The 72,089-nt window shown below is 40.5% G+C and overlaps 2 protein-coding genes and 2 long non-coding RNA genes across 4 annotated transcripts; 3 read left to right on the top strand and 1 right to left on the bottom strand.

Moving 5' to 3' along the window:
• Positions 1–31,108: 31,108 nt before the first annotated feature.
• LOC131218074 (probable CCR4-associated factor 1 homolog 11) lies at positions 31,109–31,991 on the top strand. Its single transcript, XM_058212759.1, has one exon. The coding sequence runs from the start codon at positions 31,143–31,145 to the stop codon at positions 31,989–31,991; it is 849 nt and encodes a 282-aa protein (XP_058068742.1). The 5' UTR covers positions 31,109–31,142.
• Positions 31,992–39,529: 7,538 nt separating this feature from the next.
• Positions 39,530–40,643, bottom strand: LOC131218327 (uncharacterized). Its single transcript, XR_009157642.1, has 2 exons — positions 40,201–40,643; positions 39,530–40,131 (listed from the first exon to the last, which is right to left on the bottom strand). It is a non-coding gene; the product is annotated as an uncharacterized LOC131218327 (long non-coding RNA).
• A 7,139-nt stretch (positions 40,644–47,782) lies between these two features.
• LOC131218326 (uncharacterized) lies at positions 47,783–48,542 on the top strand. Its single transcript, XR_009157641.1, has 3 exons — positions 47,783–47,917; positions 48,001–48,177; positions 48,265–48,542. It is a non-coding gene; the product is annotated as an uncharacterized LOC131218326 (long non-coding RNA).
• A 1,517-nt stretch (positions 48,543–50,059) lies between these two features.
• LOC131218325 (3-hydroxyisobutyryl-CoA hydrolase-like protein 5) lies at positions 50,060–54,683 on the top strand. Its single transcript, XM_058212969.1, has 6 exons — positions 50,060–50,451; positions 51,277–51,360; positions 51,455–51,690; positions 51,870–51,943; positions 52,047–52,130; positions 54,054–54,683. Exons 3-6 carry the CDS (start codon positions 51,669–51,671, stop codon positions 54,102–54,104), a joined length of 231 nt encoding a protein of 76 aa, XP_058068952.1. The 5' UTR covers positions 50,060–50,451; positions 51,277–51,360; positions 51,455–51,668; the 3' UTR covers positions 54,105–54,683.
• The last annotated feature ends 17,406 nt before the right edge of the window (positions 54,684–72,089 follow it).

The following is a 72,089-nucleotide window of genomic DNA, read 5'->3' as shown; positions in this document are numbered from 1 at the left end:
AAAATCCGTATCGGGCCTAGACCACACGTCAAAAGTCTGATTACCGCAAAACTTACGCTTATGACCGCCTTACTGGGCTTGACAACCATCTCAGAAATCAAGTCCTAATAGTATCCAAAAACGCACAACTTGAGCCCGGAGCAAAGTGTGTGAGAAACGTGAATATCTTTAGGAAGTGAACTGAAACTTAAGTGAATTGATTCGTTCACTTGCAAGTCAAATCTAAGGATTCAGACCGTCAGATTCTGACCTAACTATACCCTCGGATCAGAAAAAAATTTCAACACATGTCAGTGTATTTGTGGTCCTGATCGAGCAACGGCGACCGTTGAACTGAAACTGATCCTCCGCAGTCGATCTGTAAATTTGATCGGACCGAAAACTTAACTTGACCTAGATCCAATGTTAGGAAACTTACTTCAGACCGTACGCAGAAAAGGGGCCTCCAGATGTGATCCATTGGACTGAAACAACTAACTTTTGGCTATAACGTAAGTATATCATGGCCATGGGGCCATTCTCATCAGTTCTGGGCCTATATAAGGGCCTTAAACCCTCTCTCTCTCATTTCATACGAATTTCTAAACCCTAGAAGAGAGAAGAGAGAAGAGAGAAGAAGAAAGTTAGGAGAAGAGAGAGAGTTAGGGTTTGTTCTTGGGATTCAATCCCACCACTCTACGTACTTAGCTACCGCTTCCATGTTGCTATATTGGCAATTCCGATACCATTTTTGGGTAAGAAATCCTAACCCTAATCTGTTTTATAGATTTAAATAGAGTAGATGGTGGAATAGCTAACCTATTTCATGCTATAGGTTGACATTGTGCCGTAGATAAAGACTTAGTGTTTAAGCTGAGTTCGTTACGAGTCTACCGACGAAAGGTACGGATTATAAACATTTAAGTTAAGGTTTTTAAGGCTTTCAATGTCAGCAATGATTTATATCTAACTTGATTGCTATCACATATTCTTAGTTACGATGTTTCCATGTATTACACATATATATGAACTATGTTGAAAATGATGCATTTCATGTGTTTGTTTAAACGTTTGAATGAATATGGAATTATGATTTATACTTGTTATGATGGATGTTTGGGAATATTTGATTGTTATACGTGTGGCAACTCCTTGGTGAAAGGATTTGCTATAAATTTGTGTTTTAACTAATTTATTACATGTATGTTATATGTGTAGTCTAAGTGTTTGATAAAAATGCCTAAATGAGAAAAATGCTACCTGAATGAGAAAAATGCTTGTTGAACTATATTTAATAATGGCGTTGAGATAGGATTATCTATAGTTACAATTTCCTTTACGTAACCTATCTTACTATTATGTGATTTGTGGATGAAATACTTATGTATGTTAACATGTATACTATGTGTTGGTAAAATGTTCAAATGAGATTTATATTTGGATTGGTTGTCACATATTGTCTTTGACTATCACATGTGAATGCTATTGTTTTGAAGTGAGGTTGGGGGTACGATGTAGTTCAGGCAATCGGCAATAGTTTACGATCAGAGGCTGAACTGTTCTAACCACGTTGGATACGTTCCGATGAATCCGAGTTGTACGGTGATTATCGACAGTAGTTAGACCATGCGGAGTGCTTACGCGCTTCATGTCGATTAACTCAACGTATACTCATACTAGTCGAGCTTGTCAAGTAACCCGATTGGCCCAATGTATATTCACCATGTATGGAGCTACCACTTGAACCTAAGGTACCAAACTTACCAATGTAAAACCCGTTTAAACCTTGATACCACAATCCGCTAAGACTCATGAGCCGGGCATGGTGGTATGGGACACCATGATCGAGATGTCTGCCTACGCTGGGGCTACGAGCCTCCCTGTAGTGTCCAGTGAGCAACCCAGACTCATGAGCTGAATACAGTAGTATGGGACACTGTATTTGAGCTGTCGGCCTACATTGGTGCAGCCTAGCTGTGGTCCCCAGTTGGGTTGGTGACGAGCCTTTGAAAATAGACTGCCAGTTGGTAGGGTGTTGGTGGAGTGACCTCGAGTACAAAATAGGCCTATGCTGACGATGAGGAGCGTCTCCGTAACGACCTAGAACTTGCCTTTCGTATGTGATTAACTAGGATTGACGACCCTAAATGGATCATAATTTGGATAAACGATATAAAGGGAGGTACCTTAGCTTCCCGAATATGCTGTTTGAATAAGCCTAAATAAGAACTTGGCTAACACGATCATGCATTCGCATTGCACGGTGCTTTGGCGAGGAAGTGCACGTATCTGGAGTGGTGCATACCACGATCGTGAGATGATATCACTAAGGGAGTGTAGGCGAGGGCATACATCATTATCACATACCATATTTGCATTAACAAGAGTACTTAGGCTATGATTGTTGTATTGCTTTATCATTACTGCTTGATTGAGTTAATAACATGTTAACCTTTGCTTTATAGCTCTATTGAGTTGATCACTCACTCTCACGTTCTGGGACGGTGCTTTAAACACCAACCTAACTCTGGTTTAGTTATAGATGATGGCGATGCTTGCGAGGCAGAACCTAATTTTATGATAACGAGGAGGAGTTCTCCTACATGCAGTTATCAGGAAGGTCTACGTAGACCATGTTCTGATCGACGGGGATTACTGAGATGCTGACTAGATGACATTACACATTTTGTATATTTTAAAATTTTACATGTAATTAATTGACCTGGTGACATGATCATACTCAGGAGACTTACAATCACTTATATGTTCTATATATTTATCACAGTCTTCCGCTTGCGTAATCTAACTATCTCTGGAGTATGATATGCCCATTTGGTATAATCCCACTCATGTTTAATGCACTAATATGGACAACATTTAATTATCATTATCTATGTTGCATAAGTGATGTGTTCAAACTCAAGAGTTGGGCTCCTGCTCGACCACCGATTTTCGGGGCATTACATACATCACCGCATTGCATGTGCCTTTTGAGCACAGTGGGAGGGGTGCATGCCGCGATTGTGAGATGATGTCGTAGAGGGAGTGTAGGCGAGGGCATGCATCATTAACACATATCATCCTAGCATTAACCAGAGTACTGAGTTGATCACTCACTCCCACTCTGGGACGGTGTTTTAAAACACCAACCAGACTCTATTGTAGTTACAGATGATAATGCAGCTTGCAATCTAGAGCCGGCCTTCTAGGACGATGAGGAGGAGTTCTCCTACCTGCAACTCTCTGATGGGTCTATGTAGGCCTAGTGTTACGTCACCAGGGCCACAGGGTTATGGATTAACAGACACTACACTTTATCATTTTGTAATTTTGAGAATTATACATGTAATTTACTTTACCTGGCGACATGTTGATACTCTAGGGACTTACACCGTATATATTTTATATACTTATCACAATCTTCCACTTACATAATTTAACTATCTCTGGAGTATGATATGCTGACTTAAGGTAATCTCATTCCTATTTAATGTGCTAATACAGACAACATTTAATCATCATTATCTATGTTGCATAAGTGATGCGTTGGAACTCGGGGGTTGGGCATCTGCTCGACCCTCGGATTTTGGGGCATTACAAGTTGGTATCAGAGCATGATTTGGATTAAAATGGACCTGGGTTATGGTAACACGATGCACACTGACGTACTTTGACTTAGGAGGGAGCGATGAAACGTAAAAATGATCATAGGATCCCAAGTTTTGCCCATCGATGGTCATATGACCGTTAGAGTGAAACTGACCCTTGAATTTCACCCTGTAAGTGTATAAGATCATGTAAAATGATCCCAACCCCTTCCTAGACCATCAACTAATGGGTTTGGGCGATGACTCAGTGAATCACATGCTCAAAACACGTCAAAAAAGCGTGAATACGTGCGAGTTGAAGTTCGAAAGCACCTCAAACCATTGTGGGGGCCACACCGTAATTTACAAAGGGACCTCAGGGGGGTCCCACATGTTTTCAGCACCCCAGGGAGGGGTGGACACTGCCCCTAAGTGGAGCCACTATGGTCGGACCAGAGTCCGGGCAGCGGCAGCGGCACCGCCAGGCTCCACAACGCCCGATCGGCAGCGCGCCGCCCACCGCCCGGTCAGGTGGGCCATGTCACACATGTGAGGCCTCTTTTTGACCCCCTCACCTCCCCTTTTTCTATTTCCTTCAACTCCTAACCCCCCTAAACCCCTCAAATCCTCATTTCTCTTAAACTCCCTCCTACATACAAATCCATCTTCCAAATTCTCTACCCATTGCATCTACCCACCACCATTGCCATGAAACCATCATTTTCATCTTTCTAGCTTCCCTATTTCCACCCATTTGAGCACAAAGGCCTCTTTTGTGGCTCACAACCATTCAAACCCATCAACCCATCTCATCTTTCAAGCATTTCCACTTCCATTGGCTTTCTTCAAGGTTGTCGCTGCCATCCTCTCGATCTTTACACTCCTTTCTCTCATGGGAAAGAAGAGAGCAGCCCCGGATGAGGCTGGGCCGAGCCGACCACATTGTATTACGAGGAGGGCGAACGTCGAAGCCTGTACGAGGTTGAGCGTAAACGGAGGTCCAAGCGGGACCTCGATTCTCAAATTCCGTTGGAGAGATCGCTATTGCTGAACGTCGACCTTGGTAAGTTCCGCAACCGCAAAGTCGTATTTGAGGCACATGTCGATGAGAAGATGCTTGGGACATATCCAGCCATTGACTTTCTCTTGGAAAATGGGTGGGGCCCATGTTTGAAGGGAACACTTATGCAAGCAAAGCCACTGTGTGCACCTTCTACGCCCTCATTCGGATTCCACTATTGAAGCCTCTACAGTTTACTATCCCTCTAGGAAGGCAAGAGGTCATAGTTGGTGTGGACGAGATTGCCCGTATTATAGGAGTCGAAAGAGGTGTGGTGCATGCCAGTGAGAAGAATCTCACTAGTGAGCAAGAGAAGAGACTCCGCACACGTTTCCTATGCAGCCGACTCGAGCATTGGAGGTGGGGAAATAGTCTCGCTTCATCCAAGATGACGGCAGACTTCCGCCTGCTCCACCACATATGCACATATAACATGTATCCTAGGTGGAGTAATCACATCGAATGCACAAGGTTCATGGTGGATTTCTTATATAGAGTTGGGCAAGGAGAAAAAGTATGCCTAGCTACTCTTGTCTTATCCTAGATAATCTGCACTGCACGGTCTACTAAGGAGAGCTTCTCTCTGTCTTTTGGTCGACTTGTTTGCAAGATAGCCCACCACTACTATTTCCGACTCCATATGGATGATGTTGCCCTAATCCACATTATTAGTGAAAACATGCTTGACAACATGGGTATTGGCCTTAGGCGACGCTGAGCTCGACTTGAGGAGCAGAGCGATGATACAGAAGAAGGGAGCGAAGAAGGCGAGGGAAGTGAAGGTGAAGAAGGAAGTGGTGATGAAGAAGAGGAAAGTGGTGAGGAAGGCACTGAAGATGAGGGCAATGATGAAGGAGGGGAGCAAGAAGAAGAAGAAGTGGAGGCCCAAGACTCAGATGAGGGATTTTCACGTGCTACACATGAGCCCCACCATGATCGGGCTGCTATAGAAGGGGAGGAGGGCCAAGTCGCCCTGAGACAGGAGATCAGAGAGACCTGAGCCAAGGTTGAAGAGAATCAGGCCTTGGTGAAGCAAAAATTTAGCAAAGTGTCTCGCACCTTGAGGGTTATCCTGTGTTTCCTGCAGGACAAGGGTGCCCCTCCTCCATCTCTAGATTCGAATGACTGGTCTCATGTGTAGTCGTCTCTCAATTTACTTTATTGTTAGTCTTCCTCTGTACTAGCCTTAGTAGACTTGTTTGGTTGTTAGTATGTTTAGTGTTTAAAGCTTTGGTAAATTAGCTCACATGCATCTTCTGTCATGACTCATGTGAAACTATATCTCATGTATTATGACGATTTTGGTAAATAAAATGCATGAAGTTTCTTCTGGTTTGGAATGTGAGTGAGTGTATGTTCTTATGTTGAATCTGACACGGGTTGCACCCTATGTTGTATATAGGGGATGCCACTTAAGGCCACACGGAGTACGGCACGTCTTACACTTGGCGACTCGATTGACGGGGCACCTCCCCTCAATGATAGCCATACGAACCCCAGTTTGGGCCTGAATCACTAAACTATGCTGGATTCTTAGCCTGCCATTGGCCCCACTAATGGGCCAACACCTGTTAGACCACCAGTTCATAAGTAGAATCGTGCGTCTACTTCGACGCCTCACGTGCCTCAGTCGGCTCCTCCTCCTGATAGGTTGGAGCAAATAATGCTCTTGATGCAGCAGCAGCAGCAACAACAGTTTTTGGCCACCATTGCGGGGGCCATTGCCTAGAGCATACACATAGTTCTGCTTACACCACGAGTGCAGCCTGCTGGAAATATGAGTGCCAGCAGCTTATTCGAACGATTCCAGCACTTCCGACCTCCTACTTTTGCGGGTACTCACAGACCCGAGGAAGCTAAGTATTGTCTTGACCGCATCTCTAAGATGCTGAAGCCACTGCACTGTACTGAGGCAGAGCAGGTTGAGCTGGTCACATATATGTTCGAGAAGGAAGCCAGTCTATGGTGGGAGAGCATCCTTCAGACCGTGGCTTCTGGCTATGTATGGACGTGGGAAGCTTTTGAGACACGCTTCCATGAGAAGTACTTTCCCCTCACGTATCGTAATGAGAAGGAGACTGAATTTTTTCACCTCTGTCAGGGAGGGATGACAGTGGCAGAGTACAAGAATAGGTTCATGGATTTGGCCAAATATGCTCCCCTGATATTAGCAGACCAGCCGATGTGAATGCGGCGGTTTTCTGAGGGTCTGTGACTTGAGATACACTCGAAGATGTGTTACGCTAGCATATCCGACTATGCTGAGCTAGTGGGTATGTCTCTGCAAGTTGAGTAGGATGGGGACAGGTTGTCCTGTACAGGTGTGCCTATGGTTCCTAGGCCTCGACCGGATTTTTTGAGCAGACCGTTTCTCGGCAAGATGCCCCGTGCAGACTCACCTCCCAGACTTATGGCTCCACCACCCCCGACTAGGTGAGCAGACTTGTGGTGCCCTTACTGTAGGAGGTTAGGCCACACGGATATGTATTGTTTCACTAAGATGAGGGACAACGGCTTCTCGTCGCCGTAAAGGATCAACCGCCAGCTTCCTCAAGCTATTGTAGCCCCACCTTTATAGTCAGCACCAGCACACCCATCTTTTCGACCACCTGCACCTCGTTTTAGGTTGCCTCCATGGCCAATGGCACCTCAGCCCAACTGTTCTCAGCAGGCACGAGTACATGCACTTGCAGTTAAAGCGCCTGAGTCAGCAGCTACAGTCCCTTTGGCTTTTGAGCTCACTGCCCACATACAAGGTACACCAGTATTTCTATTGGTGGACACCGGATCTACTATCTTGATGATTTTTTGCTCAACAGTTAAATGTTTAGGGTTGAGTACGACCCCTATGTAGGGGTGAGAGTGATCGTGGTAGCAAGAGTATTTTCAGATGCTACTAAGTTATGTAAGAGTTGTTTGATAGACTTAGGAAGCAGAACCATACGCGTTGACCTGATTGTCACCACGATATACCACCTCAACGTCATCCTCGACATGGATTGGCTTATGAAAATGAAGGCCAAGATTGACTATGAGACCCGACTGGTGACGACATACAGGCCCAAAAACACAGCCTTCATATTCCTGTTCAGGTCAGTTGCCCATTTCGGGTCCTTTGTTATTCTGCCCTGTTGAAAGATCATAATGGTCTGATGCCTGGAAACACGCCCGTAGTCCAAGACTTCTGGCAAGTGTTTAAGATGATACCTGGATTACCTCCTCAACACGAGATCAATTTTACTATCGACCTGGTGCTTGGTGCGACACCCATTTCCTTACCCACGTATCGTATGCCTCCATGTGAAATGGAGGAATTGAGGAGACAGATTGATGACCTTTTGGAGTCAAGTTTCATTCGGCTTAGTGTGTCTCCTTAGGGAGCACCCGTGCTATTTGTGAAGAAGAAAGATAGCTTACTGCGATTGTGTATTGATTATTGCAGGTTGAACCAGGTGACAGTGAAGAACAAGTATCTTTTGCCCAGGATAGATGATCTATTCGATTAGTTGAAGGGGGCACAGTATTTTTTGAAGATTGACTTACATTCAGGGTATCACCAGTTGCGCGTTAGGGATGAGGACGTGTAGAAGAGAACGTTTAGAACCAGTTTTGGGCATTACGAGTTCCTTGTGATGTCGTTTGGACTCACAAATGCACCAGCCGTGTTCATGGATCTGATGGACCAAGTGTTTCGGCCGTATCTGTACCGATTCGTCATCGTATTTATAGATGACATCCTGATATACTCTAAGAGTCGGGAAGATCACGAGGAATACCTGTAAGCAGTCTTTGATACTCTAAAGAAGAACCAGTTGTTTGTGCAGTACAAGAAGTGCGACTTCTGGAAGGAAGAAGTGAAGTTCCTGGGACATGTGCTGTCCAAGGAAGGGATAGCTGTGGACCTTGCTAAGGTAGCCGCAGTTCAGGATTGGGAGCAGCCCGGTCCGGTTACAAAAGTGAAGAGCTTTCTGAGACTCGCAGGCTACTGCTGTCGATTCATTAGGGACTTCTCCAAGATAGCTAGACCGTTGTCTCAGATAACTCGGCAGGATCTTAAGTTCTCATGGAATGAGAAGGTGAAAGCAACTTTTCAAGAACTGAAGGACAAGTTGACGTCTGCCCCTGTGCTAATATTGCTAGAGTAAGGGATCAAGTATACGATATACACCGATGCATCTCGCGTTGGTTTGGGTTATGTCCTTATGCAGAAGGACAAGGTGATCGCCTATGCATCGCGACAGTTGAGGAAACACAAGGAAAACTACCCTACGCATGACTTAAAGTTAGCAGCGGTCATCTTTGCATTGAAACTCTGGAGATATTACCTCTATGGAGAGGAGTTCGAGCTCTTTCGCGACCATAAGAGTCTCAGATACATATTCATACAGAGGGACTTGAATATGAGGCAGCGACGATGGATGGAAACCTTGAAGGACTTTAAGTTCGAGGTTTCCTACCATCCCGGCAAGGCCAACCTTTTGGCAAACGCGTTGAGTTGCAAGAAGATGATAACATTTACGGCTCCGCTGATGATCGATGAATGGAACATGGTAAAGTTTATTCGGGACTTTGAGCAGAAGCTCACGGTAGAGGAACCATTCGAGAGCGTATCACATATTCGCATACAGCCCCTTATTGATGACTGCATTATAGTGGCTCAGGGGGAAGATGAATGGTTAGTTGAGTTGAGGAAGCGAGCTAGTGATAATGAGGACTCTGAATGGAGAGTCGGTATGGATGGGGGTTTACGTTATCGTGGCCGCCTATGCATCCCAAACCTTCATGACTTAAGAAAGGAAGTTCTCAAAGCTGCTCACAATATGAAGATGGCGCTGCATCCTAGTAGTACGAAGATGTATCGAGACATGAAAAGGTCATACTGGTGGGACAACATGAAGGCCCACATAATGGACTATGTATCCCGTTGCCTCACGTGCCAGCAGGTCAAGGCCGAACATCACCGACCTCCTAGTCTGCTTCAGCCCATACCCATAGCAGAATGGAAATGGGACTTAATCTCTATGGACTTTGTTTCAGGGTTACCAAAGATGAGGAAGGGACATAACTCTATTTGGGTGATTATGGACCGGTTGACGAAATCGGCTCACTTTCTCCCTATTAGAGTTTCGAACTCTGCAGATGATTTAGCCAGGCTGTACATCAAGGAGATAGTGCGTCTACATGGAGTTCTCATGGAGATCGTGTCGGACCGAGACACGCGATTCACATTTATCTTTTTGACTCGTATCCAAGAAGAGATGGGTGTGAAACTAAAGTTCAATACCGTGTTCCACCCACAGACGGAATGGGTAAATCAGGTATTGAAAGATATGTTGCGAGCTTGTATGCTTAATTTTAAGGACAGTTGGGATGACTGTCTTCCTTATGCTGAGTTCGTCTATAACAACAGCTTTCAGGCAAGTATTGGCATGGCCTCCTATAAGGCACTGTATGGGCGCCCCTGTCGAGCACCGTATTATTGAGCAGAAGTTGGTGAGAAGAGTTTGATTGGCCCCAAGTTAGTACAGGCGACCTCAGAGAAGATCGACATTATTAGCCGTCGACTTCTGGTGGCATAGAGCAGATAGAAGAGTTACGCCGATACGAGGCAACGACCGCTAGAGTTTAAGGTTGGAGACCATGTGTTCCTAAAATTTTATCCCATGAAAGAGTCCTTCGGTTTGGAAAGAAGGAGAAACTCACGCCGAGATTCATTGGCCCATTCCAAATACTAGACCCGAGTGGGTGTGGTAACTTACTGCCTTACCTTGCCCACACCACTCGTAGGCGTGCACAATGTATTTCACGTATCTATGCTGAAGCAATATGTTCCTGACCCTTCCCACATTATCAAATGGGAGCAGGTACAGTTAAGTAAGGATGCTATTTATGTACTGCGACCAACACGTATTCTAGACCGGAAGGAGCAGGTGCTCCGTAGTAAGGTTATCCTCACCACACTGAGGAAGAGGCTACTTGGTAAATAAAAGCCGAGGTTCGTAAGAACTACCCTCAGATTCTCGAGCAGTACGAAAAGGTACTAATTTCGAGGATGAAATTTTTCTTTAAGGGGGTAAGATTGTAACGTCTCGAAAAAATCCGTACAAAGACCCGAGTATCACCCAGGCAGAAATCACTAAGGACCGAATCCTTTAAAAATCAGACGAAAATTAATTAAGTACTAAAATAAATTAATCGGTAGATTAGCTTAAATCGCTTCATGTATGATCTGTAAGACCCAAAACCAGTAGAATCACTAACTCTACATTACCTAAAAACTTAGGATTAATCTCAAAACCCAGTTGCTCTTGGGAGCATCACAAGACTCTGTATCAGACCTGGACCACGCGTCGAAAGTCTGATTAACGCGAAACTATACCATTATAACCATCTTACTGGGCTTGATGACTGTCTCAGAAATCAAGTCCAAATAGTATCCCTAAACGCACAACTTGAGCCCGGAGCGAAGTGTGTGAGAAACGCGAATGTCTTCAGAAAATGAACTCAAACTTAAGTGAATTGAGTTGTTCGCTTACAGGCCAAATTTATGGTTTCAGACTGTCAGATTCTGACCTAACTACACTCTCGGATCAGAAAAATTTCCCTGCACAGGTCAGTGTACTTGTGGCCCTGATCGAGTGACGACGACCGTTGAACTGAAACTAGTCCACCGCGGTCAATCCACTGATCTGATCAGACCGAAAATGTAACCTGACATAGATCCATTGTCAGGGGACTTTCTTCGGACCGTATGCAAGTAATGGGCCTCCAAATGAGCTTCATTGGCTCGAAACAGCTGTCATTTGGCTATAACCTAAGTATACCATGGCCCTAGGGCCATTAAGCTCACTTTTGAGCCTATACAAGACCCTTAAACTCCCTCTCTCCTATGACATACGAATTCTATAAACCCTAGGAGAGAGAAGAGAGAAAAGAGAAGGAGAAAGTGAGGAGAAGTGAAAGAGAGTGAGAGATAGTTGCTGGGATTTGATCCCACCGCTTTACGTGCTGATTCGCCTCTCCCGTATCACTTCACCGGCGATTCCGACTCCATTGTTGGGTAAGAAATCCTAACCCTAACTTATTTTAGGTATCTAAATAGAGTAAATAGTGAAATAGCTAATCTATTTCATGCCATAAGTAGCCGTTGTGCCGTAGATGAAGGCATAACGTTCGAACTGAGTTTGATACGAGTTTACAGGTGAAAGGTACGGACTATAAACGTTTAGGTTATAGTTTTCAAGGCTTTCAATGCCAGTTAATGATTTATGACTAACTTGATTGATATCACATATGCTTAGATACGATGTTTCCACGTATTACACATATATATAAACTATGTGGAAAATAATACATTCCATGTGTTGTTTAAATGTTTATATGAACATGGAATTATGATTTGAGCTTGTCATGATTGATGTTTGAGGATACATGATTGTTGTACGCATGGTAACTCCCTTATGAAGGGATTTGCTACAATACCTATTATAACTAATTTATTACATTTATGTGATGTGCATAGTCTAAGTGTTTGACAAAATGCCTGAATGAGTAAATGCTTGTTGAAATGTATTTAATGAGGGTGTTGAGATAGGATTCTCAATCCCCTTATCTATAGTTACCGATTCCTTTAGGTAACCTATCTTACTACCATGTGATTTATGGATGAAATGCCTATGTATCATAAACATGTGTACTATTTGTTTGATGAAATGCTCAAATGAGGTTTATACTTAGATTGGTTATCACATGTTGTCTTTGACTATCCATGTGAATGCAAATTATTTTGGAGTGTGATTGGGGCTACAATATAGTCCAGGCAATCAATAATGATTCTCAAATCAGTGACTGAGGTTATTTCGCCACACAAGACACGTTCAATGAATCCGAGTCGTATGCTGTTTGTCAATAATGGTTAGGCCACACGAAGTGCTTATGCGCTCCATGTCAATTAATCCAATGTGCGTTCATACCAGTCGAGCTTGTCATGTAACCCAATTGACGTAATGTATGTTCACCATGTATGGATGCTACTGCTTGAATCTAAGGTACTAACCTACCAGTGAAAAGCCTGTTTAATCTTGGTACCACGATCCACTAAGACTCATGAGCCGGGCATAGTAGTATGGGACACCGTGGTCTAGCTGTCGGCTTACGCTGGGGTGACGAGCCTCCCCATAGTGACCAGTGAGCAAACCAAACTCGTGAGCTGAATACGGTCGTATGGGATACTGTATTTGATTGGCCTACGATCAGGTGACAAGCCTCTCGTAGTGACCTCGAGTATACACTAGGACTACGCTAACGTGACGAGCCTTTCCGTAGTGACTTCGAGTATAAACTAGGCATGTGCTGAGGTGACGAGCCTCTCCATAGTGACCTAGAACTGCTAGCGTATGAGATTAAATAGGATTGATGACCTTATATGGATCATTATTTGGGTACCTACCCTGCTGTATAAATAGGTCTAATTAAGAACTTAGCTAATCATGTACATACACCGCATTGCATGTGCCTTTGGCGTAGGAGTTGAGCATAGTGGAAGGGGTGCATGTCGTGATCGTGAGATGATGTCACAGAGGGAGTGTAGGTGATGGCATGCATCATTAACACATATCATCATAGCATTAACTAGAGTACCTAGGAATGTTTGTTGTATTGCTTTATCATTACTGCCTGACTGAATTGATAACACGTTAACCTTTGCCCTATAGCTCCACTGAGTTGATCACTCACTCCCACTCTGGGATGGTGTTTTAAAGCACCAGCCAGACTCTGTTGTAGTTGCAGATGATGATGCAGCTTACGATCTAGAGCCGGCCTTCTACGACGATGAGGAGTTCTCCTACCTGCAACTCTCTGACAGGTCTATGTAGACCTGGAGTTGTGTCACCGGGACTACAGGGTTATGGATTAATAGACATTACACTTTATTATTTTGTAATTTTAGAAATTATACATGTAATTTACTTAACCTAGCGACATGTTGATACTCCGGGGACTTACCACTTATATGTTCTATATACTTATCACAGTCTTCCACTTGCGTAATTTAACTGTCTCTGGAGTATGATATGCTGATTTAAGGTAATCTCATTCATGTTTAATGTGCTAATACAGAAAACATTTAATCATCATTATCTATGTTGAATAAGTGATGCGTTAAAACTCGGGGGTTGGGCATCTGCTCGACCCTCAGATTTCGGAGCATTACAGACCTTCAAGATGCTTATAATGCCCTTTACAAGGAAAGTTATAAAATTGTTGTTAAACTAAAACTTCAAAAAGAAAAGTTTTTAAAGCTTAAAGAAAATTTTGATACTCTTATTTTAGAAAAATCCCACATTTTAGATTGTTTTGAAAAATCAAAATGCGATTTAGATTTCAAAACCTCCCTTATTGAAAATCTTAAATCTGAAAATGAAAAACTTAAACTTGAAGTCTCTTCACTTTTGAGTTTAAAGGATACATGGAGGTATGCCTAAGGTGATCTAAAGTTAGAAAAGCTTTTGTCTGGATCAAGAAAATGTGGCGACAGATCCGGTTTGGCCTACGACAGAAATATTCCTCCTAAACAGAAGAATACTCTTCCTAATTTTATAAAAGGAGAGTCTTCAAACTCAAAAGGGAATAGTTCAAATCAAAATTTTTCTAAAAATGCTAAAGCTTTTCAATCTTTAAAACCTAAATACAACCATATCAACTATAAAAATCAGAACCCAAATCCTTTAGCTGAGAAAATAGTTGATTTACTTAAGGAGCTCCTAAAATCTAACTCAGTAGGTCATTCTTACAACAATTACAAACATAAGAAGACCAACTATACTTCTAAACCCAAAACTGTAATGAAATGGGTTCCTAAGGTTAATTGCTTGGTTGCCTACATGACTTTCAAAGCTACAAGCCATTCAAAGTGGTACCTAGATAGTGGTTGTTCCAGGTATATGACTGGTAACAAAGGTCTATTCACCAATCTTAATGACATGGCTAATGGATCAGTCACATTTGGTGATGGTAGCAACTACAAGATTATTGGCCAAGGTACGGTTCAACTCTTTAACCTCCCCTTATTTGAGAATGTTTTATATGTTGAAGGGTTAAAACACAACCTGTTAAGCATATCTCAAATATGCAATAACAATCATAGCGTAAAATTTACTAACCATGGTTGTGAAATTTTAAATAAGAAGGGTTCTGTAATATTAACTGGTCGTAGAACTTCTGAAAACTGCTACATTGTAAGTGATTGTAGTTCATCTAATCAATCGTGTTACATGGTCCATACTGATGAGACTGAATTATTATATAAACACCTTGGACATGTACACTACCAGAATTTGTATAGATTGAGCAACAGAGAACTGATAAGAGGTCTACCTAAATTACAGAAAGTAGAAAAAATATGTGACGAATGCCAGATTGGCAAATGAACTAGGAGTGCTCACAAAAAGGTGGACTCCAATGCCACATCCAAACTGCTCGAACTTCTCCACATGGATCTTATAGGACCAACCAGGATGGAGAGTCGAGGTGGCAATAAATACATACTGGTAATCGTGGATAATTTTACTAGATTCACTTAGATAGCCTTCTTAAGGGATAAATCAAAAACCCTTGATGAAGTAAAAAGAGTTCTCAAATGGATCCAAACGGAAAAAAGTTCTCAAGTCTGTAAGATCTGTAGTGATCATGGATCAGAATCTGAGAATAGTAGTTTTGAGTAATTCTGTAGCGATCAGGGAATATCACATGAATTCTCTGTGCCCAAAACACCACAACAAAATGAAATTGTTGAAACAAAAAATAAAGTGCTTCAATAAATGGAAAATGTAATGTTGAATAGTATGAAGTTCCCTAGAAATCTTTGGGCTGAAGCTGTAAATATTGCCTGCTATATAATCAACCAGGTTTATACAAGTAAGTCAAATAATAAAACTACTTATGAAATGTGGTTTAATAAGAAGCCTACTGTCAAATGCTTTTGAGTTTTTGGCAGCAAGTGCTATATTTTACATGACCGTGAAAATCTGGGTAAGTTTGACACCAAAAGTGATGAAGAGATCTTTTTAAGATATGCTTTAAACAGTCGAGCGTATCGAGTACTGAATAAGAGGACCGGTGTAATTCAAGAGTCCATCAATGTGGTCATTGATGATCACTTGAATACACCTGCCTCAAGTTCAGATAATGATGAAGCTCTTCTAATTGACAAACCAGATACTTCATCAAGTTAAAATAACTCTGAACTGAGGACTGTTAAAGATCATCCAACCACTCAGATTCTTGGAAACCCTCTCACTGGTGTGCGCACTTGTAGACAACTAGAAGATATATGTAATTACATGTGCTTTACATCTCAGATCGAACTGGCTAACGTAAAAGAAGCTCTTAATGATGAAAACTGGATAATAACAATGCAAGAAAAGCTTAATTAATTTATTAGAAATGATGTTCGGTATCTTGTTCCTATACCTAAAGATAAACATATTATCGGAACTAAGTGGACTTTCAAAAATAAGTCTAACGAACTTGGTAATATAATTCGAAACAAGGCTAAACTGGTTGTACAAGGGTACACTCAAATTGAAGGAATCGATTATGATGAAACCTTTGCCCTAGTAGCTCGTCGTGAATCAATCATACTATTTATATCCATTACATGCTTTAGAAAGTTCAAAATATATCAAATGGATGTAAACAGTGGCTTCTTAAATGGTGATCTGCATGAAGAAGTATAGGTTGAACAACCAATGGGTTTTGAAGACCCTAAGAATAGTGATCATGTTTATTGTTTAAAAAAGGCTCTCTACGGTTTGAAACAAGCTCCTAGGGCATAATACGAAAAATTGACTAAGTTTCTACTAAGTCATAATTTTCAAATGGGAAGTGTTAATAAGACCCTTTTTGTTAAGAAACATAACGATCGTAACTTATTAGTGTAGATCTATGTTGATGATATTATTTATAGATCTACCTATACTAACTTGACTGTTGAGTTTGCAGATCTTATGAAATCTAAGTTCGAAATGAGCATGGTTGGGGAATTGAATTATTTCTTAGGGTTGCAAGTTAAATAGCAACCTGATGGTATCTTTATTTCTCAAACCAAATATACTCTGAACTTAGTTAAAAAGTTCGAATTTGAGAATAGTAAAAATTTTGATATTCCTATGAGAACAACATTAAGACTCTCAAAAGACTCTATAGGTAAAAGTGTGGATCCTTAATTATATCATAGTATGATTGGCAGTTTACTTTATTTAACTGGAAGTAGACCTGATATTACTTTTAGAGTTAGAATTTGTGCTAGATATCAATCTGACCCTAAAGAGTCACATTTAACTGTTGTTAAGTGGATTATGCGATATGTCGCTAGCACAGCAAATTTGGGTCTCTAGTATCCACATAATACTAGTATTCAATTGGTTGGTTACATTGATGCTGATTGGGCTAGTAATATGGATGATAGGAAATCAACTAGTGATGGTTGTTTCTATATTGAAAACTGTTTAGTTTCTTGGTTTAGCAAGAAGCAAAGTTCCGTATCGCTCTCAACTACTGAGGCTAAATACATCACAGCTGGAAATGCATGTACTCAGCTTGTATGGATGAATAGAATGTTAAGCGATTACGGAATTGCATAGGATTCAATGGTTTTATATTATGATAATTTCAGTGCAATTAATATATCTAAAAATTCAATCCAGGATTCACGAACCAAGCACATTGACATTAGATATCACTACATTTTTGAATTAGTGGAAGAAAAGACTATTTCATTGGAATACATTCCTACCGAGACTCAACTCGCTGACAGGTTCACTAAATCGCTTGAAAAAGCAGGTTTAATAAATTGAAATTTGATCTTGGTATGTGCAATTTGAATTGATTATTCATGCTTGTATGTATCATAGTATATATATTTGTTAATTTATTTGATTGAATTTTGAATTTATGTGAAAATTGCATATTTTTGGGTTTGCACGACCAGTCGAGGATGTACCGACCAGTCATGGCATGACCAGTCAAGGACATACTCGACCAGTCGTGTGGCGCGTCTGGTGCTTTTAATTTGGGAAAAAACCCTTTTCTTCCTCATTTGCTCTTCCTCTCCAACGAGTCTAAGCTCGACCGGTCGTACCTAACTTCTTGATTCTTCAAGTTTAGTTCATGATTTCCATTTTTCTTGTAGATTCAAGTGCATATCACTCCATTTTCTTACTTGGAGTAGTTTATTTCTTATTTCCTTGAAGTTTTTAGGGTTTTGTTCTCCAAATTCTGATTTTAAGAAAATCTATTGTACATCTTTTGCAACCTCTTCATTTCTTGTATTCCAAGTTGCAAATAGATGCTAGAGGTAGAAAGAAAAACACTCGTGGTCCTTCAACATCCAGATCATCACTTATCACAAGGCGCCACCTTCAGTCACCCGAAAATGATCCTCCCTATGTGCGGGATTTGAGATTGTGCAATGTAATAGTTGAGCGACCTATGCATGTTGAACATATTGCTCCTTTTAATTTCCTCCCGCTTCTCCAATCTGTAGGATGGGCTAACATTCTACATTGGGGTGGGCCGTTATACCAGTCTATTGCGCAGGCTATGTTTGCTTGCATTTTTAATTTTTCAACTGAAAATTTAACGTTTATAATAGCAATTAGAGAAGGTCCATTTGAAGTTGATCGACATTTGATTTCTATCTTAATGGACATACCTGTCACTAATGAAGGTATTCCTCTTAGTACTCTAGTTGAGAAACCATCTAAATCAGAAAAAATACATGCTTACTAGAGCATTATGCAACATAGATGCACAATGGAGTCAAAATGGGAATGCGCTCACTTCAAAGTACTTGTTACCCAGATACAGGGTTCTTCACAGGATATTTATTTCAAATCTGTATCCTCGTTCTGGGAACAAAACCGAACTCACCTCTTTTATGGTTCGGAATTTGCCTTCCATCATCTCTGGTACAAATGTCTGTCTTCCTTCTTTAATCTATCATTCCATCATGCAATTCTGTATCCATCCTGGACACAGTGATATCTCCTTTGCATATCTTATGACTGTGTTAGCCACTCATATGTTAGTAGCTATGCCTGTTGGAGAGGCTCCTATTCATCACCTTATTTTCAACAATTCCAATATTAACAAGATGAATTTGAGGTTGGTTGATGGCCAAGGGGATGTGGGTGGTGGAGTTGAAGCAGTGAATGAAGAAGAAAGTGATTTACCTCCAAATGATATAAACATGGATGATATCTTTAATGAGATTGAATCGGATTCTAAAGCTGACCCTGATTATCAGCCTTCTGATTTTGCTAAGAGGTTGCATACTAATGAGGAACAGGTGGCTCAGATTCGTGTAACCCAAGATTCTCAATTTGATTATATGCGCAAATATATGAGGCACATTAACAAGGGTTTACACCAAATTGATCCATCTATTCCTGCTCCCTCTTCTGGATCTGATTAAGTTTTTTTTATGGCCTGTAATAACTCTTATGATTCTTTGCTTTCTTTCAGTTTGGGGACTGACTTTGGATGAACTTGGTTCATGTTGGTTACTTATATGTGAACATTATTTGCTTCTATCTTGCCTAGTTTACTCCCTTATTCTTCTTTTATTTATTTTCCTCTTCCATATCTTAGTTTCTTCCTTTGTCATATTGTGACAAAAAGGGGGAGAATATTTTGTTATGATTGCTTATGGATATGGATATGGATTGTGGGAAGTAGCATTTATTTATTTTTGATGTGTGCTACTCAGGGGGAGTAAGTAAGAAGGTGATTTGAATATTTCATGATAAGTGTGTTCTGGTTATTGTAACTGGTGCATTATACTTTCTTGTATACATATGGTGCATGATTCTTTATTGAGCATGTAATGTTTCTCTTATTTTTAATGGAGTGTGTTTTGTCACAAATTTGACAAAGGGGGAGATTGTAAGTGCTATGGTTTCATGCTCCTTTGATTGTCAAATTTTGTAGTGACAAAACTATAATCTGTGTCTTGTGTAGCACATTGATATATCTGTTCAAGGCAATGCATCACATGTACAAGGACAATGCTTCAAGTCATGAACGAAGATCTACTTCAAGAAATGCAAGATCAAGTACATTATTCACTCCTTTAAGCTTCAAAGTTTAATGTTTTAAAGCGACATCGAAAGACAAGTCAACTATTCATACTCAAGACTCAATGTGAAGTACAACTCATGTACTACAAATTCAAGCTCCAAAAGATCTCAAGTACAAGCTTCATCATGTGTCGAGATCTCAAGCTTCATGAACTTCAAAGATTACCTTTCATCTGAAGAAAAGAAGGTTCAATGTTCATATGTCATGGTTAAGGTATGAAAGACCTTAGATTGACCTTAGGGTAGGTCATTTTGTATACATAATTCAAATTGAATCATTTTATAAGTGTTTGGTCTATTCTTTGACTAGTCTTGGACTCTATTCGACTAGTCCTAGCACTGGCTCAACCAATCCAAGAAATTTCAAGATCAGTCCTAAGTTTGTTGCAAATTTTTAGAATTTTTTTGTTAAGCCACGACCAATCCTGGAGACTGCTCGACCGGTCGTGTGAACAGTGCACGACTTGTTCACTACTAGTCTTGCAGCCACGACTCAAACTGTAGCAACTGTTTCTAATTCTACACGACCAGTCGTGGAACGGCTTTATCCTATCGCGCTCTAAATTTCAAAAGTCCATTGGTCCTATGACCAGTCGTAATGTCCACAGGACCAGTTGTGAACTCTATTTCTTCACCTATAAATAGAGCATGAATTTTATAGTTATTCATTTCAATTAAAGTATAATCAAGACATCACTCTGAGAGATAAGTTTGTAAACTTCTTAAGTTATATTATGCATATTTAATATTCACTTTTATTAACTTTTTATATTTGATTTTATATTCTGCATACCAATCTGATTGGAAAGAGGGATTGAAGAATTCCACTTCTTGGAATCAAAATCAAACAGAGCTAGCCTAACTTGATTTAATTTAAAATCAATTTAGAACCTAGAACCATTTCATAAGAGAGTGTGGACATTGAACTTTTGTATTCGAACTTCTACTCCGATTTGGTTATTCCAGGCTACAACAAAAGGAGAAATCTAGGTATTTTACATTATTGTAATTTCCTTTATTTTGGTCTCTTTTGAGACTGAGACAAAAATCTCATTCGTTTGGTTATCCGAGGTGATCCAGAAAACTCAAAGTGTGGAGTTTTTAAATTGTGTAAGCCCATTTGAAAGACACAATTGTGAGGGTTTTAGGTGAACTTGGAAAAACCTATTTTTATAGTGAACGCTAATATCCACTGTGTGAGGATATTATGAGTGGAGTAGCTGTGTGGCTGTTGTTTAACAGTTGGTGTACACACAGGCGAACCATTATAATTCTTTGTGTTTCGTGGATGTATGGTTTATTTTCTATATCTTTTATCATTCAAGATTGTGGGATATATTTGTGTATGTGAATGTTGTAATCTTTACCTTTCAGCATTGTGGGGAATGTTGTAATAGCGTAGATTTCCTTTCTTACTATTTCCTTTGTTTATTCCTCTTCAGTTTGAGTTCTTGATACACAAACCGTTCTAGTAAGGTTATCCTGTCATAAACCCTTGGTTTTTATGGTGTAAGGTAGTCCTTAGAACAACATTTGTATCAACCTCTCAATACTAGAATTTGAGGTTGCTTTACATTTCCGTAATGTAGATTGTTTAAAGTGTTATCTTTTCTTTAATTGTTTAAATTCCGCTGTTATTATTTTAATTTGGTGTAGTCCTATTCACCCCCCCCCCCCCTCTAGGACTCTAGCTCGGCCTTTTCAAACTCCTCCTCCTCATCCATAAAATCCTGCTCCGTCGCATAAACTTCATCATCACCTACATCTAAACCAGAGTCTAGTTGGTGTTTTAAAACACCGTCCTAGGGTGGGAATGAGTGATCAACTCAGTGGTATTATAAGGTAAAGGTTAATATGTTATCAAGTCAATCAAGCAGTAATGATAAAGAAACATAACAATCACTTCCTAATTACTCTTGTTAATGTAGGAATGGAGTGCAAGTACTGATGTATGCCCTCACACCAAAGCTCCCTCAACAAGCGACTCCGACACCCAATTTCGCATATGACATCACTGCCTCCTGTGAGACTTCCACGCCTTTAAAGCACGTCCTAACTAATGCAGTGTAATGCATGGTCATGTTAGCCCAGTAGTTAATTAAGTTTATTCATACAACAGATTTGAGAAGCTAGGGTACCTCCCTTTATATCATTGAGCTGAACCGAAGGATCCATCTAGGTTCGTCACTTCTAGTCATGTACATACAATAGGCAAGTTGTAGGGTTTTCACTCCTAATGAAAAGCAGTTGATAGGCAAATTCAAAAGTTTATACTCTCGGTCACTACGGGGTGACTAATCACCTCGGCGTAGGTAGACAGCTCGAACACGGTGTCCCATACCACCATGCTCGGCTCACGAGTCTGTGTTGCTCACTGGTCACCACGGGGAGGCTCGTCACCCCAGCGTAGGTCGACAGCTCGAACATGGTGTCCCATACCACCATGCCCGGCTCATGAGTCTTAACGGATCATGGTACCATGGTTAAAGTGGGCATTTACATTGGTGAGGGGTACCTTAGATTCAAGCAATAGTGTCTATACATGGTAAACACATAATAGGCCAATCGGTTTGTTAGGCAAGTTTGATTGGTATGGGCACACGCTGACTAAATCGACATGGAGCGCATAAGCACCCCTCGTGGCCTAATCACTGTCGACAATCATCGTGCGACCCAGATTCATCAAGTATACCTATTGTGGCGAGACAAATTCGGCCACCCGAACAGGAACTGTTACCGATTGCCTGGGCTAGGTTGTAGCCCCAATCTTACTCAGATTCAGCAATTAAATACATGTGATAATCAATTCAGCATTTAACAAACAATCCAAGTGAAATCCTCATTTGAGCATTTCATCAAACATCTTGATCATGTTACTAAATACTAGCATTTTATCAATCTTTTGCATAGGGCGAATATGATTTCATGAAAGAAACTATACATATGTATTAGGTAAGAAAGAATCCTATCTTAACACTCGTAATACATACAAATCATCAACAATTTCTCATTCAGACAATTCATCAAACACTTAGACTACACTTCACCAAATACGTAGACTAGGTTAGTTACAACATATATTTTGGCAAATCCTTAAACAGAGAGGTCGGCATGCATATGACAACGATGAATTCTAGATTAGTAGTCATGGCAAGCATAAATCATGTTTACATGTTCATTCAAACATTTCAACAAACACATGGGATGCATCTTTTGTTCAACATAGTCCATACATGTATATAGTATCGAAAACGGCGTATCTAAGACAATATGGCAGCAATCAAGTCAGAAATAAATCATTAGCTGACATTGAAAGCATTGATAATCATAACTTAAGTGTTTATAGTTCGTACCTTTCGTCAAAATACTCGATTTGGACTCGGTTCGAATTCTACGTTCCCGACAATGGAACGTTGGGCACCTAAATAACGAAATAGATTAGCTAGTTTGTGATTAATCAAACTGGATCTCTATAACAAGATTAGGGTTAGGTTTTTTTTACCCAAATTGTAGCCAAAACTGAGTGTGTAGCGTAACAGGAAGGTGATTCAGTGCGTAGAGTAGTGGGAGAGAATTACTGCAACAATCACCAAGAATCCTTCTTCTCTCTTTCCTCTTTCTTCTTTTCTCTTCTTCTCTCTCTCTCTCTCTCTCTCTCTCTCTCTCTCTCTCTCCCTTAGGGTTTTGGGGAAATTCGTATATGAGAGAGGTGGGGTGATATAAGGGCTATTTATAAGCCTAGAAGTGATGCAAATGGCCCCAGGGCCACTATATACATGGGCTATACCCGTTGGGCAGCTGTTTTTGACAAACAGAGCTCACAAGGAGGCTCACTACTCACCAACGTCATAGTGTAAGTTCCCTGACAATGGATCTATGCCAGGATGTGATTTTGGTGCGATTGGATAAGCTGATCGACCGTGGACCTGCGTTAGATCAACGGTAGTACTTACTCGATCGGGGCCATAGTTATACGGATGTGCAAGAAAATTTTCTTTTTCCTATGGGTGAAGTTTGGTCAGAAACTGACGGTCCGAAACCCCAATTTCGTATATGAGTGAATGGCCCAATTCACTTAAGTTTCATTACATTTTCTAAAGGTATTCACGTTTCTCACACACTTCACTCAGGGCTTAAGTTGCACTATCTGGGTTCGATTCCCGCGATGGTTGTCAAGCCCAGTAGGACGGACATAATCCTATAGCTTCGCAATTATCGGACTCTCGACGTGCGGTCTAGGTTCAATACGGAGTTTCAATATACTCCCGAGAGCGACAGGCTCTTGGAATTTTTCCTAAGTCTTTATGTAGTGTTAAGCCAGTGATATTAATGGTTTTAGGTCTTCTCATTTGTGAAAATAGTGGCCCAAGCTTTATCCACCGATTATTCAGTATAGTACTTAACTAAATTCCACCTTAATTACGACAGGATACGGTCCTTAGGTGATTCTACCTGAGGTGGTACTCGGGTCCTTGTACGAATTTTTTCGAGATGTTACACTTTTCTTTGTTTAAGATTTTTTTCTTACAAAAAAAAAAAAAAGCAAAAAAGAAGGCTTTGTTTTTTTTTTTTTTTTTGAAGGCATGGTCATACGCAACAGCTAGTAACCTTTGGAGGGTTTTGTTTTCTAAGAGAGAAGGGGATTTTTAGAGGAAGAAGAGCAAGGCTCTTTCTACAAGGCCCTAATTTAAGTCTTTTATCAATTTCAATATTCATATCCGGGAAAGTGAGGCTTCCATCCACAATCGTTGGATTCATCGGTAATCTTCTCCAAGGGTTGGTTCGTGGACTATTCTCTACATTCCTTTGATAAGAAACTTCTTTCTTCTTTATTAATGCTTGCAATCCACCCATTGGGTGTTGTATTTCGGTTACTCAAGAGAGTATTTTCTCGAAGGTTGTTGCATGGTGTATGTTGGGCATTGATAAGAAGATGTTCTCTTAATGATTTTACTTCCATTATCATTATAGTGGATCTGTTGTTGGACTAGGTCCAATAGGTTTTCCTTCATTTTAGAGCGTTTTTCACATTAAAAATCATGATGCCTCATTTGCATTCTACATGTTCGATGATATGCTTGTTTGATTTGGAATCGCTTATTTTTCATCAAATCTCTTCATATTTTAAATCTCACTAATTTAAACATAGCTAGGAAATGGATTATTTTCCCTACAAGTGGTATTAGAGCTTTGGTTGCAAGCTCGGTCAATTTGGGAGGAGTTTATTGTTTGTGGTGTTTATGTTGAAATAAAGGCAAGCATCATAAATAGAATGGTCAGCCTTAATGGCTTCAATTGGATGATTTGAAAAGCCAAGATAGAGGACATCCTATATTGCAAGGATTTATATGCACTTGTTAAAGGAGATGAAGCCAAACCTAAAGACATGTCGAACGAGATATGAAAGAAGTTAAATAGAAAAACCATTGGACTTATTTGGCAATGGTTGGATGATAGTGTTTTCACCCAACTTGTAGTCATTTGCACTAGTAAAGGTCCCCGAAGATGACTAAACCCCTAACCCGCCCCCTCGTTTGCTCTCTCTCTCTCTCTCTCTCTCTCTCTCTCTCTCTCTCTCCCGATTCTCCTCTTTCCCTCTCTTTCTCTTACCCGATCTCCACCCCCAATTCTCCTTACCCTTTCTCCCTCTCCTCTCTCACCTGTTGCATCTCTTTCATTTGCCTCCCTCTCTCTCCATCACATCTCCACCATCTCTTGTATCTCCCTTACATCATCATTTTGCTCAGACATCCATTACAGCAGCCATGAGACTCCTATCCAAAGGAAACACATACCATTCAAAAGCCCCTTTCAGATTTTCAAGGCATGTCTTAAATCTAAGGAATCTGAGACTCCTCTCCACATGTCTGATCTCTTCCTCTTTTGTCTTTCTCTGTCTTACTTTCAGATTTCATGCATGCTAACTGTTTGATGAAATGGCTCAATATGAAAGGTTTTGGTGGTTAAAACTGTTTGATGAAATGCCTCAACAAGGCAGTTATAGATGTAGTCCTTTTGGATGCATCTGGCCTTAATGGTCTATTTCAATTAAAGTTCGAGACTGTTTTATACAAGAAGTAATGAATTAAAGATAGTTAATGGTGCCTCCATGAAGGGTCAATCAAAAGGCCCTGTTGAGAATCTGATTGATGCAATCAACTTGTTGGTAAACATGAGGGGGAAGTGACTAACTTATCAATGTGTCATTAGATGATTACTCGCCTAATATCTGCATCAGCAGATGACATGGTTTGTATTTGTTCTGCAACTAATTTCCTACTCTTGTTACTTGCAATGTTAGTTCAGTGTTCAAGAGATACAATTTTTAGAATTAGTTTAGAACATCTTGAACTATGCATTACCAGTAGATATTCCTAGTAGATCTCTCTCTCTCTCTCTCTCTCTCGCTCTCTCTCTCTCTCTCTCTCAGATGGGTATCATTGATGACTAATTTGATGGCTACAATTCTTAAGAAATGATCGAATTTCTGGTAATGTTTATTTATTTATTGTTTCACTCTTTAGAGTCATGTAGTAATTAATTTCTTATTTGTTCATGACTTGAGTTGGTGCAGTGGAGGGGATTGAATGATTGATAATCTAATTAGTGGATAGTGTTGCATTGTTTTATATCTACACATGGGGCCCAAGGAATCATTTTAGAACCATTCTTTTACACAACAACAAGCTCCCAAAAATAACATCCCCCTCATATAGCTTGATGTACATGAAAGGGGTATTATTTGTACATGTGGAAGATGAGAGTGAAAGAAAGTAAAAGAAACGAAAGAGTGGAAAGTCTTTTTTATTGCAACTCCATACACCACCTAGGTCTTTGGAGGCCTTTGTTGTCCACCACTCTACACCACACTATGGTCTTCAGGGGAGTGCCTATGAAAGAAGAAGAGAAAAAGAAAGGAAGGAATATGTAGAAAGAAGGGATAAAAGGAAGGAAAATGAAGCATGAATGGATCCTACCTTTACACTTACCTCTTGCCACCAAAAGAGCACCACCCTTGATGTCCAAACTCCCAAGAAGCCCCTAACCAAAACCACAAGAAGGAAGAAAAAGAGGAGAAGAAAGAGAGCTTGAGAAGAAGAAAAGAAAGAAATTATGGGAACTAAGCATGCTGTAATGGCTACCATAGCCTGGAATATATAGAGGAAGTGGGGCTACCCTATTACCCAACACCTGGGAGAAACCCTTTTAGTGATAGGACTTAGCCCAACCCTCTCCCCTTGGGAAAAGAGGGGCCTTGGGAAGACCACCTGCATGAAAACTTGCACGGTTTGTCGAGAATGAAGTGATGGAAGAAAGAGAGAGAGAGAGAGAGAGAGAGAGAGAGAGAGAGAGTAAATGAGGGAGTTGGTGGAAAATTTTGAATTTTAATTCAAAATCCAATAACTCATGAGAAATTAAAAAGATGATGTGAAAAAGAGAGAAAATCACATGGATTTTAAAAGTCATAAAAACATTTCCAATAAAAATTGGCATCCTTCGTGATCGTCATTTTGCGATCCAATGGACCAGATCATTTCAAAAATCTTAAAACTATTTTCGATAAAAACAAACATCGATCACAACCATTGATTCACATTTCGTAAGACAAGATCATTTTAAAAATATCACAAAAATATTTTTAATAAAAACCAGCATCATAATAAGTTGATTAAACCTTCTTAGGGTTCACTATTGAGGGTCAAATATTATATATTAGACCCCAGTTATTACCTGATTTTATGAACATGATACTGTTTGACGTCCTATTTTAATCATGTTTGTGTTGCAAGATGAATTTAGGAGCTTAGACTGAAAAATGGTATTAAAAGCATGGATTTAATGCTCAAGAATCACCAAGGTAAGGGATGGATCTTAGGGAAATGAGATCGAAGAATTCACATGCCAAAGATCTGAGAAAATAAAGTGATTAATGATAAAGAGGCCTGAAAGTCATCCTGAATGCAAGATCACAGGGTTCCCACCATTCGTTTGGCTCAAAACTTTATATCTGGCCTGAGGACCCTAAATTAACCGTACACGTCGAAATTTAGCCCTTGGATCTTTGTGAAAGTCGCCCAAGGAACAGATCAGCCATTAAATCACGGATTTAGGGTCCACCGGATATCTAGATATACATCAATTTTGGTCTCAACCTCTTAAATTGGACGAGAAGGAGGATGGATGGAGTGGATTTATCATGAACATCACGATGGGCCCCACCTTGGGGTCCGTGCGCACCCAACACATGTAATCCCGCAGTGCACCGGATCACAGGACCAGTCAAAGACCGGTTGACCCGATCCTGTCTTCCTTATTTAGCTAGCGTCCGCACGAACGATGGCTGTGGAGTGTAATAGCCCACCACCGGGGACCTGTTCGACGATCTGGACCGTCCATTCGATCCAGAGGGGGTGCTGACCATAACCATGGTGACCTTTTGATCCCATGTACGTGTACACATGCAGATCACCGTTAAATGTAGGATGAACAGCAGCATGACTTGATACAGTGGGCCACACCAAAACTCGACCAAAACCACCCTTTTCTGATCGAAATCTCGCCAGGAATTCAATGGACGAGGTGGATTTCTTCGAAAACATCACTGTGGGCCCACTGAGCATCTTAGCTCAAGAGATTTTGCAGTAACGCATGTCCGGGAAAACCGGGACTTTTGGGCAGTTGGACGACCATGATCATAGTCGGATATGTGATCCAGACCGTTCAAAAGAGAGAGGGTGGCCACGACCCTAGCTAAGAAGATTAAATTAAGGATGGGACGATCTTTCATCCCATAACTCGGTCTAAGCGCAAGTTGTTTGCGCAGTTTGCGTTTTTGCTGCGAAACGCTGCTGTGCTGCGTAAACAACCTTCTCCACCGACTTCCAGCCTTCTCCACCGACTTTCAGCCATCGCCATACCTTGTGTTTATAAAAGGGAGAGAGAGAGAGAGAGAGAGAGAGAGAGAGAGAGAGAGGCAGTAACTTGACCAAAACCACCCCTTTCCGACTGAAATCTCGCTAGGAATTCAATGGATGGGGTGGATTTCTCCGAAAACATCACTGTGGAGCCCACCAAGCATCTCAGTGCAAGAGATTTCGCAGTAACACATGTCCGGGCAGTTGTACGACCACGACCACAATTAGATCTATGATTTAGACCGTCTAGAAAGGAGAGAGGGTGGCCACGACCCTAGCTAAGAAGATTAAATCAAGGATGAGACTATCTTTCGTCCCATAACTCGGTCCAAGCGCAAGTTGTTTGCGCGGTTTGCATTTTCGTTGCGAAACGCTGCTGTGCTGCATAAAGAGCCTTCTCCACCGACTTCCAACCACCACCATATCTTGCGTTTATACAAGGGAGAGAGAGAGAGAGAGAGAGAGAGAGAGAGAGAGAGAGAGAGGCAGCATCCTTGGACGTGTGGAGCACGAGAGAGAGGAAGAAAGAGAGAGAGAAGAGGACGTGTGGTTGGCCTTTGGCTGGGAAGTTTTCTTCCTTTCAATGCTTTCTTTATATCTTTCTTTTAAGAGATTCTAGTTCATCATGTCTATGACGAGCTAAACCTCTTAGCTAGGGATAAGAGGTGAAGCTTGTAGCTTGATGGGATTGTTTCTACGATTTTGATTCATGTTACGTTGAACTCTCTTTAATTCTAGTTTGATTATATGGAATATTTATAGTTTTTAATGGTTTGTTATAACTTGAATTACAATAGATCTGCGATACCTTTGAGCATGTTCTTTTCATTATAGGGATTGTGAACTTAGGAGCTCTGTTGTTCAGCATCGTCTCATGGACATGGTTGAATGATGGAATCCTTTCTAATGTTCATAATTCGCTCAGATTGGTTGTGGATTGGTATATTCTATTGTTGGCTTTGTCTCATAGGCATGGTTTTGTGATGGAATCAATTCTAGTTCTCATACCTCTCATCTCTTGAAAGCTGAACCAAAGGAAGTTCATAATTGATTTTTAATGAAATAACTTCCAATTGGATGAAGATGGGACTTTAATCCCAGCTGTGTTCATGAATCAGTCCCGATTAACCATTGATCTGAACTCGATTTGATGTACGGTCGGATCTGACTGAGCCAACTCGATTTGACTTGATCCTGGCTTTCAGTTCGGATTGGATCGGGTCCAATCCATCGGATCGGTTTGGTTTATGCCCGGCTCTAGTAGTAACTCACTATGCTTAGGGTATTGAGTAAACTCTGTGAGGTCCACTATGATTTATGTATTTTATCCGCTCTGTCCATACATTCTACGAGATAATTTTATGGCTTGAGCTAAAAAATGAAGCATATTCAATATTCAAATGGACCACACCCTAGGAAATAGTTAATTGAACTTGTACCGTTGAAAAATTCCAGGGGACCACGGAAGTTTTGGATCAAGCTTATATTTGTGTTTTCCCTTCCTCCATGTCTATTTGATCTCACGAATAGGTTGGATGACAAATAAAAATCACCGTAGAGCCTAGAAAGGTTTCAACAGTAGAAATCATTATCCCCACTGTTTGCAGTGGTATGATCCACTCGATCTTTGGATATTCCTCTATTTGGGCTCAACCCCTTAAATTAGATGGAAAAAACGGATGGACGGCGTGGATTGACCACATACATTCAAGGTGGGCCCAACTGAGTTTACTCAGTAACATAAGAGCGTACTGAGCAACTCAGTACGGATTGACAGGGACGCGTATGTCCTGCTGAAGCTTTCGCGGTAACTTCGTGCGCTGGGAATCTATGTGGGGTCACCATCATGTTTTTGACAGATCCACTACGTCCATCCGTTTTTTGAACTCATTTTAGGACAAAAGGACAAAAATAAGCCCAATCCAAATTCAAGTGGGCCTCAGTAAAGGAAAAGGTTTCTAGGGAAATTTCTACCGTTGAAACCTCCCCAGGTCGACAGTGATTCTTACGTGAAATCCATACCGTTCATAACGTCACTAATACTGGGATAAACTGAAAGAACAAATACTAACCTGATTCAAAACTTCTATGGCCCACGAATGTTTCAACTGTGGACGTTCAATTCTCACCTTTTCGGCCCACTAGAATCTTGGATCCGGCTTAGTTTTGATATCTTGCCCAAAAATGAACTCAAAAAGCCGATGGACGTGGTGGATTTATCAAAAATTTTATGATAGGCCCCACATAGTTCCCAGCACAGGATGTTCCTGCGAAAGACTTCCGCATGCGCGTGAGAGAGGCGTTACTTATAAAAACTCCGCTTCTTCTCTCCTAGCTTTCAAATTTCTTCGAAAGCTACCTACTTCTCTCTTCTGTTTCAAATTTCTTTCAAATTTCTTCGAAAGATACCCACTTCTTCCCTCCTCTGTTTCAAATTTCTTCGAGCGAGCGAAAAGGAGAGATGCTACCATCAAGACCTAGTTGTGTCTACAGAAAACCAATTCGTATCAGAAATGTGGATTCGTTGAACGTGGAGTCTGAGTTCCGCATAATCAGCGGCTTCCTCAAAGACTACCCTTTCATCTCTATGGACACTGAGTTCCCTGGTGTCGTCTACCATAACGTGCCCGATACACCCGACTCTGTAGCCAGGGATCGATACGCACTCCTTCGGGCGAATATAAACGCCCTCAAGCTCATCCAAGTCGGACTCACTTTCTCCGACTCAGCCAGCAACCTTCCTGATTTGGGGACCAACTACTGTTACGTCTGGCAATTTAATTTCAACTTCGATCCATGGTGTGACCTCCACGCACCCGAATCGATCGAACTATTGCGTAAGAACGGCATTGACTTCGAGCGCAATCGATTCTACGGGATTGATGAGGCCCGTTTCGGGTTCCTCATGAAGCTATGCGGACTTGTTGGGAACAATTGTTTTAGTTGGATCACCTTCCACAGTGCTTACGACTTTGGCTATCTGATAAAGGTGGTCACTCAGAGGGAGCTACCGGATGAGATTGGCGAGTTTCTCAAATTGATGAAAGATATATTTGGGTACAAGGTTTATGACATAAAATATCTCATGAGGTTCTGTCACAACTTATATGGAGGGTTGGAACGTGTGGCCAATGAATTGGGGGTGGACAGAGCTGTTGGGAAATGCCACCAGGCTGCATCAGATAGCCTGCTAACATTGCATGTTTTTACGCGGCTCAAGGATAGAGGTTTTCAGCTGTATGTTCCTGACCACTGTGGAGTATTGTATGGATTAAAATACCCTTCGGGAAATCTGTTTTCATTGAATTGAATATATTTTATTTTATTTTTTCATATACATACACCATGTAAATAGGTCTTCTAAGAGATTATAAATTTAAATTTTTAGTGTTTTTTGTTTCACATTTATTTATAAATATATTATTTTTAAATGTTTGTTAGTATTAGTTATAGCAAATTGCAGTACTTTGGCTGCTAAAGCATGGGACCTGTTGAATTTTAGTCCTTGCTGGTGCGGTCCACCAGTTGAATATTATGAGCAGGTCCCTGTGTCGCAAGAGTTTATCTCAAAGAATTTGACAGAAAATAATGATAATAAAAGTCACAGGTGTATAGAAATTTGAAAAATTCAAAAAGGTAATTGTAAATATTTTGTTAAAAATAGACAAACAGGGTAATGTAGCATAGAAAAGTAACATTTGCACTCCGAGATAGTAGGATGTACTTAGGCTATGGTGCATGGATGGTGGGGATGCTAAACATGTCTAACAACGGAAACTTTAGGCCATGGTGCATAGATGGTGGGGATGATCCAATGGATGTATTGGATCTTATACAAACTCGCTATATTAGCAAGTGCTAAATATTTTAGACATGTGCGCCTATGAATCTCATGGTTCTTGCTACTATCTAAAAGTGGTACACTCACTCACACGTACTCACACCCTACCCTCTCAATAAGGCATTATTAAGGACACAATGTTGGTTTATACTTATTTAGCAAAAGTATGGCAAAAAAAAGTAGAAAATTATGTTTGGTTTCTAATATCACCTAAGTGATTTTTAAAATTCTTCAACTAATCTCTCCCTCATAGTACAAATATTTCTTTTTTAAATTTGAAAAAGTCTCTTCCAATTTTTACTTATTCATATGGGTCCACCTTTAATATTCATTATCCATCGTGTGGGGCCTATGTACCTTTGATGTGGATTAATTGTTCATGATATGGATCCCACCTTATCCCTATCTACATGTGAACCGTCCATTGTGTGGGGCCTACTTTCGATGTGGACTATCAACCTTGCGAGGCCCACCTTGGATGTGGGTTGTCCAACATGTCGGACTTTTGATGTAGATCGTCCATCATGTGAGGTCCAACTTCAAAATTTTCCATCCATCATGTGATGCCCATCTTAGATGTGGGCCCTTTATCATTAGAGCGGACTTTTGATGCGGACCATCTATTATTTAGGTCCCGCCTTGATGTAGGTCATTCATCATTGAGGCTCACTATCATTGTTAAATTTCCATTATGTGGGGGCCAGTTTCATTGTCCGTTGCCCATTATGGTGAGTCCACCTCTAACATGGACCATCCATCGTGTGGGCCCCACCTTTAATATTGGTCATACATCTTGTGGGGCCACCTTATTATGGACCACATGGAGAGATGAAGAGGAAGAGGAAAGAAAGAGAGAGAGAGAGATGAAAAGGTAAAAAAAAGTAAAAACAAGTAAATTTACTTGTGGCCATAAGAAAATTCAAGTTCACAAGTTATTTTTAAGAAGGTAATTATTCAGCTAACTTTTGTTAAATAAATACTTTATTCTATTCAAATAGGCCTAAAGAGAATAAGGTGCTGCCCTGCCTCATGTGTGGCCCTTATTGTGGTACCCACCTTTTTGCATGTACTATATCCATGCTATCCATCCGTTTTTATAACATTGTAGGCCATGCGCCTAAAAATAACATAGTTTCAAATATCAGGTGGACCGTACGAAACGGTGGCAATTGAATGCCCCACAATTAAAACCTTCCTAAGGCCCACTGTAATGTTTCCATAATATTTATTTGCCATCCACCTTATTGATAAGGTCATGAAAACTTGGATTAAAGGATATATATATATATATATATATATATATATATATATATATATATATATATATATATATATATATATATATATATATATATATATCAGATTGATCCAACAACCTTTTATAGCCCACGAAAAGTTTTTAATGGTCAGTCACCAATGTTTTGTTAGGAATTCCCTCCCCATGTGGAGGTGAGTCCCACGTGTGAGGACTAAGTGAAGAGATTTTAGTCCTTTTGCCTTGACCTTTTTTTGTTTAAGATTAAAGGAAAAAAGCAAAAAACACAAACAATTACAGTTGGCCTGATAGCACATAGGAAATCCACATTTAAAATGTATATATTTTTTTCGGAGGGGTTAGTTTTACTTGTTTTCTTTTTCAAGTAAAAGCTAAGAAAAGGAAATTGATTCTCCTCATTTTCTTTTCTTTTTCTTTTGTTTCTCAAACAGAGTAAACTATCACATCTATTCCTTTACATAATTTTTTCTCACAACAAACATGCCCTTCCATTTTATAGATTTTTAATTTTTAATTTTTAAATACAATGTATGATCCTTGACAGGAGGATTTGCATAAAATCTCTTGGTTGAGGCACATCAGGCATGTAATCTTTGACCTTTCTGCTGTTGAATGTGGACTGTTGCTGCATTTTATTTTCTCATCTTCTATTTACAGGCTCACAGTTAGATAGTTGGATTGTCCAATCAAGGACATTTTGTAGCATGGTCCATCCACTGTGGGCCCATCATATCAATAATCTTGATCGCTAGACCACAAGAACATTAAAAAAAGAACACTTTTACAAGGCAATGGGATGAGGAACTCGAGCTGTGTTCAGGAGGATTTTGATTGAGGAGAAGGCGATCGGATCAAGTAGTAGCAAGGATGCAGCTGCATTGTCGTCTTCTTTGGATGGAGTCTACAAAGTGCGATTTAAGGGAGCTAGGGTTCTCCATTCTTCCTATCTTGGTGGATCCTCCGATTCTTCCGACGATGAAGATCAGGTGAATTCCTTCAATGTCATCTTTCATTTTCAGTTTTGGTGTTGCATTTTGATTGTTTGAGGTTGTGGGATTTTAGATTGGGGTTTATGCTGTTTGATTTATTTTAGTTGGCTTTTTTGCTTTTCAACCCAAATTATCAATTCCTATTTTTGGGATTTACTTTATATTTAGATGTAGGATGGTGAGATCAATCTTGTTGATCTTGTTGATTCGTCTCCCACTTGTTAGATGACCTAATAGAGACATTGTAGGTGTGTTGGGATTTGTGCTGCGGAATCACACAGATTTAGATCTAGGATAGCAATCCAAGAGCGTCAAGCAATCACAAGAGAAACATGAAGATTTAACGTGGAAAACCCTTGCGGGAAAAAACCACGGCACAAAGCGATAGAAATCCACTATGAAAATAGAAATTACAAAGAGAGAGGAATTACCCGATTCGAACAACCTCGAATCTCACCCTTGCTACACCCTTTGATAACCCTAGAACCCTTTTAGAAACCCTTAGAATACCTTTGGGAAGCCTTAGAATTACTTAGAAAGGCCATAGGGACCCATATTTATACTTTAGGAAACTCCACTTACGCACCTCTCTAAAACTGCCTCAAATTTATGCAGTCCACGCAACATCTGCGTAACCTTCGACTGGTAGAGCCTGGGCTTCGATTGGTCGAAGGGCACCTTCGACTGGTTAAGCTAGTCCCTCAACTGGTCGAAGACATTGGGATTTTCAGAAACATTGTCATTGGACTTTGAGTCGAGCGGGCTTCGACTAGTTGAAGGGATCCTCGACTAGTCGAGCCAGCCCCTCGACTGGTCGAGCAGCGCGGTGAAACCAGATTTTAGACATCTGTTTTTACAACAATCTCCACCATGTCTTCAATCTTTAATCGTGTAGCTTCTTGACCTCTTCTCTTATCTCTGCATCACATCATAGCTTCTTGTGCATACTTCGTCCTTCTTCTTCACCATCGCCAAGCCCAGAGAAGTTGCACAGAAGTTGAACTTCTCTGTAGGAACGATCTTGGTGAGTATGTCTGCCGGATCTGAATCCACATGCCCAATCACCTTTACTCCTGTCTTCTTACAAGTAAGACGTAGTCTTTTGTACCATCTCACCGCTACCCAATATTACTTGCCGGGGTATTTGCTCACAACACCGATTGCCTGACCATGACATACACTGCCAACCACATTTGAATAAGGCTCACGAGATATATCTTACTTTTCCTCACCTGTTTTAAGACATGTCCTGAGGAAAACTTGAGGAGAGACGCGTAAGGAACGCTCTCTGGCTTTGCCTGTTCCATCACATACTTGATCAATACCTACCTAAGGTATTCTGCCCCTGAGATAACCAAAGCATACTCTTTCAATCTTAATATCGAGAACCATCTTTGCAGCCCCTCGATCCTTCATCCTGAATGTCCCGCTTAACCGAGTCTTCAATACATTGATTTCAGACATGTCATAATTGGCGATCTACATGTCATCAATATACAATTCCTGACTCACCATGAATAAACAAACCATTGCCCAGACGACAGGTCATACCACGACCTTCTGCAAACTCTTTTTCTCAGCCTCTTTAACTTCGAACCGCTCTAGTTGCTCCATGAAGAACCGCTCTTCCAATTTCCCATGCAGAAGTGCAGTCTCCTCATCCATCCTTCCAGCTCGAGATCGCATTGGCTAACCAACGCCAATCACAAATATAAAAGACACCTGCTATACCGTCGGCGCGAATATCTCTGAGAAGTCGATGCATTCTCTTTGAGCATAACCCTTCGCTACCAACCTTGCTCTGTATCTATGATGTATTCTCCCGAAGATCCACCTGTATCCAACCGCCTTCTGACCCACTGGAAGCTCCACCAGCTCCGATGTGTCAGTCTGGTACAACGAGTCCATCACATCGCCCATAGTCACCTTCCACTTCTTAGCACCAGGCTTACCTAGAGCCATCCGAATAGAAGACGAATCCCCTGCGATATTGGAGTTGTCCATGTACCTTGCCGATTACCTAGGATTATACGGTGTGATTATTCTCACAGGTGGCTGCTCCACCTGCTTTGTATCTCTAACCGCGCGTCAAATCCTTCCTGCCCTACCCGCTCATGTGGCCATGCCTAGCATGCCACACATGTGCAGAGGTGGAATCCACTACAACCACTGCAGCTCCACCTTTTAAAGTGCTCCCTATCAACTTGTAGAGATTACTGACTCGTCGCGCTTTCATGATCACCCGTGCCCCCTTAGATACTTTAAGGACAACATCAATACTTGTGAACCCGCACTCTATAGCCTCGAGTGCGCTGAGAGAAATCAGGTTCTTCTTCATGTCAGGAACATGCCTCACCATAGTTAGGGTACGCTCTGTCCCATCAAACATCTTGACACATACCGTACCAACAGCCACAACATTACAAACATTGTCATTGCCCATAAACACCTGTCCACCATCGCATTCTCTGTAATTAGTGAACCAACTCTAATGAGGAGTCATGTGAAAGGATGCCTCTGTGTCTAGAATCCACTAGCCTCTACGATCATCGTATGGGCGTTTGATCGTAGACATAGACAAAACATCACCATCACATGCACTCGATCCATCTGACGTGGCAACATTGCCCTCCCTGTACGAAGCCTCAAATTCTTCTCTATTAAATTTATGATTTGTACAATCCTTATTCACATGTCCTTCCATCCCATAGTTCCAACACTTTACCTTCCCTTTTGACCTTGCCCTTAGATTTGGATCTAGAACCTGAAGAACCTGTACCTTGTTCTCCCTTGTAAACAGTGCATCAGAAGATATCCCCATTTCGACGTTAAGCTTTCTCATAGCTTTCCCTTGAAGGGCTGATATAACGGTGTCAACACTCAGGGTTTTATTCATGGTGCACATTGTGTCCTTTAATGACTCATACGATGCCGGAAGAGAATTCAACAACATACATGCTTGTTCTTCATCTTTCATTACTTCCTCCATATCCAGCAATTTGCAGACCAATTTTTTAAAGTTGCTGATGTGAGCCTCTAGATCTCTACCCTCTACCATCTTGAAGTTATACCACTGCCGCTTCAAGTATAGGGGATTTTCAGAGGATTTTTTAGCATAAACATCCTCTAACTTCGCCCATAACTTAGCCACAGTTTTCTCCCTCATGACGTTGTAGAGAACCTCATCTGTGAGATATAAACGGATTGAAGATAAGGCCTTCTTATCAAGAGTATTCCAATCATCATCAGTCATAGTAGACTTTCGCTCCTCAATAGCACCATCTTCGCCTTGCTTGATTAAGGAACTGATCATCTTGATCTTCCATAACTCGAAATTATTTTTCCCCGAGTACTTCCTCAATATCATACCTAGTGCTAACCATTATTGCTTATCCCTCAGATTCAGATCTGTTCCCCAACGATTGCTCTGATACCACTTGTTGTGATTCCGCAGAACAAATCCCAACTGTGTGTGAGCGATCCAGGGTTCAATCCCTAGTAGACCTTTCAGGAAAAGAAAAAAGAAGGTTTAGATATAGATATAAGAAGATTTGATTATGTTTATCTTCTATTTTTAGCGTCCTAAATTCTTATAAATAAGAAGGGTTGGGGAATAAGAATGGCTTATTGAAGCATCGTGTCTATGAAGGATTGCTCCCTCAAAGTAGTTGTTTATCGAAAAATGTTCTATTTTTATTTTGAATTCTCATCTCATTGTTTATTTTCCTTTGGAAGATTTGAATTATGGCTATCTTCTAATGCATGTAGTTCTTTGATCCATTTCCCATTGTACTGAAACTCTGTTATGTGATGAGATTGTTATCCAAATAGGAAGATTTTGTAAGATTTTGTCTACTAGAACATTTTAAATTGGATGATTCTGTACATCAATTTTTGGCCTTATTTTTGAACCATACCAGTATTTATTTATTTTTTATTAAGTTATCCATTTGTGGCTCACTAAAAGGGTTAGAAACCTCTAATCTAGAAGATTTTTCATAAGTTCCCCATTCAAAGTATGAACCACAAGATCGACTGTTTGGATGTAGAAACTATGTTCCATTTGTACCTGATGGTCCATCATGTAGGTTCTAATGCATTATGACTTTCTAATTCCTCCCTTTTAAGAGATTGAATTTTAGTGTTTACTAGTGGCCATGTGAGTGTATTTTGGACTTGTAGCATTATCGTTCTGGGTTTTTGTTGACATAAATGTAGACATATTCATTTCTGAATTGCATTGATTAGAAACATGACTCGTTGGAGTATTTAACATGTATTGCAAAAAATCATGTGGATGCTGGATTCCACTTATATCAGCATTGTTTGTTAGTGTTAATTACATGGTTGCTATTTTGTTAGTAATTTGTCCATTATTTGATATTATTATGATTTATTTCCCAATGTTTGTTCTCTTGACATTTTATCTGGCAATCCCAAATGTATCCCTTGACATGCCCAAAGCCCCAAACAATAATTTCACCATCACTCACTTGAGTTCCTGTGAAAATTCTAGGCCCCGCTTGGAAGTTTTCTGAGGACATTGTCCAACCCAACCATAACTGGGTTCTTTAAAATGTGAGGATTGGTTTCTTTGAAAAGGCGCAATTGATTGCATTTTCGTTGGACTTCCAAACAGGCCCTTAGGCATCTATTGTATTGGTTTGACTATTTTATAAAATCTGTTGATGATCATGTCTCACGTATTACACTAGGATGTGTAAACACACGAATTTGGAGAATGTTTTCTATATTTCTTCAACCCAAAGGTGGGTTTAAATAACCACATTACAAGGCTATACAAGGAAGGTTATTTAAGAGCTTCTCTATACATGGTATTTTACACCTAACAACCCATATATACAATATTCTATTCACATCCCCCCTCAAACTGATGTGGGATAATGAACCAACATCAGTTTGCCACGAAGAAACCTATGACGAGAAGATGTCATAGTTTTGGTAAAAAAATCAGCAAGTTGCAACTCTGAAGTCACATGATGAAGAGAAATGATTCCAGCTATGTATTTTTCTCTCACAAAGTGGCAGTCAACTTCAATGTGTTTACTGCGCTCGTGAAATATTGGATTCGAAGCCAACGGAATCGCACTAAGATTGTCAGCATATAATGGAGTCACCATAGACAAAAGGATCCCAAGTTCTGTCAACAATCCCCGGAACCAAGTAATTTCACCACATGCATCTGCCATTACACGGTATTCTGCTTCTGTGCTGGATCTAGATACCGTGGTTTGCTTTTTACACTTCCAGCTAACCAATGATTGTCCTAAGAAAACACAATAACCCGTGGTGGACCGTCATGAAATGAGACATCCTGCCCAATCTGCATCAGAGTAAGCAGATAATTGTAGATCAGGTTGTGATGGAAAGAGAAGCGCTTGGTTGAGGGTACCTCTAAGGTAACGAATAATGCGATGAACTACCGTCATATGCAATGTGCAAGGAGCCTCAACAAACTGGCTAACAACATGAACTGCATATGAGAAATCGGGACGAGACATAGTGAGATAGACTAGTCTTCCCACTAGCTGCCTATAAAATGTAACATCAAAGAGAAGGTCGCCATCATCTTTCCCATACTTGACATTCAATTCCAGAGGAGTCTCATGGGTCTTGTTATCTGTAAGGTTTGCAAGCTTGATCAAATCACAGGTATACTTCTGTTGACTCAAGAGATAACCTTGAGTATTACGAGAAATTTCAAGACCCAAAAAATATGTTAACTGTCCCATATCCTTCATATCAAATGAGGAGTGAAGTAATAATTTGAGATCAGCAATTCCTTGACCATCACTTCCTATGATGAGAATATCATCAACATAGACCAATAAAGCAACTAGACCTGAATCAATCTTGAGAATAAACAATGAAGAATCATATTAGCTTTGAGAAAAGCTCGCCGTGGGTAACACCGCAGGGAATTTTTCAAATCATGCTCTTGGTGCTTGTATGAGTCCATATAAAGCTTTAGATGGCTTGCAAACTAAGCTTGGATCCTTGAATTTGTAACCGAGAGGTTGCTTCTAGTAAACTTCTTCTTTGAGCTGTCCATGGAGAAAAGCATTCTTGACATCGAGTTGACAGAGTTACCAACCTTTAGAAGCACTTATAGTGATTAAGGAACAGACCGTTTTCATTTTTCCTACTAGAGCGAACGTCCGATCATAATGAACTCCATATTCTTATTTATAGCCCTGGGCCACGAGCCGAGCTTTGTATCGATTTAAGCTCCCATCAGATTTTAATTTCACAGTATATACCCGTTTGCTTCCTATCACTTGCTTCCCCTCAGGTAATGGAACCAGCATCCAAGTAGCATTTTCCTCGAGTGCCTGAATCTCATCCTCCATGGCCTTGATCCAACACGGTTGTGTAGATACCTGAGAATAAGAAGCAGGGACAACCAAAGAATCTAATCCAGAAAACAAGGCATGATGAGAGGCAAAAAGATTTAATCGACGGGGAGGAACAGACGACCGACTGGAACGTCGTAATTGAACCTCAGTGGAAGATGGGATAGTTACCTGCGCAATAGGAGAAGAAGACAACTGATTGGAAGCAGGAGCAGCTGAGGGAGAGGACCTAAGAGAGATAGGCTTCACACGGCGTTGGTAGACCTGCAAAGGAAGAGTCGGAGAAGGAAGCATAGAATGATTGTCTTCAAAAGAAGACATATGAGAAATGGAAGATAGAACAATGGTAACTGAAGGAGATGCATGGACAACTCTATAATAAAGTAAATTTTCAAAGAATGTGACATGGCGAGACACACGAACACGATGAGAAGATGAATCATAACAACGATACCCTTTCTGGTGCTCCCCATATCCAAGAAATACACATTTAGCTGCCCTGGGACTGAGTTTATCCCATTTTCGCTCTGGAAGATGAACAAAAGCAATGCATCCAAACACTCGTAACCGACTATAATCGGGATCTTTATCATGAAGGAAGAACGTGGGAGTTTTCCGGTTGGCCAAAACACTAGAAGGTAATCGATTGATCAGATACACAGCTGTTGATTTTGCTTCAGCCCAAAGAAATTTTGGAATACTGGCATACTCCATCATGGTGGTTGCTACCTCAGAAATGTGCCGATCCTTTCGTTCCGCTACTCCATTTTGCTCCGGTGTGTGAGGACACGTTCGCTGATATATAGTTCCATTTGAACTTAGAAAAGTCTCAAACTCGGAGGACATATATTCTCCCCCAGAGTCAGACCGTAGAACTTTAATTTTCTTTGCAAATTGAGTTTCCACATATGATGAAAATTGTCTGTAACATGAAAATGCTTCAGACTTGTGCTTCATGAAATAAATCCAAGTGTATCTAGAAAAGTCATCCACAAAGATGATGTAATACAACGAACCACTAGGAGCCATGATGGGAGATGGACCCCAAACATCAGTATGAACGAGATCAAACAGATTTTGAGTACAAGTGTTACTTAATACAAAGGGCAATGCAGTAGATTTACACACTTTACAACTAACACAGTTCATATCAATGGAAATAGGACTAATATTGATTTCTTTATTCAAAAGACCAGATCGAAATAAGAAAAGCATGTTTTTAGAATTTGGATGCCCTAAACGACTATTCCAAAGTTTTCAGCATTTATTAACAACAGAAATATCATTAGAAGATGGAAGAAAAAAACAATGCGATGAGACAACTCCAGGATCGAACGCCAAAGTAAATAACCGTCTTATCTTATGGCCCTTCCCAATCAGCTTCCCTGTTTCCAAATCCTGTATGAAACCAGACCAATAAAACAAAACCAAACAGTTATTCTCTATTAGTTGAGCAACCGAAATCAAGTTGGCAGATAATTTAGGAACATAAAACACTTTGCGAAGGAAGAAATTGCGAGATGAGGAAGGTGAGACTTTCAAGGACCCGATATGAGAAATAGGTAAATGGTTCCCATCCGCAGTGTAGATGGGACCCACACCACTATACGGAACGCAATCAGTTAGACAAGAAAGATCCCCCAGTCATATGATTAGATGCCCGTGAGTCAATATACTAAAGATTTCTAGGATCAATATTACCTATCGAACCTGAAGAACCCATCGCTTGAAGGATTTGTTGAATTTGTTCTGGGGAAAGGAGATTAGGCTGCACCGATGGGGCCACAGATGAATCTGAGTCAGGCTTCGTAGGAGAGGAAGTCAGAAATGCACGTCCACGTCGCTAGTGAGGTAGAGGAGGGCGAGTCGGGTAATTGGCTATCTCATGTCCTTCTTATTTGCAATACCGACAAAACAGAGTACCTGGTCCGGAGGTTTCATAGTTGCTTTCTTGTTGGGATAACGAGCAGCCACATGACCAAAACCATTACACTCAAAACATTTAACTTTCGACATGTCTCGTGACTTTCCTGAAAAATTGCGGGTAATGAAGGCAGCATCAGGAACAACCTCTCTCATGGAAGCAAGGGTTTTTAAACGTGTTTCTTCTGCCATCAAATCAGATAGCGCTGCTTCAAGAGATGGAAGTTGAGGCCGGTTCATCATGGCAGCTCGGGTTGGTTCAAACTCCGGACGAAGTTTATACAGAAATTGTATCAATTTACTTGTGTCACGAAGTATCTTTATTGTCTCGACCGCCGCAGCTGGAATAACTGGATCTATAAGTTGAATCTCATGCCAAAGAGAGGTAAGTTTAGAATAGAAATCTTGTATACTCAGAGCTCCTTGTTCTAATTTTGACAGCTCATACTCTACTTGATAGCGATGGGCATGATTCGATTGTTGATAAAACATTTTTAAGTAAGCCCATATTTCAGATGCAGTCTCGAATGACGTGAGGTTAATTGTAATGTTGCTCCCAACACTGTTAAGGATCCATGTGACTACCTTTGAATTATTTGTGGTCCAAGATAGGAGTTCTCTTTCATCCTTTGGTTTGCCTATCGAACCATCCACATAGCCATAGAGGCTCTTTCCTGCTAAAAAATGTTTGAATTGAAACTACCACAGGGAAAATTTTTTCCCATCCAACTTAACATGGATAGTTTCGATCTTATCGGAGGAATTCATGGATGCCATAAGGAAGAAAAACCACGAAGAAGAAATGTACCACGGATTTCTGGGTGAGCAGGACCGGATCTGACGAGCAGGACGAAATCGTTGATGGAGAGCAGGACCAAATCTGATGCCGATGTGGAGGTTTTTGTGGTCGTGCAACAGGTATGGGCCATCGGATCTAGAGATGGTAGAGACTGGCCGCAACTACAGCGGGATCTGGAGATGGTTTTTGACAACAAGCACGTAGATGGAGCACGATGGAGATGATGGCAGGTTGCAGAGAAGATGACAGAGCCACCGGAATCAAAGGAGGAGCGCCGGTTCAGAAACCTAGCTCTGATACCATGTAAACACAAGAATTTGGAGAATGTTTTCTATATTTCTTCAACCCAAAGGTGGGTTTAAATAACTACATTACAAGGCTATACAAGGACGGTTATTTAAGAGCTTCTCTATACATGGTATTTTACACCTAAAAACCCATATATACAATATTCTATTCACAGGATGATCATGTGCAGTGGGTTTGAAGATGTGAATTCCCCATGTGATTATGTTTTACGGTATTGGGCTTTCTCTTGGATTTATGTCACAAGTGGTTTTTGGTGATTGTGCTTGTTGGTCTTTATGTTTCTTGTTCTTTTCATTTTATTGTTGCATTGTATTAATACACTGTCCGATTCTGCAGTACACTTCAATTAATCCACTGGGCGATAGAGTACTTCTTAAAATCAAAACCGTTGAGGAGAAAACTACTGGTGGTATTTTGCTTCCGACAACTGCCCAGACCAAGCCCCAAGGAGGTGAGGTCGTTGCTGTTGGAGAGAGTAAGACCATTGGCAATAACAAATTCTTTTATTTTGTTAGGTGATGCATATCACATAACATAGCTAAATTTTGTTGGGGCTTAGGTTGTTGCTTTGGGTAAGTGCTCATTTTTTCATATTTATCCCCTTTGATATCTGTCCTAGTACTAGGGATATGATTTGATTCAATCATGTACAGCTGCCATGGCTCACAAATTCTCATTTCCACATTTTTTTTTTATAGGTTGCTTAGGTTATGAAATCTGGAGATACTGATTTGGATGTCCATATTGCCATCAGTCCCTCAAGTGAAATAGTGATGCATCCCTATTATTCGAAGTAGATAAGAGGGCAGCGTGACTTGCCTTTGAAACTTAACCAGTGGTGCAATGTTGTTCGGTTGGAATTCAGCCTTTGAAACTTGCCTCATTTTGTCACATTATTCAAATTGAATGCATTTTCTTTGACCTGTTTATCTAGTTTCAGTTTATAGGTCACCGATCAAATGGTTAAGATTGTTTTCATCAGTGATATCCATTTTAACCTTTTGTGCATCTCTCTGTGAAAAGCTTTCAGTCCATTTCTGCCCCCATCTATCCATAAGACACCAGTCACCTGGCACTTGATCTTGCATATCCTCAAGATACTGGCATGACAACAACTCTCCTAAGATCTAGAATATCACAATGCACTTCAATTGCTAAAGAAACAAATATTCATAGCCTTTTTCGCACTTAAAACAATGGGTTTCCTTTAAATTTTCTCCAAGCTGACTACCTAAGGGAATTCTGTAAGCTAATTAACCATGGTGAACTCAAGATGAATCTTAGGCTTTCCATTTTCCTTTGTTTTGTATTTGACCTTCCTTTTCTGGTAATGAATCTATAGTTGCTACCTCAAAATTAATAATAATAATAATAAAACTCAAGATGAATCTTACACCATTTTTAAGAAGTGAAAAGAGGCCAAAGGTGGCAATTTGATTTTCATCAACAAACCAAACTCATCCTTTATGTTCTTATACTCAATCAAACAGACCAAGAAAACTAAACCAGCAGGTTATCAGCCCTCCGCTTTTCCACCATGAAAACCACTTTGTTTGGTTACTATCATGCCACTGATTTCTTCATAAAATCCCGTAAGTTGACATTGGTGTGAACGCCATGCTATACACTATTCATTCGCTATTTAAAACATTGGTGCTAATACAAAAGTCCAGTTGTAAATTTTACACCCATGTTTCTGATTGCTGTATTCTTGAATTGTTTTCAAGCATATTTGTTTCTTTACCTGTTCTTTTACCATTTGTGCATCCTTAAGCTAAGTGCTTAGGTTTTGGTTCTTTCTATCACCTTGCTCTTCCCTAGGTAGAGGGATTTTTGAGATCCATGCAAAAGCAGATCCAATCTGCTGGAAGATGTGGATTGTTTTCTAAATGATCTGTCGGCCCTCAAGTTCGAGAGAAGTTTACTTCGGAGGACATGCGGTGTTTCCAAAGGGTGCTTGCTCCATTTGATTTCACTGCAGTCATTGATTTGAGAATACCTGGATAAAGGTGGTTTACATTGCCATAGGGCTTTTAGATTTTTGAACTTTCAATGGATAGAAGGGTTTTGTTCTTAAAGTTCCTTATAGTCATGTTCATGACTATTGTTGTATTCGGTGCATAGATTATGTGAAATATATGCTAAAATCCCAACCTGATCTGACCCACTGAACTGTAAATAGGTTGCGCTCAAATGACCTGACCCGCCACACCAAAGACCTTTGTATATCCATTGATTCTTTCACTTTTTAGAGAAGACAAACGAGCCCTCCTTTCTATTTTATTTTATTATATATATGAAATTCAAAAGATTCTTTTGATTGCTTGCTTGATTGATGTGGAGAAAGTTGGCTAGAATGTGCTTTATTTACAAATGATTCCTATTCACATGTCAATGTTTCATTGAATAGATAGCTGGAATGCATCACTGGAAACATGGTAGGAAAGGGGCTGGAGTTTTCTGGCCCAAGCAAACTCTGGATGAAGTTCAGCTCAATAGAATCGCTTAACAGCTGTTCAAGTTTGTTGAAAAGTCAGTTTCTGATGATAGTTTCAAGGTCAGTTTTATCTGGAATTGGGTTGGTCTGAAAGTTTTGGTCTATAAATTAAATTAAACAGAATATGGCAGCTTTTCTTTGGGGCACCTTCACCATTGGCATGTGGAGCCCTCTTCTATTGAAGATATGGAAAGGGGAATGTTTTTTGTTGAATGGACTGTTGATTTGCGTTGTCTGTTTCATGGCTTCCATAAACCATCTACTTGCTAATAGTTGGATGCCACGTGCAATTTGACCATAGCTTATTCCTGTTTTGCATTCTACCAAATACTAGTTATTGCAATTCAAGATTTTAATTTCCAATGATTTTCTTTATCTTCTATGTGCTTTCCTGAGCTTTTTTAACCATTGCTTGGCACAATCATTTTATATGCTAGGCTAGGACAAGCCCCATAACCATCTGGTGATCCAGATAATCCATGGGGTCTTTCTCTTGTTGGATGGGCCACACCCAGAAAATTGCACGGATTGAACAATAATACCCATATGATTTCTGGACTTTCACCTGTTGATGCTTGCAAATATTGTTTTCTATCATCTACTCTTAGGTCACGTAATCTGATGTTTAAGATTGCCCTGCAGTGAAATTTTAATATCGTGGCCCATTCATGGCGGAGTACGCCATCTGAGCAGATTCAATTACTCACTATTGTGCAATGTGTTAAACTTGGGTTCAGCCCATGATAAAAAGCACATGTTAATTGGTTTTTCCTCCTTTCTACCTGTATCTGTCTGTTTCATGTAGTTAGTTATTGGTTTGGTATTTTAAGGTATTTCGTTGTGTTTGTTCTTACAGCTCCCGACCAATCAGTCACGCTGCCTGATTTTCTTTTATCATGGCCTGGTCAAATTGTCTAGGACTTGCACTTGCATGGTATTAAAATGATCAGAATTTTGATTTCTGCAATAAAATCTAGTGGTATTGTGTTCCTTCCTTACCAAACACACATTGCAGACCCAAAGCAAACCAACACAATTTTCAGTTTCTACCTTTTTTCCCCTTATCATATAATTCTGAGTGCAATGCTTTGTTATTTGCTTTGTAGGCGATGAAGCGGCCAATAGTAATGATTCATCTTGGAGTATGTATTGTTCTACTGTTCTGAGAGTTAAAACGATACACATCAGCTCACCAATTCTAGCTGCCAAGAGTCCATTTTTCTACAAGGTAAGATCAGAATTTTATTTATGTCATCATTCCATCGTCCCTCTCCCAAACAACTCACTTTATTCCCTGCTACTCTTTTGAAGCTTTTCTCAAATGGCATGCAAGAAACAGAGCAGCGACATGTTATTCTATAAATTAGTGCCTCAGGTAACACATCTCGCTGTCGACCATCGACCCAAGTCACTAGTCATGCCCAAAAATATTTCCTAAGACAGATTAGCCTCAACAAGAAGAAGCGTCGATCCAGCCTCTTCGACATGGTAATAGTCATATTAATTCAATTTCCAGTTTCCCATCATCTACGAAGTGTCGATTAATTTCTTTTATTTTTAAAATCTCTTTGGCAGGTTGGTAACAACAACACTTCAGTTCCAATTATTGATTCCAAGCCCAAAGATCCTCTCTCAACTGAATTTCCTGTTCCAACTGTCTTCTTATAGAACATGCTGCGAAGTTCATGAAAATATCCCTCAGGTCGATCTTAATTCATTCGAACAAGAAACCAAATTGGGAAACCAACAAACCAAGCATCTTCAATTGCCAGCCAATCTTTATCAAATGCCCGTTTGGCCATCCTACGGATCACCTGGTTCATATCCTGATTTTGTTTTCCAACCATCTTCTGTCCTAACAATGTGGTAGAGCGTGGATGGATGGGTGGCATCTCTATTATGTTGGGATAATTAGGGGATATTCTCGGACTCAATTTTTAGGATGTCTGTTGTTTTTGCTGCCATTGTCATGTATGATGCTCAGGTATATATATGATTTTTACTATATCTCCAGGGGCAACTTTTGATGGTTTTTCAAGTAATATGATTGCTTCATTATTATGATTTGAAATTTTTTGTGAGTCCTTATAAATCCCGATGATCTTGTTATGCATCCACTGTGGTACCATCTGTTAAACAGTCTAGATAATGGGTTATTGTGTTCTGTGTTGAATTGAAGTGCAGTGCACCAGTTAGAATGACACTACACCAAAATCGATGATTAGAAATGGCTCTGTTTTTGGTTTAGAAACGGTTTTAGGCCGTACGTAATAAAGGTTAAAAAGGTAATTAAAATAAAAGCCTGATTTGATTTTTAAAAGAGCGCTCTCTCTCTCTCTCTCTCTCTCTCTCTCTCTCTCTCTCACTATTTTCCAGCACTTTATATCCTTTTTTCCTTTTCCAAACCCTATGCAGGGATTTTCGCAATATTTGTGATCGAGGGAAGTTTTTTCTCCAGCTGTCTGATTAGGTTCTCATTGTGATTCTCTTTTTCACAGATCGAAATGGTAGATCAGTGTTGTCGTTTGACGAAAGGGGGGTTTTAAAACCCTAGCATTGAAGGAAGTGTGGAAGCAATGTGTGTTGCTCTCGACGGAGCAGGGGTGGAAGTCATAACTGGGAGCAGCTGTAGAAGATGGGGGCCAGAGGTCTGGATCTATGGTTTGAGCAAGCCACATTAGAGGATGACGGATTCAATGGCTACGTGATGCGCACGGGTCGCCGATTTCAGAGGATTGCTGGATTTAATGGAGGCACGAAGACAGACGCCAGTGAAGAAGGCCCTGCGATTTCACGATCTGTGACAGTGGTGGGCTGATGATTGGAGCAGAGTTCTGCTCTTTTTGTTGTAGGTGCTGCTGGAGGTCCCTTCATTTTTGGTGCGTCCCTTCATCCTGGTAAGGCTCACCAGATAAATGGTTTGGATGACGTATACACAATGTGATTAACTCCAAATTTCATCTGGAACTTTCTACGGTAAGAGTCTCTCTCTAATGTCTCTCATGGTTCATTTTGATGGGCCCATCTGAGTTGTAAATCAATCTGGATTTTGGCATGTAGAAATAACATTTCAAGGCATATTTAATAGACGGGTAGATGGAACTCAAACATTTCAGTGGGCCCGACATAGCTCGAGAGAATTGTAACTAACCACAAGTTCCAGGCATGTGAGCATTCCGTAAAGATAGGCAGGAACCTCACCAACCACCTTCTTTCTTCGGTTGATATATAGACCCACCCCTATTGTTCTACCAACCAACGTTCATTTCCTTTACTGATTTCAATCTCTACACAAAACCCTTCACTGTTGTCATGAGTTTTCATCTGCTTCTCATCTCTTTCATTTCTTGCATGGATTCACTTCTCATTTATTCATACTCACCTCAATTTCCCATTTTAATTCAATATTTTTATTTTTATTTTTGCAATTTCTTTTGTTGGGTGTTCTTCCTCTTGAGCTTAAATTCATTCATCTTTTTTTTTTTTTTTGGGTGCTTGCACTTTTTTATTTGGTGGGGGAGGGGGTTCTTGGGCACTCAGTACTTTGAAATTTAAATTGGTTTTTCTGAATTTTTTTTTTTTTTTTTGGGTACTTGAGAAATTCCATATTAATTTTGGATCTGCATTTTGTTTGACCATTTGTTTTTTATATATGGTTTTTCCTACTTTTATGTCTCTAATGATTTTTGGATTTTGCAGGTTTGTCTTTTCTACAAGCTAAAGTGTATTTAAATGGCACAAGAACCCATAAATCCAGATGAGGTACTTAAAAAAAAATAAATAATTCCAGATGTTCTCTTCCTCTACTTTCTGTTAGACATATATGAGATTCCCATATGACAGCAACCGTGTCTGAGATCCTAGCTTTCCATCAGGTGGGCCACGCCCATTATATCTTCTGGCTCAAAAATCTGTTTCAATCTTTAGGTGGGCCACATTGTATAAAACAAAAGGGATGTTGAAATTTTCTAGCCATTCATTTGTTTTCAACCCTGCCCCAAAGGACGAGTGAAATGGCCTGAATTTTATCATAAAAGATCGTTTAATTGATTCCTGTAATTTCTATGTTTAGTTGATGGGAGGAGATCCAGTCCACCTAATTGGACAAAAATTTTGCCCACCTACTCTCTATCTTCGACACGTGGCATATGTGTATGGTGAAACTTAGCACTTTCATTCACCGGGGACAACCATGAACTAGTTATAGACCAAAAATCGAAGTTATTGGACAATCCTAACCATTTAAAATTTGGAGCAAAAAATCACTAAAATCCAGTTAATAATTTTTATTTTTATTTCCACCATTACACAGTTAGTATTGTCTGATCTCTATGTTTTCTGTTCTTTGATACTTTTATGGGTCCTATTGATTGAAGAGACATTCAGATCATTTCATACATGTGGCACATGTAAATAAACTTAGGAGGATGAAATATTCATCTTCTTTGGTGGACCTTATCCCTCTCTTAGTAGATAAGAGTTGATAGATGTCTGATGGCCCCAAATAGATGGGACAAGGCTATGAGAATGATTAGGTATATAGTTCTTGGATTGCTAAATGTCTCTGGGATTGTGTCCTTGTCTTAGGTTGTTTTGGCAGAAGAAGTAAACCATGCAAGGTCGATCACCTTAAACCGGCCTCGCCAATTGAATGTCATTTCATCCAAAGTGGTATGTTCAAATAAAATTCAGTTGTATTTTCTGTAATATTAGAATTGATTCAGGAGCCTATGAAGTGATTATGGAGTGGTCTGGTTCATTGCAGGTTGTTTTGCTAGCTGAATTCCTTGAAAAATGGGAGAAGGATGATGATGCAGAGCTTGTGATAATTAAGGCTAGTGAAACTTCCTCCTATTTTTGGGTGGTTCTTGATTTTTTGGAAAATAAATTGTTTCAGTTTCCTTAATTATGTTGTTCCTTTTGCTTATTATTTCCCCTAGGGAGCTGGACGTGCTTTCTCTGCTGGTGGGGATCTAAAGATGTTCTATGATGGGAGGTCAGGTAGAGGGAAACAATTCTGCAGAAGTTGAATTTTATCATTTAGATCATTTAGCTCATATCAACACTCGAAGTTTTGTGATGATTATCCAAATGCTATCTGGGTGTAGATTCACTAGGTCAATCCCATTGCTGATTGTCGCATGTTTAAAGATTTCTTAAAAATGGGTACCTTTTGGCAGATGATTCCTGTCTCGAAGTTGTGTATAGAATGTATTGGCTATGTTATCACATTCACACATATCGGAAAACCCAGGTACCATTTTGAAACCTATCCTTAAATCAAGGGCTACTATTTGTGAAAATGAATGACATTGTGTTTTTACATCTATACTAATCAGCTGTTGATATGTTGGCAGGTAGCGCTTGTTCATGGACTTGTCATGGGTGGAGGTGCATCACTGACTGCTCCATTAAAATTCTCGGCTGTCACTGAGAAGACTGTGAGTATCCCTGACATGTCCTATGTATATATTCTTTTTTTTTTCCCCCTTTTTTCCTAGTTTTCGCTTCTACTTGAAAGTTCAAATGCTTGAACTAGGGTATGAGAAATCATTCCAGTGGAGATCTAATCCTATGGATGTCATATTTAAATCTATGGATGCACATTTTATAGGTGATATATTCTCAAGATTTTCTTTGGTTTAGGTTTTTGCTGTTCCTGAAGTAAACCATGCAATGTCAATCATGATCAAATTGTTTTTTATTTTCCCCTTTTTCATTACTAACAATTTGTGTTCTCCTCCCTGTTGAAGGACTGTTTGGTAGATGCCTGAATGTGGACTTTGTGTATTTCAGCTCATCTGCCTAACAAATTATCTGATAGTTGAACATTATTGCTAAAGGATTTGATCGAGTTTTGAAAAAACATTTGGAGTCAAACCCAACTTGATAAGAGTTGGTCAAGTTAAAGTCTTTCTTTCTTCTTCTTCTTCTTCTTCTTTTTTTTTTTTTTTTTTTTTTGTAGATGATGAGCTTTTATTAGTTGAAAAAAGGTTAATAAAATCCTTGATGAAGACTTCCGTTCCATTTATGCCATATGGGGCAAAGATTGTGATTCAATCCTTTTTGTTCTTGTTTTGTAGCTTAACAAGGAGGGATTATTGCTTTTGCCTCTCCAAGGGTCTACCTTCTGATCTTCAGAAGTTTAGATGCAAGCTAATTGCTAGCTTTGTTCTTACTGATCTTTTGATTCTAGGGGGTTATATTGACTTAGATTGGCCCAATTAAATCTTGGGTTAAGGGGTAACTTTTTTTTTTCCATAAAACATGAAAAAAGCTGATTGAATATTCTAAAATTGTGATATAATGCCTGAAACCTTAATTGAGTTGTGGATTATTTCACAAAAACTTGAAAATTCATATTGTGGTTTAAGCCTTTAACCCCTCATGGGAAGCTCAGATCTTGCACAATCTGCCATTTTCACATGCGTGCTTGCTTGTGAATGGGTAGTGCTCCAGATGTGTATGGGCTTGGCAAACCTCCCAATTGAAGACAAACATTTAGCACCCAACCCAATTGACCATGTCAATATATTAGTTTGTCTACTTTTTTGGTGCACAGCATGGCATGTTTTGATTTCATATTTGAAATTTTGCAGGTAGCATTTCATTCATTGCGGTTCTCTACCCCCATCATAGAGCTTGGGAACAAGCTTGCAAAGAGGATTGTTGGATGTCACAAAATCTGGTCAATCTTACACCTCTGGATAATCCATAAATCTGCCCCAAATCTATCCATTTTGGGAGTTGGGACAACAAGATTTGCCTTAAAACTGTACATGTTGGAAAATTCCAGTGAGACGCAAATCTGTACACTTTCGGACCTTTGATTGAGCACAGAACTGTCCATGTTGTCTCAAAAGGTGTGCACTCTTGTGCTTTTGAAATTTTGGATTAAAAAATTAAGCATCTGCTTATTGTTGAATTTGTAATTTGTTTGTTATTGTCCAATTATGTTGGCACTTCAGGTCTTTAAAAGTTTATATCGGAATTCATATAGAAGAACATGATCTCAAGTAAATTTTTTTTCTTTGATTTTAGAGATTCAATCTTGAAATAATTAAAGTAATCAGTTAGATTTCCATAGTAGTTTTTAATTGCTTCAGATTGGCTCATTTGGTGTCTGAGAACAAAAAATGGACATCAACAGCATGTTCGGATATCCAAAAACAGAAGTATTCCAGCCAATGAGGCTTAGATCCCCACACCACCAGAATTTTAAACTATTGAATTCAATATACATTGATTCCTATGTCAAACAAGTTTCTACTCCCTTTCCTATTTGCTTTGAATTGTGTTGGAACCATTGGATTCTTTTGATACATCTATTTAACCTTATTTCCATTTGTTCTATTTGATTGCAGGAGATGGTATCCAAGCCTGAAATTGGACAATCACAAAGGTTTTATGCATGAAACAAAGTTAATTTTTACCTTCCTATGTTGCTTTACTATTGATTCCATGTAGCTTTTTTCTTTCTTCTTTATATAGTTTCTATGATGATTTGTATTTTTTTTAAAAGGTTTCTGGGATATCAAGCTGATATATATGGATGGACCAGCCTGATTTTTTGAGGTTCTATATTTTTCATTCTTTCTTCTTTCTTTCTTTCTTTCTTTCTTTTTTTTTCTCTTGATTTTAGTCCTAAACATATGCATTTCTAAATCCTGATTCTACACATCTCAGTTTGCTGGATTGAATAGTTCATCATTTCTTTGTAGGACTAATTTAGGAGTCGTTAGACCCCCTACCAAATCTTAGCAATCAATACAATTCATCTGGTGGCCACAATGGTAGATGGCCCACTGTGAGAAAATCATGCCAATTACTTGATCTTGCTCATCCAACCATGGTACTTCTGCTTAAAGAATGTGAACTGTATATCTTTTAAGGCATTAGCTGCTGGTTTACAATCCAGTGTAGAGCCTACAGACTTTCCAATGACTGGGATAATTTCACCATTATCCATCCATGGAAGGGGTCTGAGACAAAAAGATGTTTGGAATGGAACCCAACAAAAAGATGTTTCGAATCTGTTGTGTAGAACTTTCTTACAGACATCTGGTCTGTGATTTGTCATATTACATGATTTAGGGTGTGTTTGGATTCACTATTATAAATCTCATAAAGTGAAAATAGCTGAATCCTAATTTCCTTAAAGAGTTCATATTAGGTTCTCGGCTCCAAATTACAATTTACTTTCAAGCTGAACTTAAAAAATAAAGGTGACTGCCATTTTGAGGGTTACTTCCACACTACATGCTAGAATACATCCAAACTCAATCTTAAGACTGAATTTTGAATAAACTGAATGCTTGCAATTTAATTCACTTGTGCATCCTAACGTGATCTTAGAAAATCTTATCTTGTCACCTCTATGGGCGGTTTTCTTTTTTTCTTTTTTTTTTTTTTGGGGGGGGGGGGTTTACTATCATTGTTGCTTAGTTTACATAAAATGGATCTCTGTTTTTAATTTTGGTGTATGTAAAGAATCACTGAATATCTCTCCACGCCGTCACCATTGATGTAGAAGTAATTTCAAGCTGGAAGATATGTTAAAGTCACTGAAAATTGTGAAACAAGAACCAACAAGATGAACATGGAAGTTGAATTTTGTATCACTAAGCTCATTCTAATGCATTTTTGTCGGTGTGGGACATTTAAATTTACAACAGCCTTTGAACATTGTCAAGAGTGACGAGGTTCTCTTGTTTTCCATTGTTGACCACTGTAAGGGTGCAAGCCTCATGCTTGGGCATTGGGTTTGGATGGATAGGCCGTTTTGTTAGAAATATGGATATGAATGTAGGCATGTTTGTGCTATAATCTGAGTCATGCATGATGCTAGAGGATAAAAGGCAGGACACCAAGAGGGGACCTTTTTATTTCTATCAACATGCTACAAACCAGGTTGGATTTGTGTCATGACCCACTTGGATTTGGGCGCTTTCCATATCGGTTATGGGTTCACTCTCATCACCAACCACGCCTTACTGAAATTTAGTTCATCATTTACACTTATTGAGTTGGTTTCTTTTACTCATGCTGATCCAGACAACTAAATGCTACATATTCCTTGCACACATCCCGTATTATGAACCATATCTTGATACGGACTTTGATCTATCACGTTTAAACCATGTCCAGATTAGCTTACCTGCCATCAACTTAAAAACAATCAATGGTTCAAATTCAACAAGAAAATATTCAATAATTTTTTTTTATTTGTTATATCCCAATTTTAAGACAACTTTGGACGTTCTTTATGTTATGAAGTAAAAACATTCTAATTTTCTTGGTAGTGATTCTAAAAGTGATTTCTCAAAACCATTAGGCGTGAATATGTGATTCTCACCATGATTAGTGAGAAAATAGTCAATTGCTCTTATTATTTTTTCTATTTGCTGCAAATTATTTTATTTTTTATTTTTTATTTTTTTGTTTTCACGATCCTAAATTCTTTCTTAAACAGTGTGGGTGATGCAGGACATGAAATTAAACATGATGTGTGAGATTTCAGGCTTAAAATCACCTTAGTTCAGAAACAATTACCCAAATTCCATATCCCACATAAAAAGTCCAAACATTCAAGTAAAGGGGAATCTATGTGGGTCCAGGCCTATACAGGCTAAGACTGGACCAATAAAAATTATAAACCAAACGATGCTCAAAGGGAAATAGAAATCAACCACACATGCATAACAAACAGTCCTTAATCCAAGGGATTCCCCAATCTTAATTCAAGGAACCCTAGGGTGAAAAAAGGGGCAAATAAATTAGGGCTAATGCAAACTAAGGCTAGGGTTTAGGAAATAGGAATGAAAAGAGGAAAACCTGACGCACGCAGATGGTGACCCGGGGTTGACGCACGTGCGCGGGTGGGCTGGCCGCACGTGTGATGGAAGCCCGCCTCCCCAAAGTGACACCTAGGCCTTGGTCGGCCAGGGGAGACCTCCAATCCCTCCAAGTTTGACGACGATCCGACGTAAGGTCGAGGCGTAGTGCTCCGCCGAAGTTTCAGCCCTCCTACAGGTCCAGATTTTGGAAACTGGCTGTAGGGGGATGAATAGCTGCAAAAGCTGAGAAATTCAAAGCAATAATGATGATAGAAGATGAGAGATATGGATGGAAGAGGGTAGGGACGGATGGGGATAGATGTGGCTTCGCACCACGGTAGTTAGCCCTTCGAAAAGGGAGGGCTTCGCACCCACTTTTGAATTCTTCCACAACTCACTAAGAGAGTAGAAAAATAAAGCATGAATTTTTTATTAAGCTTTAATGAATGAAAAGAATTACAAGGGGTGCTTATTTATAGGGAAAACCCTATACCCAAAAACGCGCACCATGTGCGCAACCTATTACTTGGTGATGAAGTAAACTAAAATAAAAGCTAAACAAAGAAATCTAAAGTGTTCACGATGTTTTAAATAATAATAATAATAAGTAAAACCTAAAATATGAAATCAATCCGACGAGTGGGCCACGATCATGAAATCCCATGATGGGCTTTTCTTGACTATCGGGCTATCGGGCCGACCGTTTTGAACCAAAACTTTGTCTTCTAATTAGGAGGTCCTCCCTGGACATTGTCATCAGTTAGATCGATGGTGGGGCCCTCCTGCGTAGGGGGTGGTGTGCGTGCGCGTGTGCATAATGTCCCCATCAATTCTCTCTGGCTGCGAAGATTTCGCCACTGATGAAATAAAACTCCTGAACTGATTCAGGATGTTAGGATCAAGTCTTTGAAGCTCTTCCTCAGTGAGCCACGTGCTGCCTGAAGCTGTACGTGACTTCCATTTAACCAGGTACTTCTGAAACCCGCCGTCCGACGTAAATATTATCTGATGATCCAGAATATCCTCTATTTCCTTTCTAGGTGTGGGAAGGGTAGGTATGTGAGGTAGAGGCTGAGAAAATGGGTCGGGAAGGGTAGGTATGAGACGTAGTAGCTGGAAAAATTAGTTAGGATAGGTAGGTATGGGAGGTAGAGGCTGGAAAAATGGGTCGGGACGGATAGGTATGGGAGGTAGAGGTTGGAAAAATGGGTCGGGAGGGGTAGGTATGTGACATATTAGCTGGAAAGATGGGTCGGGACAGATAGGTATGGGAGGTAGAGACTGGAAAAATGGGTCGGGAGGGGGCCATGGGTGAAGGGAAAGGTCTGATGAATTAGGATGGTTAGGCGAAAGGCTGGACAATGCATTAATGGCCCCTTGAAATACAACTAGATCCTCCACATTAAATGTGAAACTAATTCCCATGGAGGGTAAAAGATTTGCCACATACGCATTGAGACCTTTTCGTTTTATAATTTTGATGGGTCCAGCATTACGCGCTGTAACTTACGAACGACCCCTGGAGGATACTGCTCAGGCCTAATGGGACTATCATAGAGCCCCTTACATTGAATTCCTTGAAACATTTATGCTGGTCTGCAGAAAATTTATAATGTTCATTACTAGTAGTGATCTTCTGCCTGATTTCTTGATACCATGAATGAATGTGATGCACAAAAGACTTTACAGGCTCTGACGACCTATGGGACAGTAACATTGGGACAAGATCAATATGTTTCTCAGGTTTATAATCAGTAATGACTTCATAAGGACTGAGACCTATGGACCTATCGGAAGAACTATTAAACGCAAACTCGGCTGTAGGTATTACGGTGTCCCATGTTCTAGTGTGCTCTATATCCCTCTTAGGGGGAGACACATCCGGTAGATCATCAGGAAAGACATCATGAAACTCATCCACTACCGGAATGGCCTCAGTAGGTAACTCTACACTAGCCTCTGGTGCACTCTCTCTAGCCATGAGGTCGCACATGCCGTACCCCTAAAAATAATGGTCTTGATGTCCCTTATGGAGTGGGGGTACGGGTGCACGCCCATGACTGATTCCTTGGCCACCTCCATTCATTGGTTTATCCTCCTGGCTACCTGCCTGAGATTGGCCATCTTCCCTAATGGTGGGATTTATCCTGAGGGAGGCCTCTATTTGATTAAGGCGTTAATCTAGGTCTTGTTCCAAGCGCTTACCCCAAGACTCGATCTACTGGGACAGCTTATTTAGTAACTGTAGCAGTTGTTCCATATTTAATGTAGGGTGCTAACCAAAACCATGACCCGTACGTGTGGGCGTACAACTTGCAATTCCACCTAAGGACTTTTTACAATGACTATATGAGACTAAATGATCCTATGAGACTCCATATGAGGGAAACTACGCAGTGCTACTAAAATCCAGCAATATAGTTGTCAAAATAAAGGAATAATAGAAAGTTACAGCAATGTAAATTGCTAACTTCCTACTAACAGAAATTTCAACAACCAATATCAGAGACTATGGACTCCTAAAAGCTACATATGATGAACTGAATGCATGATGGACTCAAATAAACTAACCCTAAACATGTAATGTATTTCCCTATAAGAACCTAAAGCTCTGATACCAAATTTGATGCAGGACATGAAATTAAACATGATGTGTGAGATTTCAGGCTTAAAATCACCTTAGTTCAGAAACAATTACCCAAATTCCATATCCCACATAAAGAGTCCAAACATTTAAGTAAAGGGGAATCTATGTGGGTCCAGGCATATACAGGCTAAGACTGGACCAATAAAAATTATAAACCAAACGATGCTCAAAGGGAAATAGAAATCAACCACACATGCATAACAAACAATCCCTAATCCAAGGGATTCCCCAATCTCAATTCAAGGAACCCTAGGGTGAAAAAAGGGGCAAATAAATTAGGTCTAATGCAAACTAAGGCTAGGGTTTAGGAAATAGGAATGAAAAGAGGAAAACCTGACCCGGAGAAAACTCCTGCGTGCAGATGGTGGCCCGGGGCTTACGCATGTGCGCGGGTGGGCTGGCCGCACGTGTGATGGAAGCTCGTCTCCTCAAAGTGACACCTAGGCCTTGATCGGCCAGGGAAGACCTCTAATCCCTCCAAGTTTGACGACGATCCGACGTGAGGTCGAGGCGTAGTGCTCCACCGAACTTTCAGCCCTCCTACAGGTCCAGATTCTGGAAACTGGCTATAGGGGGATGAATAGCTGCAAAAGTTGAAAAATTCAAAGCAATAATGATGATAGAAGATGAGAGATATGGATGGAAGAGGGTAGGGGCGGATGATGATAGATGTGGCTTCGCACCACAGTAGTTAGCCCTTCGAAAAGGGAGGGCTTCGCACCCACTATTAAATTCTTTCACAACTCACTAAGAGAACAGAAAAATAAAGTAAGAATTTTTTTATTAAGCTTTAATGAATGAAAAGAATTGCAAGGGGTGCTTATTTATAGGGAAAATCTTATACCCCAAAAACTCGCACCATGTGCGCAACCTATTACTTGACGATGAAGTAAATTAAAATAAAAACCAAACAAAGAAATCTAAAGCGTTTACGATGTTCTAAATAATAACAATAAGCAAAACCTAAAATATGAAATCAATCCGACGAGTGGGCTACGATTATGAGATCCCATGATGGGCTTTTCTTGACTATCGGGCCGACCGTTTTGAACCAAACCTTTGTCTTCTAGCTAGGAGGCCCTCCCTGAACATCGTCATCGAGTCAGATCGATGGTGGGGTCCTCTTGCGTACGTACGTGCGTAGGGGGGTGGTGTGCATGCGCGTGTGCGCATGATGTCCCCATCAGTGAGCCTTTAAGTTCCGAATTTGGAAGTGAGATTTGAGGGCATGACCATCACCGTAGATGTTTAGATTGGGAAAAGAGCTTTGCCTAATCTGTTGAATTATGTCCTCAACTCCATTGAGGTCGATGTCATCTTTACAATACAATCCCTTCTCCTAAATCTATTTCATTGACCGTCACCGTAGATGTTCAATCTTGTTTGACTTACTTCTTAATATGTTTGTTCTCTTAAACTTGCAGATGGAGACTTTGCCAGTGACTGTTGCAGATGGGTACTAACGCTGCTTGGTTGCAATGATGTGTGGACGAAGAGGCTGGAGATAGTTGTATTGGCCAAGCAAGGAGTGGACGACATGGAAGATTATTTTTTAAAAAATATTGTATTCGGATAATTTTCAACTTCTTGTTGTAAATATTATATATATTTTATCGTAAAGTTGTACAATATTTGTTTAATATTCATTTTAAATTGTACTGCAATATTCTTTGGGTTTCAAATATTTTATAAAAAATACAGGTTCCAATTGAAAATAAAAAATTATAGGCTTTTTGAAATTGTTCTTTTCTATGTTTTTTTTTTTAAAATTTATTTATTATTTATTTATTTTTTTAAATAAAAAATTTGCAATGGTTTTCAATTGTTCTTATTCTAAAAATTGCGACGGTTTTCAACTGTTCCTATTATTTTCATTAGTGATGCTCTATTTAGGAATGGTTTAAAACCGTTCCTAAATGATTTAAGAACGGCTTTAAACCGTTCATTTAGGAACGGTTTTAAACCATTCCTAAATAGGGGTGTAGTGACATTCCATGTTAGTAAGTGGGAATCATCTTTTCAGTCTTCCCTTGACCGAATCATCTTACGAAGTTTTTTCATGTATCCATTCACTGGTATACTGACTGTGTTCCCCTTCCTATTCCATAAAATAGTTATGTAATATCTTTCATTGAACTCTTGGCTAGTCTTTTAACTCAAATATGGTCATTTGTCCATGTTCAGTTTCTTAGAAGGCCATTCTTCATCAACGGCATGGATATCTTAGATGTGGGCCCTTCATCATTAGAGCGAACTTTTGATGTGGACCGTCTATTATGTGGTGCCCACCTTGATGTAGGTCATACATCATTGGGGCCCACCATCATTTTTATTTTTCCATTATGTGGGGCCCAACTTCATTGTCTGTAGCCCATCATAGTGAGCCCACCTTTGATGTGGACCATCCATCATGTGGGCCTCGCATTTGATGTTGGTTGTACGCCTTGTGGGGCCACCTGATTATGAATCACATGGAGAGATAGGGAGGAAAGAAAGATAAGTAAAAAGGTAAAAAAGGTATTTAAAAAAATATAAATTTACTTGTGGCCATAAGAAAATTTAAAGTAATTTTTAAGAAGGTAATTATCCAACTTTTGTTAAATAAGTACCTTATTCTATCTAAATATGCCTAAAGTGGATTAGGTGTTGCCCGGCCTCACATGCGGCCCTTATCGAGGGACCCACTTTGTTGCATGTATTCTATATCCACGCTATCCATCCGTTTTTTTCATAACAATGTAGGCCATGAGCACCCCCCCCCAAAAAAAAAAAGTAGATCCAAATCTCAATAGGACCATACTAAATAGTTGTGATTGAATGCCCCACAATTAAAACCTTCCTAGAGCCCACCGTAATGTTTCCCTAATAATTATTTTCCATCCAACGTGTTGGTGAGGTCATAAAGACCCGGATAAAAGTGAAAAAATACATTAAATTAATCTAAAACTTTTGTAGCCCACAAAAAGTTTTAATGGTCAATCGCCAATGTTTTGTTAGGATCCATCCCCATGTGAAGGTAAGTCCCACGTGTGAGGACTAAATGGGGACATTTTTGTCTTTTTACCTTGGCTTTTCTTTGTTAAAGATTTTTTATTTTATTTTTTTTAAAGCCAAAAAGAAGGCTTTTTTATAAATAAATAAATAAATAAATTATTTTAAAGGCATGGTCATACAACTAGTAACCTTTGGAGGGTTTTGTTTTCTAAGAGAGAAGGGGGTTTTTAGAGGAAGAAGAGCAAGGCTCTTTCTACAAGGCCCTGGTTTAAGTCTTTTGTCGATTTCAATATTCGTATCTGGGAAAGTGAGGCTTCCATCCACAATCATTGGATTCATCGGTAATCTTCTCCAAGGGTTGGTTAGTGGATTATTCTCTACATTCCTTCTTTGATAAGAAACTTCTTTCTTTATTAATGCTTGCAATCCACCCATTGGGTGTTGTATTTCGGTTACTCAAGAGAGTATTATCTTGAAGGTTGTTGTGTGGTGTATGTTAGGCATCGACGAGAAGATATTCTCTTAATGATTTTACTTCCATTATCGTTATAGTGGATCTGTTGTTGGACTAGATCCAATAGGTTTTCCTTCATTTTAGAGGGTTTTCCACGTTAAAAATCATGATGCCTCATTTGCATTCTACATGTTCGATGATATGCTTGTTTGATTTGGAATTACTTATTTTTCATCAAATCTCTCCGTATTTCAAATCTCACTAATTTAAACATAGCTAGGAAATGGATTGTTTTCCCTACAAGTGGTATTAGAGCTTTGGTTGCAAGCTCGGTCATTTTGGGAGGAGTTTATTGTTTGTCATGTTTATGTTGAAATAAAGGCAAACATCATAAATAGAATGGTCAGCCTTAATGGTTTCAATTGGATGATTTGAAAAGCCAAGATAGAGGACATCTTATATTGCAAGGATTTATATGCACCTGTTAAAGGAGATGAAGTCAAACCTAAAGACATGTCGAACGAGATATGAAAGAAGTTAAATAGAAAAACCATTGGACTTATTTGGCAATGGTTGGATGATATTGTTTTCACCCAACTTGTAGTCATTTGCACCAGCAAAGGGCCCCGAAGATGACTAAACCCCTAACCCGCCTCCTCATTTGCTCTCTCTCTCTCTCTCTCTCTCTCTCTCTCTCTCTCTCTCTCTCTCTCCTGATTCTCCTCTTTCCCTCTCTCTCTCACCCGATCTCCGCCCCCAATTCTCCTTACCCTTTCTCCCTCTCCTCTCTCACCTGTTGCATCTCTTTCATTCGCCTCCCTCTCTCTCCATCGCATCTCCACCATCTCTTGTATCTCCCTTACATCATCATTTTGCTCGGACATCCATTGCAGCAGCCGTGAGACTCCTATCCAAAGGAAACACATACCATTCAAAAGCCCCTTTCAGATTTTTGGGGCATGTCTTAAATCGAAGGAATCTGAGGCTCCTCTCCACATGTCTGATCTCTTCCTCTTTTGTCTCTCTCTGTCTTACTTTCAGATTTCATGCATGCTAACTGTTTGATGAAATGGCTCAACAAGAAAGGTTTTGGTGGTTAAAACTGTTTGATGAAATGCCTCAACAAGGTAGTTACAGATGTGGTCCTTTTGGATGCATCTGGCCTTAACGGTCTATTTCAATTAAAGTTCGAGACTGTTTTATACAAGTAATGAATTAAAGATAGTTAATGGTGCCTCCATGAAGGGTCATAATCAAAAGGCCCTGTTGAGAATTTGATTGATGCAATCAACTTGTTGGTAAACATGAGGGGGAAGTGACTGACTTATCAATGTGTCATTGGATGATTACTCGCCTAGTATCTGCATCAACAGATGGCATGGTTTGTATTTGTTCTGTAACTATTTTCCTACTCTTGTTACTTGCAATGTTAGTTCAGTGTTCAAGAGATATAATTTTTAGAATTAGTTTAGAACATCTTGAACTATGCATTACTAGTAGATATTCCTAGTAGATCTCTCTCTCTCTCTCTCTCCCCCTTTTCTTTGATGGGTATCATTGATGACTAATTTGATGGCTACTATTCTTAAGAAATGACTGAATTTCTGGTAATGTTTATTTATTTATTGTTTCACTCTTTAGAGTCATGTAGTAATTAATTTCTTATTTCTTCATGACTTGAGTTGGTGCAGTGGAGGGGATTGAATGACTGATAATCTAATTAGTGGATAGTGTTGCATTGTTTTATATCTACACATGGGGCCCAAGGAATCATTTTAGAACCATTCTTTTACACAACAACAAGCTCCTAAAAATAACGTCCCCCCTCATATAGCTTGATGTACATGAAAGGGGTATTATTTGTACATGTGGAAGATGGGAGTGAAAGAAAGTAAAAGAAATGAAAGAGTGGAAAGTCTTTTTTATTGCAACTCCATGCACCACCTAGGTCTCTAGAGGCCCTTTTTGTCCACCACTCTACACCACACTATGGTCTTCAAGGGAGTGCCTATGAAAGAAGAAGAGAAAAAGAAAGGAAGTATAAGGAATATGTAGAAAGAAGGGATGGGCTTGTTTGATTAATGGGGAGAGAGTTTTTGTGGTAGATAGGGAATTATGAAAAAAGAGAGGTAAAATGAGGAGAAAAAGAAGGAAAGAAAGATGAGTATCATGTGTAAGGGTATGGGTTGCATGAGAAAGGCATGGGCTTGTTTGATTAATGGGGAGAGAGTGACATGAGTGATGGATGACTTGATTGATTGATTGATCAATTTGACAAAATTGGGATTTGTGCAAGTGAGGCCCGCGTGTGTTGGGCGGCCCACCTCAGATTGTACCAAAAATGTGACTTCTGATCTAGGGACCGAAATGGGGCGTGTCACGCGGTGTTGGAATCGTAGCGCCCGCTTGGTCGCTAGGGAACAAGTTTCGAGGTATTGTAGTACTAAAATGGGGTCGTGATCAAAACTCGTTGATCCGGTCCGCTAGGAACATGTCGTTGTCGAAGTAGAAGCGTACTCCATCGATCTGATCTTACACTAACTTTAAACATCATGTGCAGCCGGGTATCAAATAATCAATTAATACTCCAGTTGAAAAATCCGTACCGTTTTTCTCTTAGCAGCTTTCTATTTTAGTTTCAAATGGGGTTTTATATGGTACAATGCCGTTACACGTAAGTATGGTATAGTTTTTGGCTCGGTACATATGAAATGAATCACTACATTAATTATAAATATTAAAAACTAGTTTTATCTAATCTTCATTTAAGGCACTAACTTTAAAAAAATAAATCTACATCTTCAAAAAATTGGGCTGAAGTCAGAGCACATTCATTCGTTTTCAATATTAGATATTACATGCTGTTTAGACCATATTTATATATGGGAAAATTAATAAAAATTCGAACGTCACATGTGTGTGATGTGTACAAAATAGAAATGCATTTCTTTCCGTTTCTCCACTGGGATGTTAGGTAAGGCCCACCGTGATTTTGGTGAGAAATCTACTCCATCCATCCGTTGTTAGAGCTCACTCTCCGACTTTCGATCAAAATTCATCTAGATCCAAAATTCAAATGAGCCACATGAAAAGTAGTGAGGATTCAACGACCACCCACTATTGAAACATTCTTATGGCCATAAAAGCTTTTAAAAAAAAAAAAAATTATCAGGATAATGTTTTTTTTTTTCCTTTAAACTTAATCCCAGAGAGAATGACCTTATAGACGGCTTGGATGGTATATAAATATTACATGGAGACCAGAACGGTAGGCATTTCTTTCTCCAATTTTCTATCTTGTGTGGCCCACTTCAGTTTTCCATCCACCTTATTTTTTATTACATTTACTTACTAAGTTGGGAAGCTGATTGCATGGTAACTAGAGCTGGGCATCGAGTCGAGTCGGACCAGATTGGGTCCAACTCGACTCAGTCCGAAATTTCTGTGGCCTGGCCCGAACTCAATCCGATTTGGGATCAAGTCTAGGTCATCTGACTCAATTTGATCCAGTGCCCTGCTGGCTTGATCCGATCCGAGTCCAACTCGGTCAGGGAAACCAAGTCGGATTGGATTGGGTACGGTTCGGATCAATCTTGATGTTTTTTTTTTTGGAAAATTTTTTAAAAAATAAAAAAATTCTAAAGAATTATATATATATATATAAAGGCTGACCTAGCCAGAGTCGAAAAGTTTCAACAATAAAGGACTGGGACCAGTGCCAGTGCCATCTCATTGGAAGGGTGTCTATGAGAGGGGCGAACATTTCAATTCCACCAATTGCAATAAGAAGCTAATCGGAGCCCATTGGTACATTAAAGGATTGCGGGCGGAACTGGAAAAGAAACTCGATATTACCGGAGTTGACTACTTTTCCCCAAGGGATGGATTTGGCCATGGTATCCACACATTAGCCACCATAGCTGGTTCCTTTATAGGGAATGTAAGCTACAAAGGGCTCGGCAAAGGGACTGCTAAAGGTGGTTCACCTAAGGCTCGATTGGTAATGTACAAGGTGTGTTGGAGTATTCCTTACTTTTACCGCACTACTTCCGCTGATGTACTCAAAGCTTTTGACAATGCCATACATGATGGGGTGGATGTGTTGTCTGTCTCTCGGCTTAGGGATCGAGATGGGTGCGGCACTCGTTCGGGTAGAGAAAGAGAAAGAGATTGTGAGATTTAGGGTCAGTTAACGCGTGTAGGTAGAAAAGTAAAGTAAAAAATAAAATTCTAAACAGACCCGATTCTATCTGGGACGTATCAAGTCCGATCGCATCTGGTCGACCGATCACCCGCATCACCATCGACCAACTTCGACCGGCGTACGGCCGATTTGGATCTAAATGGGTCGACGATCCGACCCAATTCTAGCCGCCTGATCGGATCGTCGGATCCACCTGACGGTTTGGTTTTCTGCCGCTTCTAAGAGTAACTCACTACGCCAGTATCGGTGCAAACCTCCTGCGGGAGGTCCACCATGATTTATGTATTTTATCCGCTCCATCCATACATTTACGCAGATAATTTTATGGCTTGAGGCAAAAATGAAACATATTCAATATTCAAATGGACACACCCTAGGAAACAATCAATCGGTATCGCTGAAAATTCTAATTAACAAGTTTTTAGATCGCTTTTAAGAAAATCAACTTGTCAACAAATTAGCTCAACAATCAACATCTAAGAATTAAGTATGGATTAACATTCAAATCATCATCATCCATGTGCCCTCTCTAGAGGGTCAAAAAATATTATCCATCAAACCATTCACCAACAAAAGAGTTAAAAACTATGCAGTTGGAGGAGGAGGGGCGTGGGAGCTAGGGGCCTGATTTGAGCGGACATCTTCAGCGGGCTTCTCTCCTGTGTCTTCAGGCAGCAGAGGCTCGAGGTTGAGGTCTGGGTACAAGTCTTGGACCACCTCAAGACAAGCGTCGAAGCCACAGTTATAAAACTTAGTGGCTTCGGTGGCCCTCTCCTTCGAAGACTTGAAAGCTTATACTGCTATGACCATGGTCGAGGCTAGGGACGCTTCATCTTCAGCTCGCTGGACATCCCTTGCCTGGGAAACCACCCTGTGCGGTTCTTCTGCGGCTTCAGCCCTAATCCGCTCCAGTACTTCCCCCAGCTGAGTGTTCTCCTTAGCAAGTGGGCCCTGGCTCGGGTCAGCTCAGTTGCAATAGCACCGCATCGAGCCTCAAGATTGCTCATGACCCCCTGAAGCTGGAGCTCTCGGGCCCTCCCGTCATCCATCTGTAGGAGGAGTTCTGCTTGCTCCATCCGGAGGAAGGTGGCCTCATCTTACAGGATCCCGGCCTTACTCCTGAGGGCCTCCGCCTTAACATCCTTCTTTACGACCTCCTTCAATCTCTCCCAAATCAGGAGGAGCCTTGGAACGAACTACGCGAAAATAAAAGAATGAGTATCCGAATGCAGTAAAAATTGAAGGCAAGGAAAGATTGAAAGAGTTACCCGGTCCAAGTCGTTGACGAAGGATTTGTCTGACTTCTTGAAAAGGCCGGCGATGTCCTCTTCCGGGGTGTGTTTGCTAGCCCATTGTGCCAAACAGGACATGTAATAGCCTGGGTGGAACCTCTCTCCGCTCATCCCCACTTAAGCCGACCCAATGGCTTCCCCGGCCCTGGTCCTACTGCCTGTTGAAGCTTGACCCTCAGCCTTGAGGTCATTCCCCGCATTAGGAGGGGAGAACATGGCGTCAGCCATCTGAATGGCCTCCTCACGTTCCTATGAGGAGGGGACAGTGATGCAAACCTCAGGGGCCGCTGGGGGTACCTCTGCAGTATGAGGGACAGCAACAGGAGGAAGCATTGGAGCCGAAACATTGGCGATAGTGGCCTCAGCCACAATAGGCATTGTAGCTGGAGCTGCAGCAACAGAAATCGAAGTTACAGCTGGAGCTACAACAACAGAAACTGAAGCTAAAAATGGAGCTGCAGTGACAGAAGCCCTCGCGAGGAGCCGCCTGCTTCCTCCGAACAGTCATCTTTGTTTGGGGTTCGGCCCTCAACATCTCATTGACAGTCAAGGCGGCCTTCCTCCTCTGGGACCCAGCTGCCTCGGCCATACCTATGCGCGCAATGATGAATCAGCAACCAAGTTAAGAGATTTAACCCTTCCAAAGGTAAGGGGTTAAAAATAAACTTACTGAAGGAAGTGGAGAGCAGCTCGGACTTGTAAAGCCCAGACCAGTGAAGATTGGCGGTCGTGATCAGATCTGACCAGGAGCACAAGTCTCCTGATCGCGCCCAGGCCTTAGTGACCTGGTTCTTCTAGTTAGAGGTTAGGAGAGGCGAGCCCCTCGGGAAGTCTACAGAAATAAGAGGAAACTTTAGTTCAACTACAACGGGAAGAAGAAAGATGTGAAAAAGAACATGTGTGCAGTCTGACCTGGTGAAGTAAATCGGGTGGGAACTCGAGTCATCAAGCTTCCAAGCTCCTCCTCCGGCACCTCCCATTCACCCGAAGCCCAGAACCGTTTATTCTTCTAGTCCTTGTTAGAGGACGGAAGATTCAAGACCAAACTCGACCCCTTGCTGCCTCGCGTCGTGAAGTAGTACCATGGCTCTTGACTGTCGTGCTTGACCAAGTACAAACTTATTAACTCCTCTGGTGTTAGCTCTGGATTTCTGACTTGACGTCAGATGATGAAAGAAGAGATCAAAACCCTCCATGTGTTGGGGTTGAATTGGCTGGGAGCTAACCCCAGATAGGCTGTCAAGGCCCGGACGAAGGGGTGCAGAGGAAGTCGAACCCCTCATTGCAAGGCATAGAGGAAAATAGCGACTTCCCCTTCAGAAGGTGTGCCGGCGGTATCAAGGGGCTCGGGCACCCTTATCTGAACGGAGTTTGGGATCTCAAACTCTAAACAGATCCATCCCATCTGAGACTCCGTCAATACGAAGCCTCCTGGGATGACCTCCGATGCTCGCTCACTCGCCGGCATCTCAGCACCACCCACCATCGAATCTCGGGTGGCTCAAGTGGCCTTCTTCTTGCCCACTTGGCGAGTCTGAGCCCCTGTGTCCTTATTTCTTCGCGACGGAGGGAATAAGGGCACTGCTTCCAAGGGGCCCTCAGATGCCCCCCTCCCGTCATCTGAGCTCGCCGGCTCTGAGTCATTGTAGTCTTCTCGGACCATGTCCATATAAGAGGACATCTTACAGAGAAATGAGAGAAAAACGCTGGTAGAAGGATGAACTCACCAGACGATCACTGGGAATCGCTTCTGCTGGAAAACCTTTGTTTGATCGGAATTGCCTGGCCAGAAACTTCGAATCGGCTAGAATCGCCTTCACCGGGAATCACCTCCTCAGGGAATCAACAATCACAGGAATTTAGGATGTGAAAATGGGAGGTGTGTCCAAAACACTGGAGATTATATAGCCTGGGAAGAATCTTCGCATTAATGGCAGGGAATAATGGTCGTAGTCGAATCGTCACGAGCCGACCCCCGAGCACACGTGGCTACATACCACAGGGTTAAGCTCTGTCAGGCCGTACAGTTCTGGCATTTGGTGACGGGCTCCATCAAGTAGAAGCGACAACCGAGCAGGGGAAGCATTGCTAAGACGCCTCCCCAGGCGGGAAACCCCGAGGATGCCTCTCTTCAATGTGAAATTCATAATGACAACCGCACACATGGAAGATGGGGCAGTCGGAGCGATCGATCTTCTGTTTGTATTTACTCTCCGAATCCATAGCCGAACTCGAAGAGTAGGGGACTTCTGTTATGGGAAGATCTGAGCTCCTATAAATTCCGAGGACCGACGTCCTCATAATCTGATCGGGCACATGAGGACCAATCCGAAATGATAAATATTGTTTAAGGAAGATTCCCAGCTAGGTCACAGTTGAGCTCTCGCTCGGAGTTTGGCGGCCAGATCAAAGTAATCTAAGACCAAAATAGTTGACATGAAGCTCATATTAGAGACTTCAGATCATCCCATTATTATCCAATGGGAATACTCGATTCAGCATGACAGGTCCGCTGTCTGCTTCAGAACTCGGAGGGGAGACCTCTGAAATACTCAATAGATAAGGAAAGCCAGGTCGTGAACCCCGGCCTAGGCTCGGCTCGGCTCGGACTTGGGACGCGATCCCTATTTAACAACTCAATGGCTAAAGCTCATGTGCATGATGACCTAAATCCAAGGCTTGGAGTCGGGGCTTCTTTGGTTAAGGATCCCAAGCTGAAGCCTAGGCAGGGTAGGATGGGGACGCTTCATGTGTTGAATTGGGAAACTACCTGAAGCAGACACGACCGATTGTTTCCTCCATAGATACGCACGATATGCTACATGATCCATGGATTGCAGACAATATCTCCACAATCCAAAAATCCCACTGATTGAGCGAATCATGCCGAGATTAATGGATCCAGTCCATCCGATGGTCAGGTATAAATACAAGGGAAACCCCATTACTACAGGTACGCAACATCTTGCACTCTCCCTCTATTCTTCAACATAGACCCAGATTCCCTTGACCTGACATAGGCATTGGACGGTCCCCTACTTAGACCAGGGTCTCCTTTGCTCATTACAAATGTGCAGGTCCAAGGGGCTGAAGCGATTCGGAGTTCGCGAGGCGGAGCGGAGAGTCATCCAGATTTTGTCATCAACAATAATAACAATAATAAAACAGAAAAATCTAGACCTAAAACTAGAAAACTAGAAAAATCCTAATCTTAACCTAATTCTAAAACTAGCAAATCTCAGAAAATGTAACCATCAATCCCCAGCAGCGGCATCAAAAACTTGTTCACACCCCAAGTATAGGGTTGTGATGTAGTAATAATCTCGGTAAGACCGAGGTCGAATCCACAGGGACTGAACCTTATACGTAATCTGAAAGTAACTAGAACTAGAACTGGAAGAACAAGTAATCTAAATCAAAAGAAATTAAGAGAATAATGATGAATAACTGAACTAAAACTTATAAAATTCAAAGGTGCCAAGGATACACTTGTAGAGATCAGGGAGATCTATGCTTGATTCACGAACTCAACTAGAATTTAGAGTCTCATCTTCATCCAGATGGAAGATATAACATTATAAATCAAATCTGAACTTCCTTCGATCTAGTTTTCAGGAGATAAGAAGGATGTAAATTAGAATGGTTTCCATCACAAAACCATGCCCATGAGACAAAGTAAACAACAGAAATTAACTAATACACAACCATTCTGAGAGATATATGAATGTTAGGAAAGATTTCATCATCCAACCATGTCTATGGGGCGATGGTGAACAACAGGGCTTCCTAACTTCATAATTAAAATAACAAAAAGGAAATACTCAAAGCTATCGCAAATCTATTGTAATTGAAGTCATAACAAACCATTAAAAACTAAATGCATTCCTTATAATCAAACTAGAATCAAAATCTATTCAATTTAAACATGAAGTAAAAGGCATAAACAAAAATCTCCTATCTCACTAAAAACTTC

The sequence above is a fragment of the Magnolia sinica genome, chromosome 11 (assembly GCF_029962835.1).
Source record: "Magnolia sinica isolate HGM2019 chromosome 11, MsV1, whole genome shotgun sequence".
In the NCBI taxonomy this organism is placed as follows: Eukaryota; Viridiplantae; Streptophyta; class Magnoliopsida; order Magnoliales; family Magnoliaceae; genus Magnolia; species Magnolia sinica.
The sequence above is the reverse complement of the archived record's forward strand: the minus strand, read 5'-3'. Positions and strand labels throughout refer to the sequence as shown.

Coding starts and splice junctions, on each gene's coding strand:
- LOC131218074 (XM_058212759.1), top strand. CDS start 31,143: ATGCTACCATCAAGACCTAGTTGTGTCTACAGAAAACCAATTCGTATC.
- LOC131218325 (XM_058212969.1), top strand. CDS start 51,669: ATGTTCTATGATGGGAGGTCAG. Junction 51,944..52,046: donor ACACATATCGGAAAACCCAG/GTACCATTTTGA, acceptor ATATGTTGGCAG/GTAGCGCTTGTTCATGGACT. Junction 52,131..54,053: donor CGGCTGTCACTGAGAAGACT/GTGAGTATCCCT, acceptor ATTTGATTGCAG/GAGATGGTATCCAAGCCTGA.